Raw genomic sequence first — 72,089 nt, 5'->3', positions numbered from 1 at the left:
AGGGGGAGGAGAGCATGGTCAGTCATCCTCTTGGTGAGGACACGGAAGTCTTGCCTGTTAGTTGTCTGGCACACATGGCTGAGTTTATGTTATGCTGCCTTTCCCATGACCCTCGCGTTCTCAAAATTTTGGGTGACAGTCATTAATGGTTGGCTGGTCTAGACCCACGCTACAAGGAGAACATTATATCTCTTATTCCTGAGGCGGGCAGGTGTACAAAAATGGGGCAGTACCAGAAGGCCCTTGTTGCGGAACTATTAAAAAAATTCCCATCTGAAAACGCTGGCGGCAGAGGGCACACTTCGTTGGACAACCAAGGAGTACAGGCGAGAGAGACACAACTTCAATCCAGCAGAGGCAGGGGAACACTGTCAAAGTTCTGGGAGAGTTTTCTCAGACCTTCCCATCAAATAGGCCCTGAGGCGCGGGGTACTCTCACAAGGAGTGCAAAGTTTGGGAAGATGCTGAGGGAGTACCTTGCCGACCGTACCAACGTCCTCTGTGAGTCTTCTGTGCCTTATAATTATTGGGTATCCAAGCTGGATACGTGGAATGAACTGTCTCTCTATGCTTAGGCGGTCCTGGCCTGCCCTGCCACCAGTGTTTTATCAGAGCTGGTTTTTAGTGCCGCTGGTGGAATTATAACTGATAATCGCATCCGCCCGTCAACTGAAAATGCTGACAGGCTGACTCTTATAAAATGAATAAGGGCTGGATTGGGCCAGACTTCTCAACACCACCGAATGATAGCAGCATAACATAAACCCAAATCCAGTGTCTTTTCTTGGGAGGTGTATTCCCATGCACCTTTTCACACCCACACATGGGTATACGCTTCCTGATTTTGTCTATTTGCTCTTGTCCTCCTCTTTCTCCTCATCCTCCACCACCATATCACCAGGGTGACAATAGTCCATGATTCTACACCCACATAATTTTTTTAAATGGTGTTTATGATGCCCGTAAAAAAAAAATTTTTATACAGTATATTCATGTATACCCCCCCAGAGATAAATGTTTGTCAGCCCATATACTTAGTGCATGGGCATTACAAGTATAGGAGGCCAGTTCCTTTTTAATGGGAACATTTTTTTATGATGCCCTCCTCCACGTCTCTTCCAAGGGGCATTGAAGTGCCTCCAAATTTTTGGCAGCCCTTGCATTCACTGCACAGGCCAACACTATGGGAGACTCTCTCCTTTCTAATGGGAATTTGTTGTTACTGTGGCCCAGCTCTATGTGTCTTTAAATTCTTAGTGGGGTTTTTCCTAAAATTGGTCAGCCGTTGGACTCACTGCATACCCTATATCTGTAAAGCAGACCCTCTCCTTTCTAATGGGAACATGTCGTACCTTGCTACTGTTGCCCTGCTCCGTGTGTCTTTAAATTCTTAGTGGGGTTTTTCCTAAAATTGGTCAGCCGTTGGACTCACTGCATACCCTATAACTGTATAGCAGACCCTCTCCTTTCTAATGGGAACATGTCGTACCTTGTTACTGTCGCCCTGCTCCATGTGTCTTTAAATTCTTAGTGGGGTTTTTACTAAAATTGGTCAGCCTTTGGACTCACTGCATACCCTATAACTGTGTAGCAGACCCTCTCCTTTCTAATGGTAACATGTCGTACCTTGTTACTGTGGCCCTGCTCCATGTGTCTTTAAATTCTTAGTGGGGTTTTTCCTAAAATTGGTCAGCCGTTGGACTCACTGCATACCCTATAACTGTATAGCAGACCCTCTCCTTTCTAACGGGAACATGTCGTACCTTGTTACTGTGGCACTGCTCTGTGTGTCTTTAAATTCTTAGTGGGGTTTTTCCCAAATTTTGGCAGCCCTTGCAGTCACAGCATGGGCATTACCACTATAGGAGACCAGCTCCTTTATAATGGGTACATTTTTTTTACTGAGACCCTCCTCTATGTCTCTTCAAAGGGGTATTGGGTTGCGTCCAAATTTTTAGCAGCCCTTGCAGTCACTGGATACACATTAACAGTATAGGACACCCACTTGTTAATAATGGGAACAACAAAGCATAGCCGGCTGATGATTCTCTAACAATAGCTAGGGCCGGCTGCTGGCCTTTTAAGAATAGTAAGGGCCGTCTGATGTCCCTATAAAAATAGGCTTTATGACTTTCAGAGTCCCTCCATCATAAATAAAAAAAGATGTGTCTGATGATGTGTCACACACCACATTGCCAGATAAGGTTGTAATATGTTAAAATGGCATTTCCCGGTGAATGCATTTGTCTTAAAAATAACGTAAGAAAAACAAAACAATAGGATCTTTCTTTAGTATAAAAAACAGCGTCACCAATTTAACCTCAATGTAATCACATTGGTCAGCTCATGCACCTTTTCCTCCATCTCCGAAATTACTACATCAGTCACAAGCTGACAGCACTGCAGCACTGCAGAGTTGTTGAAAGCTGTAACACAGCAGCCTGATCTGTGTCTCTCACTGCTGAACATACAGCCAGGCATGGTCGGGTGTGACAATGGGCGGAACCTGGTTACGGAGAAATGACAGCCGGGGTAGATACGGTTTCCCTCTATGCCAGTCCTTTTACTGAGCTAAAGAATATGGCTGTGGTGAAATACAACTCCCACTAAGAAGCTGTATCATATTGAAAAACATTGTGCACCCCAGAGGATTTGATTCTGAGGGCTAACCCTTCTTACCCACTCAAGAGCCCCATAGCAGCTGCAAAGTTAGTGCTATCATGAACTCTCCTGAGGTAGAAGCCAAGGCACACCAGAGGATTCTCTTGTGGGACCGTCCAACCCTGACGAGAAGCAGTCCTGGCTAAGAAAAGTGTGTGGGAAGATTCCCGGACACTCTATGGCTGCTTTTTTACTGAGGTGAAAACCCACGCAAACACGGGGAGAACATACAAAGGCCTTGCAGATGTTGGCCTTGCTGGGATTTGAACCCAGGATCGCAGCACTGTAAGGCTTCAGTGCTAACCACTGATCCAATGTGCTGCCATTCATCCTCTAATATCTAACAGGCTGGAGAAATTTGCACCTACTGCCACTCTATCTTCAGCTCCTTTGTGAGAAAATGTATTTGGGCAGCCACTCAGTCTACCAAATAAAATTCCTGAGAAGGAAATTGGGGATGGTTTCGCTACTGGTACTGGGGGCAGTGCTAATACCATGGCGTTGTGCCATAGTTTTCTGGAAATATTCCAAGCTGGTAGGAGGCAAGCAAATTCCCACAGAAAAGTACCAGCAGTAATGTTCAGGCCACATTTCAAGTGCAAGCAGCTTTAGAGGACTTCCTGGGAGAAATGACACGCAGGGTAGATAAGGTTTCCCTCTATGCCAGTCCTTCCACCAAGCTAAATACAACTCTTAGCAAAAAAAAGTTGTGGACAGGCTCCGTACCGTCCCTGGCCACATTCATCTGTCCACGTGTTTGTGGTTAGGCGGTCCTTCCCAGTAAGTGCACTGGGGAGAGCATGGGTAATGTTGTGGGACCCGTGCTTGTGGAAGGCGGAGGCGATACCGGGAAATATAGTGGCATGAGTTTATGAAAATCTTCCACCTCCACGAGCCTAAAAGGCCACATTTCAAGTGTAATCAACTGTTTAAAATGTAGCAGTTTAGTATTGCAGCCTGTGGGTGAGTGGGTGGTTGTAAAATGTTAAAATGACATTTCCTGGTGAATGCATTTTTCTTGGTTGAAAGCAATGCAAAAGTGCAAAAACGCATCAAAAACTCTACATGTGAACATAGCCCAAGTTGTGGATGATTATTTTTGTTTTTGGTTATTTATTTTGCCTTATATACAAGTCATTACCCTGGAAAGGATGTTCCTTAACATATTTACCAGGAAAATCCATTTTGGTTTCGATTTTGTATGTTTCATTGTGAGTCCGTAAAAGTGGCGTAATACTCTGACCACGTTGCTGACAGCAGTGATCTGGCAGTCAGAGATGCTTTCACGGGTCTTCCTCATGCTGTTCCCATGTTATTTGAGCACTGTTCCCATCGATTTGGACAATTTTTAGGCCCTCTGCAGACCGCCTGAGGGAGCCGCCTGAAAAATGCTCGATTTTCTCATAGACTTACATTGGGCTCGTTGCTCGGGTTGAGCACCCGAGGATTCCAATTTGCTCGACTCGAGCAACGAGTACCCGAGCATTTTAGTGCTCGCTCATCACTAGACACTATATTAAGAACAAACAACGCGTTTCTGACTGCTTCATCAGGTAGACAAGTGCATATTATACCTCATGAAGGCCGTTGCTGTCAGAAACGCATTGTTTGTTCTTAATAGTGTCCGAATAAATCTGATTTTGAGAAAAATAATTCATTTGTAACGATCTTTATCCTCTGAAAGCGCCGAACAAAGGGAAATCTTCTCTCCACTACTCTTGAAATCGTGGCCCTGGACCATGTGAAGCTGTCTCCGAGTCGGTGGGGATACACTTACGCCTTAACGATTGTGGACCACTACTCCCGTTTCCTAGTGGTTGTACCAGTCAAGGACCAAACGGCAATGACAGCTGCTAAAGCCTTTCAAGAGCATTTCTGTTGACCTCATGGCTATCCTGAGCAAGTCCTAACAGACCAAGGCCCAGCTTTTGAAGCGGAGATATTTCAATAATTTTGCAATCTGTACGGCTATAAGAAAATTTGGACAACACCTTATCACCCACAAACCAAAGTCTGTGCAAAAAGATGAACCAGGTGGTGATTGACTTGTTGAAAACTGTACCTCTGGAAGAGCGCAACCGGTGGCCCGAGAAGTTACCAGACTTGGTGGACCTGTACAATCACATTCCGGTGAATTCGACCAACTGTACCCGAGCCTACCTGATGCAGACAAGACCAGGTAAACTTCCCATTGACCTGGATATGGGTGTCCTAACACCAGCAGCAGTACAGCCAGACACAAACTGGGACACTGAAAGACATCTACAGTACCGTAAAGTCCAACAGTGCGTGGAAGAGAGTCTATTGCGAGCCAGACAGAAACAAGAGAAAGATTACAATCAGCAAGCCCCTGCCGCTCCCTTGTCACCAGGAGAACAGGTGCTGATAAGAAAGTGGAGAACTCATAAGCTGGATGACCAGTGGGAGGCTGAGCAGTATACCATCTTGCCCTCTCACTTTGATAACAGTAAGGTTTGCCTCATTACTAAAGATGTAGGGAGAACTTCTACGACTGTATCCAGAGACCACCTAAAGGTGTGCCCGGATCAACTGTGTGACAGAAGTAAAGGTCAAGACACTCCTCAACAGATAGAAGAGGTTGAAGGGAAGGTCTGCACCATATTAGGAGAATTTCCTCAGTCTTGGACTCAGGTGAACCAGGCAATGGTGGTACCAGTCTTGACATTTCCACTGATGACTACACGAGAAACAGCAGAGACCTTGGGTCCTCGTGAAGACCAGTTGGCCCCAGTAACAGATGCTTCATCATCAGCGGATCAGGAGAATCTACCCCCTGTTAGCGGTGAATCTGTCGTGCCCATGGTGAGTCAAAGAGGTCGTAGAAGACTACCAAGCCTACCTGTGCTACATTAGACGAACCGTAGTGTAGTCCACAGTGAGCCCACCACACCAGCAGTAGACACCGCAGAGCAAGAAAGGTCAACAGAACCACCAGTGTTATGTAGATCGCAGCGTAGTACGCTAGGTTAGACCCCAGTTCGTTACAAGCATGGTTTATAGAGTATTATAAGAGTTAGCAGATGTACATATTAAGTTAAAATGTTGGAAAAGCTTGTGCCCACCCAGACTAAGTAATATGAAACCCAGTAATCACTATGTGTAAACTACCTACAGAGACTGCTATATAAACTTCTAAGCTAAATTGAATAAGTGTCCATACTAACCTGCTAATGGACAATTGGGCCATAGGACTAGGTGTGGCCAGGACAATGAAAAAACAAAAGGGTGGTTCGCATCCAACTCTGACCTCAAAAAAAACGTCGGCGTGGCCGAAGAACCAGGTCAAACCATGGTCTTTATGCCCTGTAGCCACGCCCAGGGATGAAGTTTGAGGTGGTTTGGGGCGGTTTCCACTGAGCTGCACTACCAACCTGTGAGGTGACGCCACAGATAGGCGTTATCATGGGCACCTTGTTGAATAGTTTATATTTTGCATTTTTCTGATGTTTTTGTACTTTTTGCATTTTTGATAATAATGTATCATTTAAGAAATGCGCCTCCCCAAAAGGGAAGAAATTGTTCATTGTTTACTTGTACCCTAATGTCTTTATAGTCTGGGACGTACTGTGCTTCACTAGGGGGGAATGTGGCGCCCCATGGGCCAGTTGCCACAGTAGTGTTGCCTCCTTCACCAGAGGTGATATTATGCTTGGAAGCAGGAGGAGCTCCCCACGTCAGGTAAACCCCATATGCACACACAGGTTCTGATCCTTGACCTGAAGGGGGAGCTCTACACCCTATTTTGGGGATCTGCCTTTTCTGATTGGGGGGAGGAGTTAGTCAGTGAGTGTGAGAGGGAAGGGAGAAGGGGAGAAAGCAGAAGAGAGAGAAGGAGAAAGTTCTGGAGAGCAGAGCACGTGAATAGCTCACCCCAGGTAGCGGAGTAGAGGATGCCAGAGTCCTGGGTTGTACAGGGATTGCACGTCCTAGAAACCGAATCTGGGGGACAGGAGACTGCAAGTTTTCTGGCCACAAGCAGAAGCCCAGCAGCACAGCGGCATAATTAGAGCCTGGAGCTGCACCCAAGACGGCAGTACCCATTATAGGTTCGCACCGCCTGCTAGTAAAGAGCTTAGGGCAGGAGTGAAGAAAAGGGACTGCAGGATAGCTCAGGGGCAGCAGGGCCCGCAACGGAGAAGCGCAGCAGGCAGGCCTCCAAACTAGTGTTGAACCGAGTTCGGTTCGGTTCGTCGAACACCCGTGTGTTCGCCGAACTGTTCGTCGAACTGTTCGTCGAACACCTTCGAACACCGTTAAAACCAATTGCAGGCAAACAAAAACACATAGAAACACATAGAAAACACCTTCAAAGGTGTCCAAAAGCTGACAAACTGCTCAGAAGACATAACTAACACATGGAAAAGTGACAAGTACATATAGTCATGCGAAAATAAAAGAGGTGGAGGAGTAAAAGGAGGGGGAGACACAGATATAGGCATGTCATGCCCTTCTAAAATCCAAAAAGTGAGAAGCCGACACGGCCAGTCCGCTCCTGCCCGTGCCACCTCCGTGTCGCCGGGTTTGTGCCAGAGCCGCGGTGAACCCTGATGGCCAGCCCCCCTCTCCCAATACTGATGCCTGTCCGCTGGTGGGTCGAGCGAGCCCCCCTGTGGTGGAGGCAGCTCTAAGCTTTTTAATTTAAATTGTCTCTCTAATTTGAATGAATACACTTTAAATCCATTTACAAGGATCTATTGGAGGGCAAGTCTCATGCCAGCAGCCGCGTAATTCCAGCTCCAGTAGCGTCCACTAAAGCTGCTGCAGTTAAAAAGCTTTTATAAGGATCGAGCTCGGCTGTCCACCGCAAGGCATCCTACTGCCAGTCCCAGCCCCTATGCCTTGGGGTGCCTCCTGATGCTCTTCACTGAGTATCCCGTGGTCCCGAAGCATTTCCTTTGAAAAAATGAAGTGTCCAAACTACAGGTGGTGTAGCTTGCTTAACAGCCGGGATAGTCCGCTGACTAGCAGACCCTGCTACTAGGCACAAAGTATTTCCTGGGCTAGATGCAGTTAAAAATTTGTAATTAGATACTCTCGTTGGATGCTGAGAAAGCATTCCATTGAGTCTCCTGGCACGCCATATATGATTCTCTTAAAAAGCTTGGGGTAGGGGTCTAGGGGACCCTTTTATAGCCAAAATCACGGCCCTGTATCGCAATACGTCACCTAGGCTGAAGATAAATGGAACTGTAGCACCCTGAGGGCTCGGTTGCTACAGAGGTATTGCACCTCACCCAGAGGTGTGATATCTCACTCTCAGGTAAGGATGTAGTGTGGATCAGGACCCGACACCTGCATGCATTACACCACATTGCCGTGGGGCAGGGCGACCAATATGCCCCTGAGATGGGCACGACAGTCCCTGTCCCTGGCTGGAGTGGGGGGAGGGAACACTGAGGAAGGGGAACCCTGTAGTGCAGGAGCAGGGAGGAAGCAGTTCCTGGGTGCATTGAGAAGGGAGTATAAAAGGTGGGCACCATCTTAGTTCAGTGCAGAGAAGTCTGAGCAGAAGTGGCAGGGAGCAGGGGCTCTGCATGAGCTCTGCTCCGGAGGCGGGCCTAGTAACAGAGGCCCAGGCCTGGAAGAGGGAGAAGGAAGGAAGAGGAGCGGAGAAGGCTCCAGGAACGAGGAACGAAGGGATCTCAGGGGTGCGGACGGGCGAGTCGCCACCGCACGCCAGAATCCACCTGTGTGGAGGGGTCAGGCCAAAGGGGGAGACCGGTCCCCGAAACTAGTGGAGGCAGGAAACGACCCTCAGCTAGAAACAGGAGGCTGTGACATTTTATGTGGCGCAGCCCCTCGCTACACCCGCTAGGAAGGCACCACATAGGGTCAGGGAAAGTTTACCAAGAGGAGGCCCGAGGCAGCCGGACAGAAGGGTTGGTAAGAAAGGCCAGACAAAGGACACACAAACGGGGTCCTGTGAAGCGCTCCAAAGTTATCTGGGAGTTGTCTGAGCCCCTCACCTGGTGAGCACAGTACGACGTGGGAAGCCGTTACCTGCAGACGTGGTCTGGATAATAAGAACTGTGAGTAAAGGCCCTGGACTGCATCACTGACTCCGTGTCATTACTGCTGCTGCCCTGCACCATCACCCCCATCCTCCGCATACACTGCCCTGAGGCTATACTCCTCCCGTGGGGAGTTATGCTACGCTCTGCTGCACCCACAACACCAGCCTCAGCGGTCTGCCCTGGAGCGGCGGTTCACTCTGACCGCAATCCACGGGTGGCGTAGTCGGACATTTAAACATCAAAACCACATAAACAGTTCCGCCACTGGTTTGACCGCCCTGAGCCACGGAACTGGGTTGCCGCCACGGAGACTTCAACCACCAGCATCCACCAAAAAGGGTCCGGCTCCAGGTGTCCCAAGGCCCAGGGGGCGCGTCAGAACATTTTCATCACCTTTCACAATCACCAATGGGACAAGGCAGGGATGTTCTCTGTCCCCTCTCTTATACATCCTAGTGACGGAGCACCTGCTCTCATCAATTCGCCATAACCCCAATATTAGGTGGATTGAGGTGGGAGGCACCGAGTACAAGTGCTCTCTATTTGCTGATGATGTCCTAGTATATATCACTCAATCACATATATCCATCCATTCTGTTATGGCTGAAATAGATCACTTTGTTACATGGTCAAATTTTAAAATCAATGCAGCGAAGTCTGAGGCCCTCGATGTCTCCCTCCCCAAATCCATATAGGATTCCATCCAGTCCAACTTTCCCTTTGCCTGGCCCTCACAGGGTATCAAATACTTAGGAATTCCTATTCATAGAGACCTCTCCCATCTATGTTATCTTAATTTTGGGCCCTTTATTGAACAACTCCATACAGACCACGGTTGGCAAGTTAGAACTGTAAGATTCACTACGTGAACCACTGGTGTTTTGTGGAAAAGCACATGTACACTGTGTTCCAAATTATTATGCAAAAAGTGTTTAGGAGTGATAAGGGAAGAATTTGTTTGTTTGTCAGTTAAACTCATTGATGGTGATGTGTGTCAGGGCTCTTTATATCACTGTAAGCAATTGCAGACACCAGTGCTAATTAGTTTGTCAGGTGTGTCCAATGAAAGGCAAGACTACTTAAGAAGGCTCTCTCACATTATTCAGCAGCCTACATTTTCTGCCAAAATGGGAAAGAAAAAGGATGTGTCGGCTGCTGAGAAGCAACAAATTGTGGAGTGTTTAGGTCAAGGCATGACTACAATCAACATTGTGCGATGATCAGGATGAAGTGTCTTGGCAATCAAGAAGTATGTAGCTGATTCACAGTACACACGTGTGCGTGCTCATAAGGGCAAATTGAGTCCCCCGAACAACAAGATGCAGGGTCCTTCAGAGGTTTGCAGCTGTGCATACGCCATCCTGTCGACCTCCTCTATCCACTTCACACAAGCAGAAACGGCTCCAGTGGGCCAAACATTACATGAAGACTGATTTCAAAACTGTTTTGTTCACGGATGAGTGCCGTGCAGCGCTCGATGGTCCAGATGGATGGAGTGGAGGATGGCTGGTTGATGGACACCCCACGCAAACACGGCTACAGCGCCAACAAGGAGGAGGTGGAGTAATGTTTTGGGCTGGAATCATGGGGAGAGAGATTGTCGGCCCCTTTAGGATCCCTGAAGGCGCTAAAGATGAACTCCATAATGTATGTGGATTTTCTCAAACAGCACTTCCTGCCATGGTTCAAGAAGAAGAACCGTGTATTTCACAGCAAGATCATTTTTCTGCATGATAATGCACCATCTCATGCTGCACATAAAACATCTGCATCTCTGGCTGATATGGGCATAAAAGGGGACAAACTTATGGTGTGACCCCCATGCTCCCCTGACCTCTACCCCATTCAGAACCTTTGGAGCATCATTAAAAGGAGTGTCTATGATGGCGGGAGGCAGTTCACATCTAAGCAACAGCTCTGGGAGGGTATTCTGTCCTCATGCAAAACAATTGAAGCAGAAACCATCCAAAACCTGACAAATTCAATGGACGAGAGAGTTCAGAAGCTCCTTTCGAACAAGGGGTCCTATGTGAAAATGTAACATCACCTAGAAAAAAGTTTTGAGTTGGAAGCTGTTTGATTTCAGTTTCTAACAACCTGCTAATGCTTATAATTTCAAAAATGACCATTTTTTTGGTCTTTATTAAAATGAAAAGGTTGATCGAAAAGTTTGGGGGATCTAAGAGTGTGGCAACCCAGTAGTCATGATTACTTCGAATTCTGACAATATGAGGGTCATGCTGCAGGTAGTGCAGCAAGAAGGCACTTATGTGTCTTGCGCATCTCGGAGCCCCAAAATTATTTTCCGGGCTAGATGCAGCTAAAAATTATTTTTAATTTTAAATCTGGTGAAGCTTATTATAGATGGCCTAATAGGATCAGTGCTGCACACTGCTACAAAGCCCAAATTATTTTCCAGTCAAGATACAGATAAACATGATTAGTAATTTGAAAGCTTAAAACGGTTGGTAGGGTGATTTTAACCAATCATCAAGCTTTTACTCTCCCCAGGATGACACAGGGGTAGAAAAGTCGTTTCGGATCCATGATTTGTTCATCTTTATGAACGTGAGTCTGTCTACATTATCAGTGGAGAGCCGCGTGCGCTTATCTGTCAGCACACCACCAGCAGCGCTGAACACACGTTCAGACAGAACGCTGGCTGCGGGGCATGACAAGATCTCCAAGGCGTAAGTGGCTAGCTCCGGCCATTTATCCAGATTGGAAGCCCAAAAAGAGCAAGGGTCCAGTGACACAGTCGTGGCTTCAATGTTTACTTGGAGATACTCCTGTACCATCGTCTCTAGGCGTTGACTATGTGTCAGACTTCTTGTCTCCTGTGGCCTTGCAAAGGATGGGCTAAAAAAGTGGTGAAATGATTCCGCAAAATTGATGTTACCAGCAGATACTGTGGTTCTGTTACGGTTTGAGTGCTGAACACTTGACGGTCCCACGGTTGGCAAGTTGGAACTGTGAGATTCACTACGTGCACCACTGGTATTTTGTGGAAAAGCACATATAAGATTCTGCAACAGTCTCTGCTGATACTCCTGCATGCGTGCATCCCTTTCTATGGCAGGAATAATTTCTGCAAATTTACTTTTGTACCGGGGATCTAACAGTGTGGCAACCCAGTAGTCAGGATTATTTCTAATTCTCACAATTCGAGGGTCATGTTGCAGGTAGTGCAGCAAGAAGGCACTCATGTGTGTTGCGCATCCAGGAGCACCAAGTCCCTGTTGTGTTGGTGGCGAGGTAACAATCATGCTTCCTTCCTCTGTCCTCTCCCCCCAACCTCGCACAACAGAAATGTGATCAAGGTCTCCCTCATCTGATGAGTCTTCCATCAGTTCGTCCTCCACTTCTTCCTGGGCTCCTGCACCTTCCTCACTAGTTTGGCTGCTACCATGCGCCCTGGTAAAACCATCTCCCCCACCCTCACATGCCTGCCGCCTTGGTGCTGCCGACCGTCTGGACCTTGCAGATGTTAGCCCTTCCGCATACAACTCCTCCTCCTCTACTTCCTCCACCTCCTCTTGTGCCACCACCTGACTCCGAATTCTGTTTAACATGTGCTCCAGCATGTAAATCACCGGAATAGTCATGCTGATAATGGCATCGTCAGCACTAAATATCTTCGTCGCCATTTCAAAACTGTGCAGAAGGGTGCATAGGTCCCTGATCTGAGACCACTCCTCCAGCGTGATTTGCCCCACCTCTGAATCTCGTTGGCCCAGGCTATACGTCAGAACGTATTGCACCAGGGCTTGTCGGTGCTGCCACAGTCGCTGCAACATGTGCAGAGTTGAATTCCACCGGGTAGGCACATCGCATTTTAGCCGGTGAAGTGGCAGGCCCAACGACTTCTGTAGAGATGTAAGTCGCTGAGCTGCGGGATGCGAACGGCGGAAGTGAGCACACAGCGACCGTGCCCTCTGCAGAAGGCCATCTAGTCTGGGATAGTGGGCTAAAAATTGCTGGACAACCAGGTTCAACACGTGAGCCATACAAGGCACGTGTGTGACATTGCCCCGGCGAAGGGCCGCACCCAGGTTTGCAGCATTGTCGCACACGGCCTTCCCTGGTTTCAGGTCCAGTGGAGACAACCATTCATGAAATTGGTTCTCCAGAGCTGACCACAACTCCTCAGCTGTGTGACTCACATTTCCCAGACATTTCAATGTAAAAACCGCCTGATGACGTTGAGCCCTACTGCCAGCATAGTAAGGAGGTGTGCAGGATCCCTTCTGCGCAGTTAGAAAGCTTGTGGCATGACCAGACAGGCTTTGGGTGCAGGTGGAAGACCGAGAGGAGGTTGAGGAGGCAGAAGCAGTGGAGGAACTTTGACATAAAGAGGATTGACGCACAACTCGTGGGGACGGCAAGACTTGGACAGCAGCCCCTTGTCCTGCTGTCACCATAGTTACCCAGTGCCCAGTCAGCGACATGTAACGCCCCTGTCCATGCCTACTCGTCCAAGTGTCTGTGGTGAAATGCACCCTGTCACACACAGAGTTTCTCAAAGAAGCGGTGATGTTGTGTGCGACATGCTGGTGGAGCGCAGGCACACCTTTCTTTGAGAAGTGGTGCCGACTGGGCATCTGGTACTGGGGCACTGCGACGGACATAAGGTCTCGAAAATCCTCTGTGTCCACCAGGCGGAAAGGCAGCATTTCTGTAGCCAAGAGCTTGCAGATGGTGAAATTCAACCTCTTAGCTTTCTCATGGCTAGGAGGAAATGGTCTTTTACTTGTCCACATCTGAGGGACCGAGGGCTGGCTATTGTGCTTAGACGGGGTTGATAAGGGTGTCCCCGGCAAACTGCCGGTCTGTGAGGAAGATGCAGGCGAACATGTTAGGTTGCCTTGATCCAAAGGTGGTGCTATCGATGTCGGACAGCGCTCAACACCAGCTGGTGTTACCACCTCCAAAGAAAATGATGACCTGCCAATCACGCTGGCTGTTGCGGGTAAAGAGGTGGCAGGTCTGCGCCCCAAAACAGGTGTGACTGCTGTCCCCCCAGTCACAGAGGATGAAGAGGCCGCGGATGCACAAGATATGGCAGACGGTGGTTGGCCCGGCCGGCTAGGCCGCATTGTAGCACACTGAGCTTCCCACTGCAACTTATGCTTCATGTCCATGTGCCGGTTCATGCATGAAGTACTCAAACTATGTATTTTTTGGCCTCTACTTAGCTTTTGCTGACAAATGTTACAGATAACACGAGTTGGGTCATCTTTATCGATCTGAAAAAATGCCCAGGCTATGCAAGGCTTAGCACCCATGCGACCTGAAGAGCCACCACGACTTGTGGTGAGAGGCAGAGTTGTGTTTGAGGATGCAGTTGTTGACGTGCTTCCAGTACTACGTCTCTGTCCAGGAAGGCGCAACCTGACCTCGTCGTCACTAGCATCTTCCTCCACCTCCTCTGCTGACCTCATCTCTTGGCTGACTGTGGGTTGACAGTAAGTGGGATCTCCAACCTCATCATCATCACCCTGTGTGTTATCACACCCGTCGTCCTCAGAGCCAACCTGTTCCTGCCCTGACAAAAAACTAAAGTTGTCGCTCCAATCAGGTATTTGAGTCTTATCATCGTCTTCCTCATTGTCTCCACCAACAGGAGTTACAGTTTGGGAATGAGGGTCTACATTATGGTCAGAACCTTCTGCGTCTGGTCCTGGATCCGACTCATAAAGATTCTGGGCATCAGTGCAGATCATTTCCTCGTCTGGATTCACAGAAGCGCTGGAGTCGACCTCTGATTCCCAGGCTATAGTATGAGTAAACAGCTCTGCAGACTCAACCATCTGTTCTACCTCATACTCAGACGGGCAGCTGGAGATTTGGGAGCTGTGAGGAAGCAAGTGCGATTTGGGTGACACCTTTGAGGACTGGAGTATTTGTGATGTTGAAGTTGATGTGGAGGAGAGCCCACTTAAAGGAGCACTTGATATCCGTTGAAGCACCTGCTGTTTTTGTGCCTCATCTGGAATTTGTAGCGATTGGCGTGGCCGTAAGAAAGGTGATCTTATCACATTGTCCGCTAAAAGAAGTAGACATTTTAGTTTGGCTGGAAGATGGTCTTTCTTCTGCAGATGTTACTGTTGCTTTAACACCTACCCCACGGACACAACCTTTTTTCCCCTTCACAACACGCCTATTCCCCTTTCCACCAGCAGCAGGCCTTTTTCCACTCATTTTGGTGGTTAACTAATTCACAACTCTGGAGTTGTTTGCACAAAAAAACAATGGATGGTAACCGAGCAGAGCTGAGTGGCCAAACTGTGGTATTAGGCCAAAACTATTGGCTGGGTTAGATGCAGAAAAAAATATATTCAGTTTGCAATCTGATGGAGGTCAGTATAGATGGACTAATAGAGAAAGTCCGACACACTGCTACAAGGCCAAATATTTTTTCAGAGGTAGATGCAGAAAAAAATTATATTCAGTTTGCAACCTGATCGAGGTCAGTATAGATGGACAAATACAACAAGTCCCACACACAGCTAGAAGCCCAAATATTTTTTCAGAGGTACTGTAGATGCAGATACAAATTATTTTTAATTTGCAACCTGATGGAGGTCAGTATAGATGGACTAATACAACAAGTCCCACACACAGCTAGAAGCCCAAATATTTTTTCAGAGGTACTGTAGATGCAGATAAAAATTATTTTTAATTTGCAACCTGATGGAGGTCAGTATAGATGGACTAATACAACAAGTCCCACACACAGCTAGAAGCCCAAATATTTTTTCAGAGGTACTGTAGATGCAGATACAAATTATTTTTAATTTGCAACCTGATGGAGGTCAGTATAGATGGACTAATACAACAAGTCCCACACACAGCTAGAAGCCCAAATATTTTTTCAGAGGTACTGTAGATGTAGATAAAAATTATTTTTAATTTGCAACCTGATGGAGGTCAGTATAGATGGACTAATACAACAAGTCCCACACACAGCTAGAAGACCAAATATTTTTTCAGAGGTACTGTAGATGCAGATACAAATTATTTTTAATTTGCAAACTGATGGAGGTCAGTATAGATGGACTAATACAACAAGTCCCACACACAGCTAGAAGCCCAAATATTTTTTCAGAGGTAGATGCAGAAAAAAATATATTCAGTTTGCAACCTGATGGAGGTCAGTATAGATGGACTAATACAACAAGTCCCACACACAGCTAGAAGCCCAAATATTTTTTCAGAGGTACTGTAGATGCAGATACAAATTATTTTTAATTTGCAACCTGATGGAGGTCAGTATAGATGGACTAATACAACAAGTCCCACACACAGCTAGAAGCCCAAATATTTTTTCAGAGGTACTGTAGATGCAGATACAAATTATTTTTAATTTGCAACCTGATGGAGGTCAGTATAGATGGACTAATACAACAAGTCCCACACACAGCTAGAAGCCCAAATATTTTTTCAGAGGTAGATGCAGAAAAAAATATATTCAGTTTGCAACCTGATGGAGGTCAGTATAGATGGACTAATACAACAAGTCCCACACACAGCTAGAAGCCCAAATATTTTTTCAGAGGTACTGTAGATGCAGATACAAATTATTTTTAATTTGCAACCTGATGGAGGTCAGTATAGATGGACTAATACAACAAGTCCCACACACAGCTAGAAGCCCAAATATTTTTTCAGAGGTAGATGCAGAAAAAAATATATTCAGTTTGCAACCTGATGGAGGTCAGTATAGATGGACTAATACAACAAGTCCCACACACAGCTAGAAGCCCAAATATTTTTTCAGAGGTACTGAAGATGCAGATACAAATTATTTTTAATTTGCAACCTGATGGAGGTCAGTATAGATGGACTAATACAACAAGTCCCACACACAGCTAGAAGCCCAAATATTTTTTCAGAGGTAGATGCAGAAAAAAATATATTCAGTTTGCAACCTGATGGAGGTCAGTATAGATGGACTAATACAACAAGTCCCACACACAGCTAGAAGCCCAAATATTTTTTCAGAGGTACTGTAGATGCAGATACAAATTATTTTTAATTTGCAACCTGATGGAGGTCAGTATAGATGGACTAATACAACAAGTCCCACACACAGCTAGAAGCCCAAATATTTTTTCAGAGGTACTGTAGATGCAGATACAAATTATTTTTAATTTGCAACCTGATGGAGGTCAGTATAGATGGACTAATACAACAAGTCCCACACACAGCTAGAAGCCCAAATATTTTTTCAGAGGTAGATGCAGAAAAAAATATATTCAGTTTGCAACCTGATGGAGGTCAGTATAGATGGACTAATACAACAAGTCCCACACACAGCTAGAAGCCCAAATATTTTTTCAGAGGTACTGTAGATGCAGATACAAATTATTTTTCATTTGCAACCTGATGGAGGTCAGTATAGATGGACTAATACAACAAGTCCCACACACAGCTAGAAGCCCAAATATTTTTTCAGAGGTAGATGCAGAAAAAAATATATTCAGTTTGCAACCTGATGGAGGTCAGTATAGATGGACTAATACAACAAGTCCCACACACAGCTAGAAGCCCAAATATTTTTTCAGAGGTACTGTAGATGCAGATACAAATTATTTTTAATTTGCAACCTGATGGAGGTCAGTATAGATGGACTAATACAACAAGTCCCACACACAGCTAGAAGCCCAAATATTTTTTCAGAGGTAGATGCAGAAAAAAATATATTCAGTTTGCAACCTGATGGAGGTCAGTATAGATGGACTAATAAAACAAGTCCCACACACAACTAGAAGCCCAAATATTTTTTCAGAGGTACTGTAGATGCAGATACAAATTATTTTTAATTTGCAACCTGATGGAGGTCAGTATAGATGGACTAATACAACAAGTCCCACACACAGCTAGAAGCCCAAATATTTTTTCAGAGGTAGATGCAGAAAAAAATATATTCAGTTTGCAACCTGATGGAGGTCAGTATAGATGGACTACTACAACAAGTCCCACACACAGCTAGAAGCCCAAATAATTTTTCAGAGGTACTGTAGATGCCGATACAAATTATTTTTAATTTGCAACCTGATGGAGGTCAGTATAGATGGACTAATACAACAAGTCCCACACACAGCTAGAAGCCCAAATATTTTTTCAGAGGTACTGTAGATGCAGATAAAAATTATTTTTAATTTGCAACCTGATGGAGGTCAGTATAGATGGACTAATAGAGAAAGTCCGACACACTGCTAGAAGGCCAAATATTTTTTCAGAGCTAGATGCAGAAAAAAATTATATTCAGTTTGCAACCTGATGGAGGTCAGTATAGATGGATTAATAGAACAAGACCCACACACAGCTAGAAGCCCAATATTTTTTCAGAGGTAGATGCAGAAAAAAATATATTCAGTTTGCAACCTGATGGAGGTCAGTATAGATGGACTAATACAACAAGTCCCACACACAGCTAGAAGCCCAAATATTTTTTCTGAGGTACTGTAGATGCAGATACAAATTATTTTTAATTTGCAACCTGATGGAGGTCAGTATAGATGGACTAATACAACAAGTCCCACACACAGCTAGAAGCCCAAATATTTTTTCAGAGGTACTGTAGATGCAGATACAAATTATTTTTAATTTGCAACCTGATGGAGGTCAGTATAGATGGACTAATACAACAAGTCCCACACACAGCTAGAAGCCCAAATATTTCTTCAGAGGTAGATGCAGAAAAAAATATATTCAGTTTGCAACCTGATGGAGGTCAGTATAGATGGACTAATACAACAAGTCCCACACACAGCTAGAAGCCCAAATATTTTTTCAGAGGTACTGTATATGCAGATACAAATTATTTTTAATTTGCAACCTGATGGAGGTCAGTATAGATGGACTAATACAACAAGTCCCACACACAGCTAGAAGCCCAAATATTTTTTCAGAGGTACTGTAGATGCAGATAAAAATTATTTTTAATTTGCAACCTGATGGAGGTTGTTATGCACACGCCCGGACTGACTGGCGTGTGCGGGTGTTGTGGTTCCACTGGACCATGGACCGGAGAGTGCCTGGAGGGGCGTGACTAAGTATCTGGCCGATCCGACCAAGGTGGCACGACGGCATACGACGCCAGTGCACCAGGGAGAAACCGGGCAGAGGGACCAGGTGCTACTCCAGTTCAAACTCCGGACACGGGGGTTGACCCACACTGGGATTACTGGAACAGCAGGTTAGGCTGGCACAGACTGGTGGATGTAAGCAAACACGGCAGGTATGCAGATGGGTGGATACAGGTGAGTATGCAGGCAGGGAGGTACTGGCCGAAAGGACGGGCTGGAGCACAGAAAGGTTAAGACCCAGTACAGACTGGGTCACAGAACCGCAGATGCGGTAGACAACCACAGCAGAGAGGGAACGCCCGAAGCGGTGGGCAAGAACAGAGCAGGACGGGGCTGCAGGAGCAGCGAGCACAAGCAGGGCAGGACAGGACTGCCGGAGCAGCGGGCAGAAGCAGGGCAGGACAGGACTGCCGGAGCAGCGGGCAGAAGCAGGGCAGGACAGGACTGCCGGAGCAGCGGGCAGAAGCAGGGCAGGACAGGACTGCCGGAGCAGCGGGCAGAAGCAGGGCAGGACAGGACTGCCGGAGCAGTGAGCAAAAGGGTCAGAGCGGAGCAAGGCTGCCGGAGCAGTGAGCAAAAGGGTCAGAGCGGAGCAAGGCTGCCGGAGCAGTGAGCAAAAGGGTCAGAGCGGAGCAAGGCTGCCGGAGCAGTGAGCAAGGAGTCAGAGCAGGACGGACAGGGCTCTGTTCACACGGAACAGACAGGAAGGGAAAGGCAGAGCCAGATACCCACAGGGTATTTGCAGTGAAGTAGCAAGTGGACCACAAACTCACAAACGGGAGTACAGAGACAACAAGCAGGAGTTAGGTACGAGTTCAGACTCTGCAGAAAAAGGAAAGGAACGGACATAGAGGCAAAACAGGTAAAGGATAGGAGAGAGTTCAGACTGGAACTGAGTGTACGGAAGAGACCGACACTGCAGCGGGATACAGGAGCGGGTCTGGGAATACGGCCCCCAGAGAGGCGGGACGAACAGGCAAGGAGCGTGTTCAGACAGGACAGACAAGATACAGGAACGGATCTAGGTAATCGGCCCCTAGAAGGCGGGAGGAACAGGCTAGGAGCGTGTTCAGACAGGCCTGGAAATACAGCCTCCAGGAAAGGCAGCAGGCAAGAGTACACAGACAGGACTCAGTTCAGACACGGGAACTGATACCGCAAGGCAGGAGACATAGACAGGACTCAGTTCAGACACGGGAACTGATACTGCAAGACAGGAGAAATAGACAGGACTCAGTTCAGACAGGAACAGATACCGCAAGGCAGGGACACAAACAGGACTCTGTTCAGACGGAACAGATACCGCAAGGCACAGACAGGCAGATCTAGGAATACGGCACCTAGAAGGCGAAAGAACAGGCAAGAAGCGTGTTCACAAGAACAGACCACAGTTCAGACACAGAACTGGAAAACAGGATAGGACCTGGCATGTCAGAGACAAAAAGCCGACTGACAGGACACAATGCTCAGGCGCCATCTTGAGGAAGAAGGTGGTATAAATACCCAAAGATGGACAGCAATAGGCTGAAGGTGCAACAGGGGCGTGTCCGCAGCAGGTACAAGAAACAGGAAGTTCAGCGGGCGTCGCCCTATGCAGCCAAAACAGACAAACAGACAGCAAGGAGGGAAGCCAGAGAGACATTCTGGACTGGAGATCAAGTGCGCGCTCTTGCACAGTGGGAGATGGACCACCATGCAAGGACGCCGCCAGGTATGTTACAGAGGTCAGTATAGATGGACTAATAGAGAAAGTCCGACACACTGCTAGAAGGCCAAATATTTTTTCAGAGCTAGATGCAGAAAAAAATTATATTCAGTTTGCAACCTGATGGAGGTCAGTATAGATGGATTAATAGAACAAGACCCACACACAGCTAGAAGCCCAATATTTTTTCAGAGGTAGATGCAGAAAAAAATATATTCAGTTTGCAACCTGATGGAGGTCAGTATAGATGGACTAATACAACAAGTCCCACACACAGCTAGAAGCCCAAATATTTTTTCAGAGGTACTGTAGATGCAGATAAAAATTATTTTTAATTTGCAACCTGATGGAGGTCAGTATAGATGGACTAATACAACAAGTCCCACACACAGCTAGAAGCCCAAATATTTTTTCAGAGGTACTGTAGATGCAGATACAAATTATTTTTAATTTGCAACCTGATGGAGGTCAGTATAGATGGACTAATAGAGAAAGTCCGACACACTGCTAGAAGGCCAAATATTTTTTCAGAGCTAGATGCAGAAAAAAATTATATTCAGTTTTCAACCTGATGGAGGTCAGTATAGATGGATTAATAGAACAAGACCCACACACAGCTAGAAGCCCAAATATTTTTTCAGAGGTAGATGCAGAAAAAAATATATTCAGTTTGCAACCTGATGGAGGTCAGTATAGATGGACTAATACAACAAGTCCCACACACAGCTAGAAGCCCAAATATTTTTTCAGAGGTACTGTAGATGCAGATAAAAATTATTTTTAATTTGCAACCTGATGGAGGTCAGTATAGATGGACTAATACAACAAGTCCCACACACAGCTAGAAGCCCAAATATTTTTTCAGAGGTACTGTAGATGCAGATACAAATTATTTTTAATTTGCAACCTGATGGAGGTCAGTATAGATGGACTAATAGAGAAAGTCCGACACACTGCTAGAAGGCCAAATATTTTTTCAGAGCTAGATGCAGAAAAAAATTATATTCAGTTTGCAACCTGATGGAGGTCAGTATAGATGGATTAATAGAACAAGACCCACACACAGCTAGAAGCCCAAATATTTTTTCAGAGGTAGATGCAGAAAAAAATATATTCAGTTTGCAACCTGATGGAGGTCAGTATAGATGGACTAATACAACAAGTCCCACACACAGCTAGAAGCCCAAATATTTTTTCAGAGGTACTGTAGATGCAGATAAAAATTATTTTTAATTTGCAACCTGATGGAGGTCAGTATAGATGGACTAATACAACAAGTCCCACACACAGCTAGAAGCCCAAATATTTTTTCAGAGGTACTGTAGATGCAGATAAAAATTATTTTTAATTTGCAACCTGATGGAGGTCAGTATAGATGGACTAATACAACAAGTCCCACACACAGCTAGAAGCCCAAATATTTTTTCAGAGGTACTGTAGATGCAGATACAAATTATTTTTAATTTGCAACCTGATGGAGGTCAGTATAGATGGACTAATAGAGAAAGTCCGACACACTGCTAGAAGGCCAAATATTTTTTCAGAGCTAGATGCAGAAAAAAATTATATTCAGTTTGCAACCTGATGGAGGTCAGTATAGATGGATTAATAGAACAAGACCCACACACAGCTAGAAGCCCAAATATTTTTTCAGAGGTAGATGCAGAAAAAAATATATTCAGTTTGCAACCTGATGGAGGTCAGTATAGATGGACTAATACAACAAGTCCCACACACAGCTAGAAGCCCAAATATTTTTTCAGAGGTACTGTAGATGCAGATAAAAATTATTTTTAATTTGCAACCTGATGGAGGTCAGTATAGATGGACTAATACAACAAGTCCCACACACAGCTAGAAGCCCAAATATTTTTTCAGAGGTACTGTAGATGCAGATACAAATTATTTTTAATTTGCAACCTGATGGAGGTCAGTATAGATGGACTAATAGAGAAAGTCCGACACACTGCTAGAAGGCCAAATATTTTTTCAGAGCTAGATGCAGAAAAAAATTATATTCAGTTTGCAACCTGATGGAGGTCAGTATAGATGGATTAATAGAACAAGACCCACACACAGCTAGAAGCCCAAATATTTTTTCAGAGGTAGATGCAGAAAAAAATATATTCAGTTTGCAACCTGATGGAGGTCAGTATAGATGGACTAATACAACAAGTCCCACACACAGCTAGAAGCCCAAATATTTTTTCAGAGGTACTGTAGATGCAGATAAAAATTATTTTTAATTTGCAACCTGATGGAGGTCAGTATAGATGGACTAATACAACAAGTCCCACACACAGCTAGAAGCCCAAATATTTTTTCAGAGGTACTGTAGATGCAGATACAAATTATTTTTAATTTGCAACCTGATGGAGGTCAGTATAGATGGACTAATAGAGAAAGTCCGACACACTGCTAGAAGGCCAAATATTTTTTCAGAGCTAGATGCAGAAAAAAATTATATTCAGTTTGCAACCTGATGGAGGTCAGTATAGATGGATTAATAGAACAAGACCCACACACAGCTAGAAGCCCAAATATTTTTTCAGAGGTAGATGCAGAAAAAAATATATTCAGTTTGCAACCTGATGGAGGTCAGTATAGATGGACTAATACAACAAGTCCCACACACAGCTAGAAGCCCAAATATTTTTTCAGAGGTACTGTAGATGCAGATAAAAATTATTTTTAATTTGCAACCTGATGGAGGTCAGTATAGATGGACTAATACAACAAGTCCCACACACAGCTAGAAGCCCAAATATTTTTTCAGAGGTACTGTAGATGCAGATACAAATTATTTTTAATTTGCAACCTGATGGAGGTCAGTATAGATGGACTAATAGAGAAAGTCCGACACACTGCTAGAAGGCCAAATATTTTTTCAGAGCTAGATGCAGAAAAAAATTATATTCAGTTTGCAACCTGATGGAGGTCAGTATAGATGGATTAATAGAACAAGACCCACACACAGCTAGAAGCCCAAATATTTTTTCAGAGGTAGATGCAGAAAAAAATATATTCAGTTTGCAACCTGATGGAGGTCAGTATAGATGGACTAATACAACAAGTCCCACACACAGCTAGAAGCCCAAATATTTTTTCAGAGGTACTGTAGATGCAGATAAAAATTATTTTTAATTTGCAACCTGATGGAGGTCAGTATAGATGGACTAATAGAATGATGCTATGCCCAAAAGATTTTACTTCACTAGGTGCAGTAAAAAAATTGGTATTCTATACACAGGTGGTATATCTTGCAGCACAGATAGGCTACTCCACTGACTAACACACTCTGCAATAGGCCAAAAAGGATTAGCTTTGCTAGATTCAGCCAAATGCTGTGAAAAAAACTTGCACAGCACTGGCACAGACCTGCCTGGCAAAAACTGATAGGAACTGATGTAACCTAGTCCTGAAAAGGACTCCAATTACAATTAGTCTTTACTCCCACAACCTATCTATTTAAGAGCACAGACCTCCCTGATAAAAGTCATAGGAAATGCTGTAACCTAGTCCTTAAAAGGACTGCAATCACAACTATTCCCTACTCCCAAGCTATCTGTAGATTTGTGCGAAAATTGGCTTGAAATTAACAAGGTATAGCGCACACAGCAACAGCGGTGCCGTCTAACACGCAGCTGCAGCAGTGAGAAAATGGTGGCGACGGGGAAAATGGCTTGGTCTTATAGGGCAAGGACATGTGACATATACTGCCAATGACACATGCCCTTGCTTGTATGAAAAAAAGCACTTCGCTCCGTGTGTGCGCTGCTGATAGTCTGACAGATTGCACCTCCCCACTGCAAATGCGGGAAAGAGAAAAAAAAATGGAGATCTTCATTGTTCCTGCAGAGATCCATCCCCTGCCCCTCCCCCCACCCCGCTGTACACTCAAACTGCGTATTAACATTAATTTTCATCATTACTGAGAAAAAATCCAGTTATGATTTTGGTGCACGAACAGTTATCGAACATAACCTCGAACAGCCGAATTTTTATCAAATTGTTCGTGTTCGCCGAACGGCTCGAACACCGCCCAAAACAGCTCGAATTTGAGATTGGCGAACAGTTCGAGTAGAACAACGCTCATCTCTACTCCAAACCCACCTGAGGGGGTGGACTCCGATTGCTTCCAGGCTGACCGGACCCTCCTGAACCTAGTGACCAGTGCCCCGGCCTAAACAGCTTTTTCTGCAGTAAAGGTAACCGGACTGCATTCTTCATGTCTGTCTTCTTCTGCGCCTCCCCGCAGCTGTGCTACCACCGCGACTATCATCATTGCTGCTGCCCTGCTCTCTGAACCCTGTTTTCCCCCGCCGCCATCCTTCATACAAGCTTTCTCAATCCCTGGGGGCCTGCTTCACCCATGGGAAGTGTTTCATCCCAGCTGCTATACCATCAATCCCCCCAGGGTCCACACAGCAGCGCTGGTCATCCCATACCAGGCACCACAGGTGGCGTCACATAAAGACTATGAATCCCCTATAAATACCCCCTTCAACTCCTCGGTCAGGGCCACGGAGCTGGGCCCCTGCCACCGTGACCTTCCTGAAAGACTGCCGGTCCAGCTACCGAGTACCCTAGGCCCTTATGGCTGCTGCACACCAAAAACTCTGCAGCAAAATGAATGAGAAATATGAAGTGTCATGTACACGTTGAGTATTTTATGACTTGTAGATTTGGTGCAGAAAATAATCATCTGCATGTAAATTCACTGTGCATTTTTGCTGCATTTTTTGCCTGCGTTTTTTCAGTGCATTCAATGGGTGAAAAAAAGCAGGCAAAACACACCAAAAGCGAATATTGAAATTAATCTCAGCATGTCAATTCTCTGTGCATTGAATGCACTGAAAAAACGCAGGAAAATCGCGACAAAAATGCAACAAAATTGTGGATAAACGCAGTCAATTACACACATCAAAATCAGTATAAAATCATGGCAAATACGCAGACAATAAAACGCATCAATATTGCGGTGAAATCGCGGTAAAATTGCGGATAGAACACAATAATATCATGGTAAAATCACTGCAAAAACACAAGCAATAAAGATATGTTCAAACATTGTGCTTTTTCAGTGTTTTTTTTATGGAAATTTTCTGCTGCGTTTTAAAAAAAATTTCTGCTGCCAAATAAAAAAAAAAGGTCTGGACTGTGGAAGAAATTTATGCGACCAGAATGAACACTCATCTCCAGCTGATGATACCACCTAGCATCACCTATCCTTATTGTAAATGCATCAAACAGCGGTATCAATATGGAATAGAATAGATTTGTTTTTTTTTTCAGCAGCACGCAGTATAAGGCAATAATACCTGGGTGTAATACACTATCCATACTGTGATAGCTCACCTGTAAATTCATGATGATAGAGGCCACCATTTCCTTAGCTTTCTGGTACTTTTCTGTGGGAATGAGCTTGTCTCCAACCAACCAGGACTATCTAGTGAATGGGACGCCACGGTTTGGTATTAGCACCCAGTACCAGAAGCAAAGCCATCCACAATTTCCATATCTCAGGAATTTTATTTGGTAGACTTGCTGCCCAAACATTAGTTTCTCACAAAGGAGCTGAAGACATTGAGTGGCAGTAGGTGCAAGTTTCTCCAGCAAGACCTGTTTGTTAGATATCAGAGGGAGAACAGAATTGGGCTTTGCCAAGGTGCCAGATTGCATCTTATGTCTTATAGATTGCTGGAGTCAGTCCACAGTAAAAACGCAGCCATAGAGTGTCTGGGAACCTTTACACAGACTTTTCTTAGCCAGGGCTGCTTCTCAGTGAGAGTTGTATTTCACCATATTCTTTAGCTCGGTGAAAGGACTGGCATAGAGAGAAACCGTATCTACTCTGGCTGTCATTTCTCCTAGGAAGTCCTCTAATGCAGCTTGTTCCATAAGCAATGGCAGCCCATCCAACATCAGCTCACACTTCTCGGTGCTTCGACACACAAAGATCTTTACGACTTGAATTTCATGACTTCAGAGTTGGGTAATGGCCTGATCTGCAATGCGTTTTGAGAAATGACATGCATAAGCAAAGCCACGGTTTAAGCCACTGAAGGTCATCATTAAGCGAAACTCATACAGCTTTCCCATAGACTGAAAGAGGGGTATCAATGCATCTACATATATCTCCTGAGGAATATTGCCTGAGGAATATTGCCAATAAAAGTTTCACAACCATGTGGAGGAGCTTCTCCGACCCAACCTGGAAGTGGGCCACCATATTTCCTTTGTTCATTCTCTTGCACCAGTGTTACATTAGAGCTCCTCATCCACTCAATGAGTCCAGTTTTATTTCTCCTGTTCACAGAGTTGAGCCATATCTGAGGCTCGCAGGTTTCTGCTCCATGGCTCCTTTCCTGCAGTGTTTGTGTCTCTTTGGATAAAGCCATGCTACCAAGCTGATGGTCTACAGAGAGTCTGATCTTTTATTCTCCTTGTAAAGTCTCTTTCAATTCTCTGTCTCTAATCTCCTGCTGCAGAGGCATATGTTCCATAAATAGTTAAATTGTCCTTTGAAGTACGCATCCACAGGTCAAGGAGTAGGGAGGGTAACTCAGGAGGATGAGGAGAACATGGACAGTCGTCCTCTTGGTGGGACACGTGCTTGCGCAAGGTGGGGACGGCACACTGGAAGAAATAGTGGCAGCTGGGGATCGGGTACCGAGGGACAGCCACCATGTGGTTGCGGAAAGCTTCCGCCTCCACGAGCCTAAAAGGCAAAATTTCTAGTGCAAACAGTTGAGAAATGTAGCAATTTAATATGGTGGCCTGTGAGTGGCTGTGTATTTGTGCTTGCGTTACAAGAACTGGGGTAGGGACAACTAAACACTCTGCTGGGACAAGGACATAGACAAGGTTGCTGATTGCTATGGTTGCAAGTGTGCAGGGTGGGAGGCATCTTTGCCTGCATCATGGGCGGATGGTTTTAGGTAGTGACCTGGGATGCACAGATGCTTTCAGGGGCCTTCCCCATGCTGTTCCCATGTAATTTCAGCACTGTGTGGATGTGTCTGATCATGTCTCACACACCACATGACCAGATAAGGTAGTAGAATGTTAAAATTATATTTACCAGTGAATGTATTTTTCACCTTTGAAAGCAATGCAAAAGTGTAACAACGCATCAAAAACATTACGTGTGAACATAGGCCAAGGTGTGGAGGAGCATTTTTGTTTTTCTTTATTTATTTTGCCTCATATACAAGACATTACCCGGGAAAGAATGTTCCTTAATATTTTTTCCATGCAAATCCATTTTGGCTTCGTTTTTGAATGTTTTATTGTGAGTCTATAAAAGTAGCATAATACTCTGACAACATTGTTCACAGCAGTGACCTGGGAGTGAGAGATGCTTCCAGGGGTCTTCCCCATGCTGTTCCCATATCATTTTAGCACTGTTCCCATCGATTTGGCCAATTTTTAGGCCTCCGGGGGGGCCGCCAGAAAAATGCTCGAGTTTCCATTGACTTACATTGGGCTCGTTACTCAGGTCGAGTACCCGAGCATTACGATTTGCTTGACACGAGCAACGAGCGCCCGACCATTTTAGTGCTCGCTCGTCACTAGTATAGATCTATATTTAAAGCGTACATAGAGTTATAAAAGAAAAAACACTATAGTGTAAGAGCTCACAATAAGATAAATATATATATATTTTTAATCTAAAGTTGGGGTTCAGCAAAGCAACACCCATAAGTGGTCATTTGTGGTTAGGCTTAAATGTGTTGAATTTTGTAGTGGAAATATTGGAAAGTACGCTTCTAAGCTATTGCTTTTCCAGATATTGCCCAGGAAACAGATATATAATACTCTGACGTCACCTAGATATGTATTAAACCCCTCTTCAGCTCTTTAGCACAAATACTGCCTTATTAATATCCAAGTAACTTAACATATCTGGGTATGGGAAAACGAATAGTAACCAGTGGTACCATAAGCAGTGTTTGGGTGGCATGTATGGGTCTAATATTGGACTATAATAACAGCAAATTGTGCGAAATCAATTCCTTTTTTTTATAGCATGCACACTTCGTGAGGTACAAAGTTGTGTTTTACATTTTTAGAATATGAAAATTTTTCTTTTGTCTGATGGCTTATGTCACAAGACAGGAAGCACATTTTCTCTGTCAGATAAGCCTTGATTTCAGGATTAGTCTTTGGTAGCAAAATTAGGACTGAGGGGTATTAAACTGCCCTCCTTGTTTACAATATGTGATGAATAAAAATAGTCATAGAATCATATAATGTTACATTCGGAAGGGACCTCCGGGGTCCTCATGTCCAACCCCCTGCTCAATGTAAGATTCACTAAACCATCTCAGACAGATGTCAGTCCTGCCTCTGTTTGAAGATTTCCATTGAAGGAGAACTCACCACCTCCTGCTATTAAAGGGGTTTTCCAGTAATCGGAAAGAAACCTAAAAGAATGTTTATTATAAATAATTTCCTAAATACATTTAATTAGCAAATCACAATAATTTTGTTTAGGGAGGTAATTGCTTTAGAATTAAAATGTCCGTCACCTTGTTACACTACGATAAACCTGTCCTACAATGTTGGTAGAGGAGCATGTGAGCATAAGCAGTAGAAGCTGGTCTGCTGTGACTTGGAGGTAATCTATATAATGTATGTAGTCATTCAGAAAGACAGGGCACTCAGAAGTGTGAGCGGCCTCTTTTTACCTCAGCACTTCTGGTACTTCAGTACTATTAATGAAGCACATCTTCCTACATATGATGGGAGGAGGTGGAACTCCTACTGCACATGTTCACAGGCATCTGTCCTAGCATTTTAGGACAGGTATCTGTCAAAGTAACAAGGTGACGGACATTTTATTCTATAGTGTTTACCTCACTATATAAAACTATTGTAATTTGCTAATGAAATGTATTTAGGAATTTATTTATAATGACATATCCTTTAGTTATTTTGTTTTTCATTTTCTCAGAGAACCCCTTTAAGGTGCTATTAGGGCAGCATATACAGCAGGTGAAATAAGTATTGAACACATGTTTAAATGTACATGAACTCTTACTGTTGCTTTTTAACCTTTTGTATGATTTGTAATCTCAGCTAACGAATGTTTTGTTCAAATTTGGGTGATACATTTTATGTTACAGACAATGTGGAAAATGACAGTTTGTGAAATAAGTATTGAACACATCTAAGTAAATATAGTTCTAAAGGTGCTATTGCATGAAATTCTCACCAGATTTCGGTAACAACCCATCCAATCCATAAATTAAGTTATGTGTAATAAAGAGAAAAGACACATGGAAAAATAAGTGAACACATGAAGAAAGAGTGGTGCAAAAAGCCATGGAAAGTCATGACACCAGCTGAAATCTATCAGTATTTAGAAAGCAATCCTGACACTTAGTGTAAAAAAATATCAGCTGGTTTTACTGATGACCTATAAAAAAGTGTCTCATTACCAAAGTGCCACACAACAAACATCTCATGATGGGTAAAACCAGTGAGCTGTCTCAAAACCTTTGCAACCTTATTGTTGCAAAACATACTGATGGCATCGGTTACAGAAGATTTTCTAAACTACTGAAGGTTCTAGTGACGCGCCCCCTGGGCCAGTGTTGTTTGGGGAATACCCGGAGCCGGATCAGATGGGGGTTGTAGTCTCCGAGTGGCGGTGACCCGGTCCGTGCCCAGGGTGTCAAGCTCAGTGTGTGGCAGTCCTACAGATGTTACTGGATGTTCTTTAGTGTCGACTACGCCACCCGTTGATTTGCGGTCACTACGGCCGCCGCTGCAGCAGGGTCCGCTGAGGCTGGTGGTGTGTGTGCAGCTCAGGTAGTATAACCCCCAACGGGAGGGGTATAGCCTCAGGGGGTCAACTGTAGAGGGTGGTGGTTGTGGTGGTGCAGTGAGAGTAGTAATAAGACTCCGAGTCGGGCTGTGCAGTTCAGGGTTTTACTTACTGCTTTTGTGTTGGTCACTCCGGCCTTGAGTGACCACCCGAGCCGTGCTGCGTCCACCAGGTCCTGGACTCGGCCAACCCCCAGGTGATTCTGGAGCGTGGTCCTGAGCTCCCTTTCTGACTTGTCCTTCTCTCTGGCCTTCCCCACCAGGGATCCACCTAAGTCCGGCTCCCTCGGGCCTCTTGTTGGTAAACCCTTGTCTCTGGGTTCCCTGACCCTATTCTTGGTGTGCCTTCCGGGTGGATTTGGTGGGTGGTCGTGGCAGATCCTGCCCACGACCTCCGGTCTCTGGCTAAGGATTAGGGCCCTCCACCAGCTTGGGATCCGGTACCCTTGTGCCAACTCTTCACCCTCTGGTCTAATTTTGGGTTCTTGGAGTTCCCTCTTCTCCCCCTCTGGGTCCTTCTTTCTCCTCTCTCTCTCTCTTGGCCTTGGAGCTGGCTGAGCTGCTCTGCTTCTCTGACTCAACTCTGACAGACTGACCAAACCTCTACAAAAGACCCTGTTCTAAGATGGTTCCCACCTTATATACTCCCTCTATGTGTGAGCTCAGGTGACCAGCACCCAATGAGCTCCTAGCATTACCCAGACTGCTCCCCCTATCTGCCCCTACACTACTGGGATGTTCCACCCCCCTCCCACTCCAGCCAGGGACAGACACTGTCGTACCTGCACATTTCTCTAGTGGGAGTACCATTGGTCTGTCCCCCGGAAATGGGATGTATGTAGTGCATGCAGCCTACTGAGCTCAGTTCCACACTCCATCCTTACCCGGGAGTGGAATATCACACCTCTGGCTTGAGGTGTAATACCCCTGTAGCAGCCGAATCCTCAGGGTGCTACATTCCCCCCTGGTAAATCACAGCACGTCCTCAGGCTGTAAGATACAAAAACATCCAAAACATACAATTTTTTTTTTTTTTTTTTAAACATAAACATATAAAACATCACATAAAACTTTTCATAAAAACTCTTCATAAATAACGTCCTTGTAAACACTCTGGCTCCTCCGGCCACGGTGCAACTTGTGACCGGGAAAAGCGCGACAGTCTCTTTAAGAAAAACAACAGTTTACTATAAAACCGGTAGGGGGCGCCTTAGGAAGCGCAACTATATACAAGGGGAATATGGCCGCTCTCAGTCCTCGGCCAGGTAATGGGAATAGGGACACATGGGTTAAACAGTTCACTCTTGTCCCAACGGGGACTTTTTTTTTAAAGCAACAGTTCACTGTACCCCGATGGGTAACTATTTACAGTCTCTTTACCGTACTTTAACGACGGCGTCCTCCTGCTCCTTCTTTGGATTTAGACCCGTCCGGGTCCTCCTGCTCCTCCTCACATCGCAGCTCCTCCTCCGTCAGGCGATGTACATGGAGGGCGTAGGGTCCTTTGGCACACTTGTGCCGGGTGAAGGTGACCTCGTCCCCTACGTACAGGTCACGACCTCTGTGTCCCTCCGGCAGATGGCTTTCTACGTCTCTGCGTGTGACAAAGACGTCGCCGGGGGTATGATGGTCTTTTATGAAGCCCCACCCATGCTGCAGGTTGAATTTAATCACAGTCCCGGTGGTACGGGGACCATGAGCTGCACGGGGATCTCTCCTGGTCCGGCTCTTCTGCTCCGCGCTCCTTATCTGTGCTTGCTGATCCCGGACCCGCCTCTCTCTCCGCTCCTTCTCGAAGACCTCGAGCTGCTGGCGGCAGCACTCTGCACGCTCCGCTGCGGCCGCCCGAGTCTCCTGAGTGAACCCCATGAGGTCTCCTCCGGTGGGGTCCCACTCAAACTGTGCCTCCTCTAGCGGGGGCTGGGTCCTCCTGACGGGCTTCGGAACCGGAATCAGGGGTTCATCTAGGGGTCTTTCTTTCCGGAGTCGGGGATGGTGAAACTCCGGTGGCCATATGAAGGGCTGCCCATCCGGGCACGTATGCTGGGCGAACAGGTCCTCACCCAGGTGCGGTACTTTAGGTGTTATGGGCGCTGTGGTGGTAGTGGCGCCCGGGTTGACCAGGCCTTGCGACCAGGCTTGGGGCACGCTAAAGGAAAAGGGCACCGTAAGAACGGCGGCGCCCGTGGTTACTCGGCCCTGCGACCAGGCTGGTAGCTCCGCGGAGGTAGGGGGCGCTGTTGGAATGGCGGCGCCCGGGGGTACTAGGCCTTGCGACCAGGCTGATGGTATTTCCTGCTTTGCCGCGCTCAGGGTCGAAGCGCGTGACGTCACAGGGGTCGCGGCCGCGGTTTCCGGTTGAGGCCTAGTCTGCGGCGGTGACGATGCAGCGACGGGCATGGCAGGGGGAATTTCGGGCTCTGCGACGGGGAGCTGGGGCAGGTACACGGTTTCCCGGCTCGGGGTAGAGACGTCCCCTTTACCTGCCTCCGTCCGTTCAGCTCCCTTCTCGGCGCCGTCTCCGGCCTTGAGTCCTCCTGCACCATCCTCAGAGGCGGTCTGTCTCCTCGTCTCGGGTGGCGTGCTCCGCTGACGGGTTTCGGTCTGCTGGGCCATCTCTCGGCTCCACTCCGCCAACGTCTCTCGCTGCACCCGGGCCATCCTCCGTGCGAGGCCCTCCAGCGCAGTCTGTGCACACTCCCGGTCTCGGGGGAGCTGTGCCAGGACCTCCACTAGGCCTAGTGGGGTTGTGGCTTGTAGCAGGCTCCTGACCACTGGGTCGGTGCTGCCTGACTCTCCCTCCATCTCCGGGTAGGCTCTCTCTGGACTCCTCTCCAGACTTCTTGTCTCCGGGTGCGCTCTCTCCAGACTGCTCCAGGCGACACCCATCTTTGCTCTCTTGTTCTGTCTCCGCCCCCATTGAGGGTGGTCCCGGGGCAACTTAGTGATTGTCAGTTCCAGGGGCAGTTCTCTCACGCTGATGGACACTTCCAGCATCACAGTCTCTGTTGGTGGGCGCGGTTTCCGCTTTTGGCGCCATTCTTCGACCTGGCCCATGATGGGAGGTGGCCTCTTGCCACCCTCTGGCACGCCCATAATGGCGTCCGCTCTTCCAAGGCGGGAAATCTTTGGAAATGGCGGGAATCGTCTCCCAGTGGCGGGAAACTCCATGGATGGCGGGAAAAAGCTGCAAATGACGGACAACCGGCGGGAAACAACCTGTGATGGAGTCCGTTGGCGGGGACCCTCCGGAACCGGCGGGAGACTTCTTTTTAAGGTAACGATGAACTTTTCTTCAGGCACGCAGTACCCGGTTGTTGCGGGCACGTAATCCTGCCGACTACGCCAAAGTTGACGCGCCCCCTGGGCCAGTGTTGTTTGGGGGATACCCGGAGCCGGATCAGATGGGGGTTGTAGTCTCCGAGTGGCGGTGACCCGGTCCGTGCCCAGGGTGTCAAGCTCAGTGTGTGGCAGTCCTACAGATGTTACTGGATGTTCTTTAGTGTCGACTACGCCACCCGTTGATTTGCGGTCACTACGGCCGCCGCTGCAGCAGGGTCCGCTGAGGCTGGTGGTGTGTGTGCAGCTCAGGTAGTTTAACCCCCAACGGGAGGGGTATAGCCTCAGGGGGTCAATTGTAGAGGGTGGTGGTTGTGGTGGTGCAGTGAGAGTAGTAATAAGACTCCGAGTCAGGCTGTGCAGTTCAGGGTTTTACTTACTGCTTTTGTGTTGGTCACTCCGGCCTTGAGTGACCACCCGAGCCGTGCTGCGTCCACCAGGTCCTGGACTCGGCCAACCCCCAGGTGATTCTGGAGCGTGGTCCTGAGCTCCCTTTCTGACTTGTCCTTCTCTCTGGCCTTCCCCACCAGGGATCCACCTAAGTCCGGCTCCCTCGGGCCTCTTGTTGGTAAACCCTTGTCTCTGGGTTCCCTGACCCTATTCTTGGTGTGCCTTCCGGGTGGATTTGGTGGGTGGTCTTGGCAGATCCTGCCCACGACCTCCGGTCTCTGGCTAAGGATTAGGGCCCTCCACCAGCTTGGGATCCGGTACCCTTGTGCCAACTCTTCACCCTCTGGTCTAATTTTGGGTTCTTGGAGTTCCCTCTTCTCCCCCTCTGGGTCCTTCTTTCTCCTCTCTCTCTCTCTTGGCCTTGGAGCTGGCTGAGCTGCTCTGCTTCTCTGACTCAACTCTGACAGACTGACCAAACCTCTACAAAAGACCCTGTTCTAAGATGGTTCCCACCTTATATACTCCCTCTATGTGTGAGCTCAGGTGACCAGCACCCAATGAGCTCCTAGCATTACCCAGACTGCTCCCCCTATCTGCCCCTACACTACTGGGATGTTCCACCCCCCTCCCACTCCAGCCAGGGACAGACACTGTCGTACCTGCACATTTCTCTAGTGGGAGTACCATTGGTCTGTCCCCCGGAAATGGGATGTATGTAGTGCATGCAGCCTACTGAGCTCAGTTCCACACTCCATCCTTACCCGGGAGTGGAATATCACACCTCTGGCTTGAGGTGCAATACCCCTGTAGCAGCCGAATCCTCAGGGTGCTACACTAGTGAGCACTGTTGGGGCCATAATCTGGAAGTGGAAAGAATATAATTTCACCATAAACCGTCCACGGCTAGTTTCTCCCCTCACGATTTCAGAGAGAGGAGGGAAAAGAATTATCAGAAGAGTTATCAAAGAACCAAAGACCACCTGTGGAGTGCTACAGATGACCTGGAACCAGCAGGTACAATTGTTTCAAAGAAAACTATAAGTAATTGTCACGGGTGTGTCAGAGATGACAGTCGCCCTGCAGTTGGTTGCAGGAGATCTCTACGTTTGGTATTACAGACATCTTCCTAGAGGCTGGCTGTCTCTAGGACCCAGCGGCTACCTCCCTCTGGCTAATTAGCTCACTGGCCTGGATGTATAAATACCTGGTGTGTCTGAGAGGGAGATGCCGGCGATATTCATTACTACTTGTGAGGCTTCAGTGAGAGCAGTACTTCGTCCTCTCTGGAGCTTGAGGCCATGTGTGCATTTGTTTGGAGTCATCTAAAGCTAAGCAATTCCGCCCTGTTTGTCTACCCTTGTTGTCTATAGAGTTTAGTGGAGATCGACTAGTGCTCATCTCCTTCCTTCCCTAGCCTTAGCCATACGCCAGGGAAAGTCAGGGTGAGGTACATGTGCGGCAATTGGTGAAGAGCCAATATAGGGGCGGCAGTTAAGACAGGGTGACACTAGACCAGACTAGGAGGTCTCCACTCCCCCCTTTCCCTAGTGTCTGGTCTCCCTTTCCCTCTTCCCTCTGTGTTGCACTCAGTCTTTCCCACACCTTGCGTGACAGTAATGCTCTCAACCTCCATGGTCTGTATGCATGCGCACCTTGCAAGACTCCATTGCTGAACAAAAAGAATGTTCAAGAGCGTTTAACGTTTGCTCAACAACATTTAGACAAGCCTGTGAAATATTTGGAGAATATAATCTGGTCAGGTGAGTCCAACATTGAACTCTTTGGATGTCATAATACACACCAGGTTTGGAGGCCAAAAGGCACTGAATATCATCCCAAAAAACATCATTCCAGCAGTGAAGTTTGGAGGTTAAAGCATCATGATGTGGGCTGTTTTTCAGCATACGGCACTGGAAAACGTCATATGATTTAAGGGTGGATGAACATTATTGATAAAAATCTGATGCCATCTACAAGGATGATGAAGATGAAATGAGGATGGACATTTCAGCAAGACAATGATTTCAAACATACAGCCAAGGAAACTCTCAATTGGTTTCAGAGAAAGAAAGTAAAGCTGCCAGAATGGCCCAGCCAATCACCTGACTACAGATTTTAAACAGATCCAAATAAGGAAGGAAAAAGTAAGCAACATGTGCATGAGATGTCAGAAATCTCATTCACTTTGCTGGTACAGTAAAAGGTTTCATTTTTCAAGCCAAAAACGAGCCGGAAAAAAATACTTGAAAACTAGAAAAAAGCAACGTGTGAACATACCCTTGCTATACCAACTTCTGTGCAAAATGCTGGATCCTCTTGTACTGGTATCCGTACTGACCACATATAGCTATGTATAGCTTCTGTCCAAAAGTAGTTATGTTTTAGAGGCCTATCGTTGATTTCAATATGGAGTACAATACATTTTTGTTATTTTCTTAAACTGCCCAAACTATCATCTCAGTATGTTTAGAAATAAAAATAACCCATTTAGAAAATTCAGAAGTATTTAGAATTGTAAACACATATATTTAATACAATTTCATACAAACTACACGGTTACTGACGTTTCAAAGGAGAGAATTGAAATTTTGGAGAATTGCTTAAAGCAACGCCTGTCTGCAGTCACAATTGATAAAGTCAACTGGTTACAGAATATAAAAAGGTTTCTGTTCAAAATGAAATTAAAATATACAGCCGGGGCTGTCTAGCTCTATTTCACTCTCTAATATCCCTACTGTGTTGAGACATTATTGTATGGAAAAAGAAAAAAAAAACATAGATAAAAATAACCAAAAGAAAAGCTAGAATTTTTGATGTTTCTGCATGACAGTACTGCAAAGACGGGTCCTGATCACTGAAGAGGAGCATTGCAATTCCCAGATAATGAAGTCTTGAAGCTGAAATCATGTTAGCTTCGACTGACAGACACATTTTATGTCTGGGAAGAATGTTTCCATATTCTGTTATAAAGAATAAATGCATTTTCTTAGGAACAATTTCACTTTGAAATGTTTTCAAACAGAAGCACATAAAGTACAGAACTTTCTGATATTTCATTGTTTTTTCTCTCGCTTTTATTGAGCTTATTACTTTTGTAGGTGCACTCATTATAGTGGTATTAAGTCAAGAAAACAGCACATGATAACAATATTTTACACAGTCTGACCATAGACATAATGGGTAGTGGATGGAAGTCAATTGTAATTCCAAAACAATAACAAACTTTCTTAGCAAAGAGCCCAAAATGCACCATCATTGCCAGATATATTGGCAGGTTGTGCATCTGTCACCCAGGCACAAATGGGCATAGTTCTCAATCATGCCATAAACCAAACGTTTCCTCCCTGTGGCTCCTCAGCAGCTGCAAAATAAAAACTACTACCATGTCATTGTAGCTGCAGGTGAGTGGATGATTACTTTTATTATAAGGTCATACATGTTCTGATATTTTTCATTATTCTTGTACATTTTTAAACAAGTGAGGCTTTGATTTGTCCAAATAATCTGCATTAAAGAAGTCCTGTCACCAGGTCAAATGTGGCCAGTCATTGTTCTTAATTTATTCCCCCTGCTCACTTGAGTATTTTGCCTTTATTTATATATATATATATATATATATATATATATATATATATATACACAGTACAGACCAAAAGTTTGGACACACCTTCTCATTTAAAGATTTTTCTGTATTTTCATAACTATCAAAATTGTACATTCACACTGAAGGCATCAAAACTATGAATTGACACATGTGGAATTATATACTTAACAAAAAAGTGTGAAACAACTAAAAATATGTCTTATATTCTAGGTTCTTCAAAGTAGCCAAGTTTTGCTTTGATGACTGCTTTGCACACTCTTGGCATTCTCTTGATGAGCTTCAAGAGGTAGTCATCGGAAATGGTCTTCCAACAATCTTGAAGGAGTTCCCTGAGATGCTTAGCACTTGTTGGCCCTTTTGCCTTCACTCTGTGGTCCAGCTCACCCCAAACCATCTTGATTGGGTTCAGGTCTGGTGACTGTTGAGGCCAGATCATCTGGCGTAGCACCCCATCACTCTCCCTCTTGGTCAAATAGCCCTTACACAGCCTGGAGATGTGTTTGAGGTCATTGTCCTGTTGAAAAATAAATGATGGTCCAACTAAACGCAAACCGGATGGAATAGCATGCTGCTGCAAGATGCTTTGGTAGCCATGCTGGTTCAGTATGCCTTCAATTTTGAATAAATCCCCAACAGTGTCACCAGCAAAGCACCCCCACACCATCACACCTCCTCCTCCATGCTTCACGGTAGGAACCAGGCATGTAGAGTCCATCCGTTCACCTTTTCTGCGTTGCACAAAGACACGGTGGTTGGAACCAAAGATCTCAAATTTGGACTCATCAGACCAAAGCACAGATTTCCACTGGTCTAATGTCTATTCCTTGTGTTCTTTAGCCCAAACAAGTCTCTTCTGCTTGTTGCCTGTCCTTAGCAGTGGTTTCCTAGCAGCTATTTTACCATGAAGGCCTGCTGCACAAAGCCTCCTCTTAACAGTTGTTGAAGATATGTGTCTGCTGCTAGAACTCTGTGTGGCATTGACCTGGACTCTAATTTGAGCTGTTATTAACCTGCGATTTCTGAGGCTGGTGACTCGGATAAACTTATCCTCAGAAGCAGAGGTGACCTCTTGGTCTTCCTTTCCTGGGGCGGTCCTCATGTGAGCCAGTTTCTTTGTAGCGCTTGATGGTTTTAGCAACTGCACTTGGGGACACTTTCAAAGTTTTCCAAATTTTTCGCATTGACTGACCTTCATTTCTTAAAGTAATGATGGCCACTCGTTTTTCTTTACTTAGCTGCTTTTTTCTTGCCATAATACAAATTCTAACAGTCTATTCAGTAGGACTATCAGCTGTGTATCCACCAGACTTCTGCACAACACAACTGATGGTCCCAACCCCATTTTTAAGGCAAGAAATCCCACTTAAACCTGACAGGGCACACCTGTGAAGTGAAAACCATTTCCGGTGACTACCTCTTGAAGCTCATCAAGAGAATGCCAAGAGTGTGCAAAGCAGTCATCAAAGCAAAAGGTGGCTACTTTGAAGAACCTAGAAAATAAGACATATTTTCAGTTGTTTCACACTTTTTTGTTAAGTATATAATTCCACATGTGTTAATTCATAGTTTTGATGCCTTCAGTGTGAATGTACAATTTTCATAGTTATGAAAATACAGAAAAATCTTTAAATGAGCAGGTGTGTCCAAACTTTTGGTCTGTACTGTATATATATATATATATATATATATATATGTATATATATATTAGCTTCTAGAGAAATGGGCCTTTTTATTTAGTGCTAATTTTTATAGCCTTTCCAAGGGGGAATTTGTCAGGTTAACGATGCAGTAGACCCCCATGATAAAAGTGGGGGCAGCACAGGTGCAAGATACCTATGGAGGAACAACTCACAAACCTAACAATTAATCGAGGGGGTGGTTGCCTGGTATTGAAAATGCATGCAGATGAGGCTTGCGTAGGTCAATACATGAGCTATTGGTCGATATTTTGGCCAAAATTGTGAGTGGTTGCTCCATCAGTATTTTTCACCTGTGCTGCCCTCCCCTATGTCATCGGGGTCTACTACAGCCTGCTAGTGCATTTGTAATCTGACCTGGTTTTGGTAAGGCTGTTTCTCTTTTTGTGATGTTTTTTTGAATTTATGTCCTTCTGTGAGTCATTTCCTAATTATGCACAGCAACTAAAAACATGCCCCCAGAGAATCAGAGAGACACACCCTCTTGAATAAGACAATAAAAATTACACTAAATAAAAAGGTCCATATTTCTGAAACAGTAAAACAAATTCATGTCATGGCTCAGTATGGGGTTTAAATCTAGTGACCTCTTGCTCTGTGGTTTCCTGTTTGCTGAGCTATTGCACTTTTCTTCCTTGTCCTTATGCTGATGGTTCCTATTACCTTTATTTTTCCTTTCTGGGTGTGCTCATTGTAATGGGGATACCGTGACAGACAGGGGCCAAGAGATTGCGGCGTCTGGTTACACGAACTCCTGCACTCATTAGAACTGCTTCATCATCCTGCTAAACAGTGCAGGTTTTCCCTTGCTCTGTCATGGCAAGGATTAATCAGTTCAGTTGATCTTCTGAAGCTCTCCATCCTGAAATGTATCAGCTGCTCGATGTTAGTCACTCCCCTGTGGTATATATGCCCATCACTGGCACTTGGGAGTTGCCAGTGATAGTTCTACTTCCTGGTTTGGTGAGAGAAAAGAAGAGAACAATCTGACCATAAAGTCCCAATACGTCAGGTAAGGTGAAAACATGATTATTTTATTTAAAACAGGTGACAAAAAATGGAAAACAAACCAATGGCAAGAAGGGTAAAAACATCTAAAAACAAGGGGCGCACACTCAGAGAGTAAATGAAGTTCATGAAGGAAGAAATAAATCAGACAATTACATTGTGACCACATGTGTCTTAGCTGGAATAGAATATACACACGTATAAAGAAACCATATAGAATGGACCAATAGATAGAACTAAAATAAATATTCCAATTGTATGGACAAAGATTTAGTACTACTACGAAATATGTAGAATACTAGTGCATAAATATATAAGGCCAACTACATGGTGAGTACTATCGAGAAAGTCCAGTGTTTGGAGTTGGTGGTTGGAGAGATTTTCTGGAGATTGCTGCTTGGAGTTGGTTTGCGTGTTTATCCTTATCCTCTCACATTTGGTTACCCCATTCCTTTACCTCCTCTGTTTTCCACTCTGTTATTTTGTGAGTATATTTGTATGACTGTTGTTTTCTTTTATCCCTGTCTGTTTACCTCTGTCTGTCTGGTTAGTGTTTTCCTATACCCTTAAGCCCCTGGGTGGGGGAGGAATCAGATAAGGGTTAAGTTAGGAGCATAGATAGGTACAAGACCCCTGATGTCTCCACCTTCCGGAGTAATCCGGGGGACAGGGACAGACTATGGCACCCATAGTTTCAGGGATCGGGTAGGTGCACACAGTCCCTTTTCACTGCGTGACACTTCAGGTGTTTCCCATTGTCCTGTTTTGATTGCCCTATCACATTCTGGGATGGACTATATGTGTTCTACCTTCACTACACTTCTTTGCTGGCTATACTTCTAAATGGAGTAGTGCTAAGGAGTTCCATCCCTTCAGCAAAGGGATTTTCCCTGCTAGGCAAACACCATGTGTATTTCTGCTGTGTGTTTGTTTGTCTGCCTTCCTGCACCTTTCCTTTCTCCTCAGCTAGGTTTGTGGGAGATTATTCTTGTTTCATTAATTGCCCCTTAGTTCTCCTTATTTCCGCTTCATGCATGTGCTTTAAGTTTCCTCACCCTGGGTCCTCGTATTCCTCTCCTCTGGTTCCTCAGGAGGTACGAGAAACCCCTCAACGGCCTTTTAGAGAGCCAGGAACGAGGTGGTGTTTTCAATTGTGCAGCTAGGGCTTGTCTAGTCTGTATAGGGACCAGTAAAGTGTGGGTGTGGCATCTCTGTGCTGTAGGCTTTATTATTCCCATTACAAGTGTATGAGTGAGTTACGACAATTTGTATTTTCGATGAATAATTTTATTATTGAACAACTACAGTGCTTTCAGTCAACCCCACAGGTTAATAAACATGAAACCTGAATATTTAAGAAAGTAAAAGTGAGGTTTTGTCTTTCTTGGGAAAATATTTATATGTGCAGAATTATTGGGCAAATATTAGTGTGGGGAAAATTATGTAACTAAATGAAAAATAAGCATTTTTCCATTTAAATTGTTTATTTTCTTCTGTTAAAGTGAGAATGACCAAACATCTCAAAATTAACAAAACTACTTTTCTGACATTTAAAAAAATTTATGAGTGACCAATATAGCCTCCATTCTTTTCAACAACAGTCATAAGCCTACCATCCATGGAGTCTGTCAAGTTCATAATCTGTTGACAATCAACTTTTTGGACAGCCTCCCAAACACCATTCAGAGAGGTAAATGTTTTCCTTCTGCATAAATCTCCTGATTAAGAAGGGTCCACAAGTTTTCAATAGGGTTTAGGTCAGGTGGGAAAGGGGGCCGCATCATTATTTTTTCAGCTTTAAGGCCTTTACTGGCTAGCCAAGTAGTGGAGATTTTGATGCATGTGATCGAGCATTGTCCTACATAAAAGTCATGGTTTTCTTAAAAGATGCAGACTTTTTCCTATGTGAAGTAATTGTCTTATAAAAACTGACAGTAGGTTTGGGAGTTGATTTTGAGTCCATCTTCAACCGGAAAAGGTCTAACTAGCTTATCTTTCATAATACCAGCCCATAGCAGTATCCCACTTCCACCTTTCTGATGTCTGAGTCAAAGTGGAGGTCTGTGCCTGTTACTGATCCAGTGAAGGGCCTATCCATCTGGTCTGTCAACTGTCACTCTCATCAGTCCATAAAACCTTTTGAAAAAAACTGTCTTCAGATACTTTTTGGCCCAGTCTTGACATTTCAACTTCTGTGTCTTGTTCACTTGTGTTCGGGTTTCAGCCTTTCTTACCTTGGCCATGTCTCAGAGCACTGAACACCTTGTACTTCTGGGCACTCCAGGAATGTTTCAGCTCTGTAATATGATAGCACTGGGATATAATGGCTTCCTGATCACTTCACATTTGATTCTTCTCAAATCTTTGGCAATTAATATGCTTCTTTTTTATTCAACATACTTTTTGCGACCCTGTTGACCATTTGCAACAAAACTTTTAATGGTTCTGTGCTCAAGCTCCAATATCATAGCAATTTCAAGAGTGCGGCATCCTTCTGTAATACTTGTAATAATTGACTTTTCAGAGTCAGTAAATCTCTTTTTTGGCCCACTTTTCATAAGGAAAACAATCTGCCTAATAATTCTGCACACCTTGATAACGGGTGTTGTATCCTTAGGCCACGCCCTCCCTCATTACACAAATACACATCACTTCATCTGCTTCTTCCTATAAGGATTTAAGTTTATGCAACTTGGAGTTGGAAAATATGCATAAGGCCACTTTCACACATTCAGAATTTGGTCAGTATTTCACACCAGTATTTGTAAACCAAATCCTGGAGTGGGTAAAAAATACAGAAGTGGTGACCTGTTTCTATTATACTTTTTCTCTGATTGTTCCACTACTGATTTTGGCTTACAAATACTGATGTAAAATACTAACCAAATACTGAGCGTGTGAATGTGGCCTAAAAATGATGATATGGTCAAACTATTCAGTTGCCTAAAAATTATGCACACAATGTATAGTAGACTTTTTTAAAGAGGACTTGTCACCAGTTTGACAATGTAAAACTGGCCACATCCTGCAAAGGAGGCTGTAGAGCTGAATAACACATCATTTTTATTTTTTACTTTCACCTTTCTGTTGTGTAGATATTAACTAGTAAAGTTTAGGTTAGATTATAATGATGTTACGTTGAATGGGATATTAACAAAGCTTTTTTACTCGGACTTGTAATTCTTCTCCTGCATGATGTTGACCAATCATAAGCAGGCAGCAACATACTGGCTGAAAAAAAGCACGCGTCACGCCTTCACAATAACTTAGAACAGGTTTCTCAGTAGGAGACATATAATGACAGACTGTCTGTTCTCATAGATCTCACTGCAAAGCAATTACAAGTTCTGGAAACATAGAGGAGCAGAGGGTGATTTACATACACATTTCAGCTTTCATCTCTTGGCAGTCAGTGTAGGAAGAGGAACAGTATAGCAGAGCTGATCTTTGTCTCATTATAAACATTTCTTCAGCTGCAGCTCTCCATTCACAGTGCTATCAGTTCTGCTATATCCCCCTCCATGCACACTGACAGCCATGAAATCAAAGATGCATGTAATCACACTCAGCTCTGCTTTGCTCCAGGCACTTGGTAATCACACACAGATCTGCAATGAGATCAGCAAGGAGAACATCTGTCATTACATGTGTCACACTGAGAAATCTGCTCAATGCTATTTTCTTTATTCCCCTGTATGTTGCTGCCTGCTTATGATTGGTCAACCGCATACAAGGAAAGAAGTACACGCCCCCAGTGAAAAATTTCTGATAAATTGGGACTTAATGTAAATTATAATCGGAACTTTACAAGCTATTATCTCCGCATGCTAATATATTGGAGAAGAAATTAACAATTAACACTATGTTTTACACAGCCATGCAGCCACTGTTACATGATGTGGCCATTTTAACATGCTCAAATTGGTAAAAGATCCTCTTCAAGATTCTTCCAGTGCAGTAGTGCACAACACATGTCACATTACTTGCTGCTCCTGTCTTGCTGAACAGAAACATTGATCATCTGCCTGTCTGATCATCTGTGTCTCTGCATGAAGATCTCTGTGATTGGCCTCTGCAAGGCTGCAATGAAAGAAAGCACTTATCGACTCCAGCACCTCTCTGCAAATGATGAGCACTTCCTTCACTGCAGAGGAAAGTTTTCACTGGTTAGTACTGATAACTGTCAGTTACAAGCTTTGTTTGTGTGACTGGTGTCTGTTTAGTGAGTGCATTCCTTATAGGAAGAAATCACTCATTGGTAACTAAATGATGCCTATCAGACATACATAGCTCCTACCTGTGTAATTAAAGCCTCAATTTACTCTACAGTGAAAGAAAATGCTCATTATTATATAAGAGATAGGATGACCAGTAGGGTCTGACCCACTTATCAAATATGGTGTAAGTAAAGAGCTCTCTGTTGAGTGAATAGAGTGACTCCAACAATGTTACTAGACACATTTTATAATACTAATGCCCCCCTTTTAATATTGGTATGCCCATTTTATGGCAACTTATTATCTCTCATTAACTCCTTGGCATCACCCCCTGAAAGCCTGCTGTTCAGGGCTCGACAAGCCTCCATTGAGGACTAACTACTGGGACCCACACAGATTCTGAGAACTGGAGTTCTGAAGAACCCCATGTGAAAAGAGTGGAGGTCAATCATGCACATTGCTGCTTCATTCATCCTTATGGAAGTACCAAAGACCAGCCAATTGAAGCACTCAGCAATCTCCGACTGTCCCATTAGGAATGAATGGAGCAGCAGTGCACCTGATTGACCGCCACCCCAATCACATGGGGTTCTTAAAAGTCCCAGCGCTCAGGTTCAGTGTGAGTCCCAGCAGTAAGACCTCCAGTGATTGGTAAGTTATTCCCTATCTCATGGATACAAATAATTTCCAAACTTGAGAATATCAGGTTAGGTAGCTGAATTTTAAGTAATTACTGCCCCCGGGATTACAAACAATGTGACAATGCATTCCTTAGACTAAATGATGTTGAACCCCCCATGTTAAAGCGATAACAGTATGTCTTCAATGGTGATTTGGGGCACTGTATTAAAGGGATCTCTGCGAACATTATATTAGGATTATATTTAAACACGAAGGTAGTTAAGGATGAACTTTTGCTTCAAGAAAAGCATGCCTTGGCTGTTGTAAATTTGTGCCAAAATTTCATACAAAAATGTTTTTAGTCAATAATAAAGTTAGTGTAACCTTTACAGCTTATTTAGCCATGTCCTTTTTAATCAAATCCATAAAACATAAATGACTGCTTCCTATCATTCAGTTAGCCCAAGGGTGCGCTACACAGGACTGATCCTTAGGCTATACTACATCCTACTGTGAGGGAAAGGAGTCACTCATATGAGAAAGATATGCAGGCAGAAATATAAATACATGTACATTAAAAAATCGTAATGTTTCCCTCATTTAAACTTAAATTCATAAATTAAAAAGCCAGCAGAGAATAAGAGAAAGTACGGAGAGCTAACGATGCAAGGCATAAAATGTAAGTGTTCATATAAAACTCTGCATGGGCCAAATAATTATATCTTAAAGGGGTTTTCCCATGAACGAAAGTTCACTTTAAAAATTGTCTGTGACTGACCGTGTATGTGTAAGGTGCCCCAGCAAGGTAGTCATGGGTGAGCTGTGGCACCTGCTCGCTCTGGCACCCTAAAGACAAAGTGTGTCCTCCCTCTGATGAGCTGGAGTGTATGTGGTGCTTTCCACTTACTTCAGACAAGCTGGTTACTTCTGCCTCCAGGCATTTCTCTTCTGGAACCAGGGCAGCAATGAATTCAGAGGACACGAGGTTCATAACAATAACTGGAACTTTACTTGGGGAATAGGAATATGTACAATATTTACAGGCAGATATAATGGATAACGCCCAATGGGTTGTCATCTTTCCCACTGGTACTTGATACAACTTCAGCCCTGTTTTCCAATTTAGGTGAAGCATCTCTGTTGCTCCGTTCTCTAGCCCTAGAGAATCTTCCTCACCAATGACAGTATATCTGGATCCTAGTTCTCCTCACATCCTAGGTTTGAGTCCTGACTTCTTCTGCAGCCTGCAGACAGAATGTGCCCCCGGGTCCTGAATGACTCTCCTGAGTTTCTCAGGCCAGCTAAGCGGACTCTAGTGGAGGGATTCTTCTCTCTGGTGATCGGCTGTCTGAGATACGAGGCCCACATTTACCCTAGCAGCCAGTTATACGAAACCTGTCTGTCCTGTCCCAGGTACTACACACTACTGGCCTGCAGTTCCTGCTTCTGGGAACTAACCAGAGATTTACTAAAGTGCCCACCCTCTATGGGCTGTCCTCACACACAGTTAACTCTCTTACTGTCCTAAATGCCTGTAATGCTACTGGCAAACTTCCCCTGCCATCTGCATTCTAGACAGTGGCATCTTGTGGCTAGTTACCAACATTACAGCCCACAAGGAAACATATTAGAAACAAAGCCTTATTCACATTCTATGCTCAGCCACAGCACTGGGTTCCCCTTTCCTCTACTGGGCTGGATTATCACAGCTAACCCCTTAAGTGGACCTAACAGCAGTCCAGAGAGATCTAACTGTCGGGAACATTCTCTTTAACCCTTTAAGTGCCAGAGGGAAGCTACTTCCTTCCCCACTACTACATAAGGAACATACCACAGCTTCTGGGCAGGGAAGGAAGCAAAAGAGTGTACAGGTATTACAGCATGGGATCGCAGAGAATTCATTTTGTGAGGTAAAATATTGTTTAAAAACAGGCAGTGAAATGTTTTACCTCACAAAATATAACCTCTGTGATCCCCTGCTGTATTGTCTGTATTGTCTTTTGCTTCCTCCCCTACCCAGGAGCTGTGGTATGTTCCGTACATGGTCAGAAACAGCCAATTTTAAAAATGACCATTCGTTCTTGGTAAAACCCCTTTAAGCTCTGTTCAAATGTCCATTTGGACATTAAATTTGTGTGTCTCGTTTTAGCAACAGACAAACAGAATAAATGATCCATTTGGACCTCATTCTGGACCACTTCCTGGCATAATGAATGTTCCCCATCCTGACCCCCTTCCTGGTAAAATGTCTTCCATCTTGGATCCCTTCCAGTAATAAATTCCCCCAGTAATAATGTCACCCCTCCAGGACCCCTTCTGAGCATAATGTTCCCCATCCTGGACCCCTTCCTGGTATAATGTCCTCCATTCTGGGCCCCTTCCAGTAATAATATCCTTCATTCAGCCGCTCTTCTCCAACATGTGTAAAAAAAAAGATTGTTACTTTTCTCCGCTCCCTCGACATGCGACATACTCTGCCGTAACTGGCAGCTGACTTCAGCATACGCGTCATGGGCAGTGCATGATGTCACTGCCATGCACCACCCATGATGAGTAAGTCGACATCGGATGTTGGCCTCTGATTGGCTGACGGCATGTATTGCAGAGCAGGGAGTCAGCAGGTCTGTGTGCTGCAATACATTTCAGCTGAATGTGCATGCTCAGACACACATCCAGCTGAAATAGGCACTGGGGTTGGCGTACCTCCTCTCGCTCGAGCCCGGTCGTGGTCGCACCCTCTGTGACTGCAATCGTTACGCCTCTGGGTTTATGGACATATGAAGAGAGCCTTAGACTATGTTACCACAATGAGCATTTGGTGATTTTTTTATATTGCAGTCTAATGCGATTCTATGGTGAAAATTTGCACATGAAACTCGCATGAGATTTGACATGTTGAGGATTTCAAACAACACCACAAGTCAGTTTATGCAGCATAAAAAAAAATCACAGTGGGAATGAGATCTCTATAAATCCCATTCACTTTGCTGGAACTGCGTTTTTTGTGCAGAAAAACTACACAGCATCAAAAACTCATGGTGGGAACTAGTGTTGAGCGAGTATGTTCTATTAACCCTTTCGCCGAGTATGCTCGGGCCGAGCTCCGAGTATTTATAGCTGCTCGGTGATATGGTTGAATCGCTCCCGTGTGCATGATTTGCAACTGTTTGACAGCTTTATTACATGTGAGGAATGTCTATTTCTTACACATTCCTCAAATGTAATAAAGCTGTCAAACAGTTGCAAATCATGCACATGGGAGCGATTTAACCATATCACCGAGCAGCTATAAATACTCGGAGCTCGGCCCGAGCATACTCGGACAGAACATACTCGCTCAACCCTAGTGGGAGCTTAACCTGAGTTAGCTGAATTCAAAGTAAACCTTTGGCTGCAAATTCTCAAGGAAAAACCTCTACCTAAGTATTTTCACTTAAAAATGTCTTTTGAGTAAATTATTATTGTGCAGGTCATCATGTTGAAACAGACAGTAAATACAGAACTCCAAACATCGAAAGATGTTGGCTACGTCATCGTCATATGAGATCTGCAACAGGACAATTTCAGAATGATTTTTATTCTTCAACATTAACATCCTAGATGTAAAAAAAGCAATACCTGAAAACAGCTTCATGTACAATGTAGCTTGTGTGAGTTTATTGTGCTATAAAATAAGAGAAAGCATAAAAAACTTAGCATGTTTGAATATCTTTGGTTTCAGCTTTTCAATAGGGTCACACAGTGCTGGTTCAAAATTCTGTAGTCACATACAGTGACTGCAGACTTCCATCTCAAATCTGCACAACCCCATTAACTGATAACATTCTGATTGCCTGCAGCCACCACTAGGTGGCACTTACTGAAGATAGTCAGTCTATTGAACGAAATATTATATCTGTATAAAGTTCCCTTAACCCCTTAAGCATGCAGACTTTTTTTTTATTTTTTATCATTTGTCCCTACGAAGAGCAACAATTGTATTTTTGGAATTTGTATTAACAATTAGAAGTTTATTGTTTCGCAGGACAAGTTGCATTTTTTATTGTCACCCCTGAATTTATCAAAGACTGTATTGTAAAAGAACAAAATTCTTTATTGGGTGGAATAAAGGCAATTCTGCCATCGCTTTTTGGATCTTTTTTTTTAAACTATATTCACTGTACAATAAAAATGACATGTCAGTAAGGTTATGGCAATACGAAATGTATAGAATATTTTTTTTTCTATCTAAAACTTTTTACTCATTTTAAAAAAGGTGCATATAAAAATGGCATTAATCATAAGGCATAAAAGAATGTAAGAATAGACTGATATATTATCTGACATAGAACATTCAGTTGATGAAACAGAATATGAATTAGACAAAGAGAATATTATATTATGCAATATGACAACAATGAAAACAGGATAAAGTCAGGTTTCTGGAAGGTGCACAGGAATAGAATTGGACATACAGAACTATGCAAAAGTTTAAGGCAGGTGTGAAAAAATGCTGAAATAAGAATGTTTTCAAATATACAGTAGAAGCGTTACTAGTTTCTTTTTAGCAGTTAACAAAATACTAAGTGAATGAACAAAAGAGAAAACTCAGCAGGACTGTTGTACCAAACATCTTGAAAAACTAACCACAGATCTTCTGTAGATGTCGCTTGCACAAATCCTTCCGTCTCTTCCTGTAATCCCAGAAACACTTGATGATGTTGAGATCGGGGCTCTGTGGGGGCCAATCATCACTTCCAGAACTCCCTGTTCTTCTTTATGCTGCAGATAGTTCTTAGTGACTACATTGACTGTATGTTTTGAATTGTTGTCCTGCTGCAGAATAAATTTGGAGCCAATCAGACACCTCACTGATAGTATTACCTAATAGATATGATTTGCTTGTATTTCTCAGCATTGCGGTCACCAAGAAACGAGCAACAATTAAGGCCGTAGATGCAGTAGTTGGCCAATGAAACAGTGCAGCAGATGACTGTCACATAATGCTTACTTCCTTTCAAAACCAGAAGATGTCCAGCAGTGCCATCAGTTCAGAACTAAGAAAAATAGCTGCACTCTAAAATGTTAAAAACAATGAATTTAGAAAATTGGAACTGCATTACTGTCATAGAGAATACGTGAATATTATAATATGAAAATATGAAATATTGAAAAATAGACCTGCAGTATTGCTACAGAAAAAAATTAAGGTACTTAGCGGATAAATTTGACAATTCATGAGGGCTCAACAACCAGTGACAAGGCATACCTTATTGTTGGGAACTTAACCTAATATGATACCTCACTTGAGCTGAAAGCCTACAATTTATAGGGCAGACAGGATCTAGCTAATTAAAACCGCCTTAGGCTGATGGGTGTAGAAGTGCTCAGGTCAGAAAGAATTTACTACAAATAGAAAACATTTTTATAGCAAATTTCTTCTGATCCAAGCAACTGGAAAATAATGGTAACTAAATACGCTATGTTATTTTCATGCACTATTGCAATTTATTCAGTTACTCCAGGGTATTTGCTCATTTTGTTTTTATCATTGATTTTGTCTGTTTAGTGGCCAGTATGAACTTGTGCCTACACACTGCATGCACACTAACTTATATTCAAGTTCATCTCTTTAGGTTTTTGTTTCATCTTTTTTGCACTTTGTACAAATAAGGACAAGGCCTCCCTTTTGTTTGAGCTGGACATTACTTTTATATAGCTAGCCATAGCTGGGTTTCCAATAGTCTGGGTCTCTATCCTGCTCAGCCCTTATTCACATTTACGTCATTTGACATATAGTAAGGTTTTAACACTAAAAGTTAGGACTGTCCCAAATAGGGTCACTATGTCGTGGTGGGATGGCTTTTACGTTTTTTTGATCATTATGTTAACGGAGTATCCTATATTATTTTCATGCACTATTGCCATTTATTTATTTACTGCAGGATATTTGCTCATTTTGTTGTTATCTTAAATTGTTTTTTTTTATATAATCTGATATCAGCATAATGTAGGCACAGAGACACTGATTTCAGCAATGTGTCACTTACTGATCTGCGTGCTGTAATTTTGATACCATCAATGTTTTCTCTGCTGCAGATCTAGTAGATATCTCAATGCCAAGTCTTTCATAACTCCACCCACACCACGGATTGGTAGCATTCTATGTAAACTGTACATTAAAAGAAAGTTGTCAATCAGTGGTGGGGGTGGGGTTACACAGAACAGTTGACTAGTAGGCATGAGGCAACAAGTCCTGTAGTGATATGCTCTTGCTGATAAAACACTGAATTTTATTGAAACACAAAGCTTAGCAAGTAACACAACACTGGAATAAGGGTCTCAGCCCCTACATTGTGCTGGTCTCAGATTATATGGCAAAAGCCTGACAGATTCCCTTTAAAGCTTCAATTTTTAATGCATTGTTACTTTATAGCATTTTTTTCCACACCTGTTCAAAATATTTGCACAGTACTATATATGACAAAATATGATAGAAATCTATGTTTAAAGAATACAAAAATCAGGGGTAGGGGGATGCAGGGTGATCCCAGCAAGTATAGCATGAAAAGGACATAGGTTTAAAGAAAATTATGAATGGATGTCACATTATGTTGCAGCAACTTGATATATAGGTGAGTGTGGATAAGAATATTCTATTCAGAGTGTCCAGATCTTGACAAATTTGTCATTTTTATCTAATAAAATATCTGGAGAATGTTTCATTTATCATAAATTCATCCATCCTGCACTTGAATTCTTGCAGAGGAACAGACCTTTTTCTTCCATGAATGCGTAATAGTTTGGCAGCCAGATATAAGAAAATACAGTAAGTAGTTAAAATTGTTTTTGAGTGAGGTCTGGCACTGCAAAGTATTTTTTTTATGTTTTGCTAAATAATAATAATATTAATAATAATTAATAATAATAATTTTGAAAAAACTAGTTTGTGTTGCAATATCCTGTGTTAAAAATGTTTTTTTTTTTTAAGCTGCTTGTTGTAATTCAATGGAAGCCTTCAGTGTTTACTTCCAGTGGATAAAACTGATCACTGATGCATGTCTCATTATAGTACATTTCCAGAGCTCTAATGAGAAGTTCAGCTTAGTATCCAGTACATGACCTGGACAGATTTTTATGAAAACTAAATAAATTAAAAAAAAATAAAATGAAATATTAGAAAACTGTAGAACTTTATTCTAGATAAAATATTGCATATTTGCTCACTAAATAATACCAGAATATACTTTTAATTTTATTTACAGATAATAAAAGTGTGTGAATTAGTGATGAGCGAGTATGTTTTGTTAACCCTTTCACAGAGTATGCTCGGACGAGCACCGAGTAGTTACAGCTGCTCAGGTGATATGTTTAAATCGCTCCCGTGTGCATGATTTGCGACTGTTTGACAGCTTTAATACATGTGAGGAATGTCTGCTTCTTACACATTCCTCACATGCAATAAAGCTGTCAAACAGTCGCAAATCATGCACACGGGAGTGATTCAAACATAACACCGAGCAGCTGTAACTACTCGATGCTCGCCTGAGCATACTCGGTGAAAGGGTTAACAAAACATACTCGCTCATCACTAGTGTGAATATATAATATAGTACATTAAACATAAAGCAGGGAACCCTTGGTGCCACCTGTGCAGCCACAGAGGGGACAACTTCCACCTCCACAGCAGCAGGTAGCTTCTGCACATATGAATTATTGGACTGCAAAGGGCGCACATACTGTTCTTGTACAGGGACGTTCTTCTAATTATCCCGTAAAACAAAGGAACAGATAAAGAAAAGAATGTGGAAATAAATATTACTCTTGTGATGTGCCCTCAAAGACAGGTTATACATATGAGAGAGAAAATTTGGTTCTTGTAGCTTACAGTCAAATAAAGTTTGCGGGAAGAAAATAGACACAAAAAGTCAAAATGAATTATCTAAACCTGGACTGCAAGAGTCAGAGTGCAAAGCAAATGTCATGTACTTGTCTGGTTCCATTAGCATGTGGTAGGAGCGGAGAGAGATGAAGGTATGAAGGGGATTGTATGCTAATGAGTGGAGGGCAAGGATTACCGACATACGGAGAAGTCTATTATGAAAAATTAAAAGACATCTCTTCTAAAATTCAGTGTAATACTCACTTCATAGATGCTGAAAATGTTATTTGTTTTGCTGCCTCCTCATTCTTTTATCTGGTATATCTATAATATATGAGCAGAGAAAAGTTTGGAAATTTCTGTTTTTTTTTTTAAAGAGCTTATACTTTTTTTTAACAATATATCATTGCATCAAATAGCAATTATATTCAGTACATTATTCCTCCAATTGCAGCGATTACAGCTTTAGGCCATGTTCACACTATCAGTAATATCATCAGCAATGTAAGTCTATGGGTCCGATTTTCATGAACTGATAGAATGGAGAAGGTGGAGAACCATTTTTATCTCTCCAAGTCCAAGAAAAACTGATGCCACTCTGGTCAAACACCAATTTTCTTGGATGTGGAGAGACTAGTTGTGTGACCCTAACCTATGTAGGACCAATAAATGGAGAAAGATCAATCAGCTGGTAGCACTGGATTCCTTATATACCAATGTTTTACCTTGTACAGTACAAGAAAAAGTAATGCCACCTATGGAAGTGACCAAACAGGCAAAAGCTGTACAGCCTGGAGTAAAGATATTCAGCCACTCTTAAAGTTTTATTTGTGGTCTCCATGTAATAAATAAAAATCATTACAGATAATTTCAATTCAAACAATTCCACTTAATTTTTCTATTCTTCACATATCAGTGCAACAAAAAACTTAAAACTAAACTAAAAACACTATATAACAACAGATAGAGTGGTAATCGGCAGGCTTACTGGATGAGTGGCTACAGGGAGAAAGGGAAGAAAATTCTTTCCAAATCAGACAATGTGATTTTCAGGATTTGTTTTCTCATTTTGCCTCTCATAGTTGAGGTCTACCTATGATGTCAATTACAGGCTGACCTCATCTTTTTAAGTGGGAGAACTTGCACAATTGGTGGCTGAATAAATACTTTTTTCCCCACTGTACAGGCATGAGCTTTCAGACTATATTCACTATATCTGGCCCTGTCTGCACCTGTCAGGTCATCAATCTGGGCACCTTAGTACATGAACCTTTAAAGACACAGCACAATTTATATCTATATGTCTAGCTTTAATATGCTTGTGCTTTGCGCGCTCAGTTAAAGTTGTTCCTAAAAGTAACTGAGCAGAATATTGGTTTCCTGATAAGCTTTTCTGATACTTGTAATGTGGTATGAGCCAAAAAGTCAGTAATCTCTTTCTGTAACTTACCTTCCCTTTTTGTGCGTACGTCGGCGTCCCTGCCTCCTGCTAGGCAGGGACGCTGTTCCCCTCACCTCTCCGCTCCGTGCCCGGCGTCTTCCTCCCGCTCTGCTGGCAGCGCGCACTGCTTCCCGGCCACTGTGCTTAGGGCGCGCGCGCGCTCCTCCTCTCTTAAAGGGGCCGCGCGCGCCGTCCTAAGGAGTCCCCGGCCAATGGCCGGAGGACCTCACCATATAATAGGCACCTCTTCCAAAATGGAGGTGCCCGAGCAATGTTGTTGCATAGCCTATCACTCTGCTTCAGCCCTCAGGTCCCGTTACCAGATACCTGCCAGTTACCTGCCAGTTACCTGCCAGAATCCTGCTTGATACCTGCCTGTTACTTGTCTATCTACTTGCATTCCTGCGGTCCGACAGTCTGCCTACCAGCCCTGCCAGTCTGTCTATGGATCTGATTGCCCGCTCACCTGGGAGCACTCATCTGCTACCTGCCTGCTAGCCTACCTGGAGGCTCTGCCGTCACGTGCTGTGACCACCTGCCTGTCCAGAGATTCTTACCCGCTCACCTGGGAGCGCTCATCTGCTACCTGCCTGCTAGCCTACCTGGAGGCTCTGCCGTCACGTGCTGTGACCACCTGCCTGTCCAAAGACTCTTACCCGCTCACCTGGGAGCGTCCGCCTGCTACCTGCCTGCTAGCCTACCTGGAGGCTCTGCCGTCACGTGCTGTGACCACCTGCCTGTCCAGAGACTCTTACCCGCTCACCTGGGAGCGTCCGCCTGCTATCTGCCTGCTAGCCTACCTGGAGGCTCTGCCGTCACCTGCTGTGACCACCTGCCTGTCCAGAGACTCTTGCCCGCTCACCTGGGAGCGTCCACCTGCTACCCACCTGCTAGCCTATCTGGAGGCTTAGCCGTCCCTTGCCGTGACCACTCGCCTGTCAAGAGACTGTTCCCGTCACTTGCCGTGACCTCCTGCCCTTCTACCCAGAGACTGTCCCCGTCACTTGCCGTGACCTCCTGCCCTTCTACCCAGAGACTGTCCCCGTCACTTGCCGTGACCTCCTGCCCTTCTACCCAGAGACTGTCCCCGTCACTTGCCGTGACTACCTGCCCGCCTACCCTGGAAGCCACCCGCTTCCTTACAAGGACTGCCCCTTTGTATCGTTGCTCAGAGGTTCCACCTCCCAGACCCGTTACATTGTGGTAATGTACTATAACTTCCTATTTTCTGAAAAGACAATAAAACTCCCATGAGGGAAGACAAGTTTTGCACACAGACTCCTGTGTATGCTTTGTCTCTGATCGATCGCCCCCTTCCCTCCCATTTGGACAATAATGACAAACACGTGAGACTCCTCTCCCCTACAAGCTCTCCCTAAAATGGGAATTCCATGAAATCTTCCACTATTGGGCTGATGTGCTCTCAATTCCTCTGATTGTCCGAGGTTCATCCTCCAGATGAACCTCAGACCAGGGGAAATAGTAAGAGCACAGCAGCCCAATAGCTGATACCGATTGGCCGCAGGGCTCACATGGCGTAACAATGTCATGCAATCCTGGAGTAGCACCAATGCAGGAGGTGAATATATGGTGTTTTTATTATAAAGGGGGGGGGACTATTTCATTTGAAAAGTTATTGTCCAGGTACTAGATAGCCCATTTATGTTTCCCCATGAATGCCAAGTATGACACTCGAGTCCTCCAGTGGAAACTGTGCCGTCGACAGATGGTTACAGGCATAACATAAAGGAGCCATGTAATTTTGGCACCCTGTATTTCATATATGAATTCCAGGAGATATGCAATGCTAATTATAACATTATATTTATTATGAATGGTATTCTCTGCAAATAATCAAGGTTTTACCTTAGTATTACATTCTGTCTAGAACATTTATCTTTTAGCCCTTATAAAAGTCTGTGGCAATAAAGTCTCATCCATCTGGACCAAGAACAATACCTGAAGTGGATGTATGCTGGCATGAATTCATTAAAGATTAGTGGTCATTACTTCCCTTTCTATATATCCAGATTGGGAAACACTATTACAGGAATTATGCTACAAGATAATGAAATATCTTTTTTCATAATAACATTTAAAATTAAATTACTTCAATTGTTGAGGAAGAGAAATAAAAAAATATCCTAGCTAATGAAGCCTGAAATAGAATGGAATAGTTGTATTTCATTGCAACACTCGCATAAGCAAGACAATGATATTAGCAAAGCAACGAGTAAATTATATACACAATCTAATGTCTGAAATGTTTGGAAGTTAAAAGTAGAAATAGATATTAATGTCGCTGATACAATATCTAACCAGCCGTTTTATTGCCTCCATGTTATTGATTATGTATATGCTATGTTTGATTATTAGAAACAAAACTACAAATTAGTAGATATATATTCACAACATATCAGTTTAGGATAAAAAATAATAATAAAAAATTCAGGTAATACATACAGTTTTGCATGCACATTAATGCTATAAAGTTGGGGCTAGATTTAAGAGAACCTGTCAACTCCCCAGATATTTTTTAGTAAATACTTATATTTCTAAGGAAATACCAATTATGGAGCATCTTTTCTGTGCCGTCCCTCTGTTATTCCTCTGGAACTAGAAAAATAATTTCGACAACTGGGTGTTACTATTCCCCCTGTCAAAGGGGCGTGTCTCTACACTGCCTGAGGCTGTCTCTGACATTACCAGACTGTGTAGAAGCAGTGCATCACATTTTCCAGCAGATATAAGGCCTGGATGCTTCTGTTAAACAGCTAGTGGTTATTACTGGACTTATAGCCCTTTCACAAAAATCCTTGCAGAAAAGCATGGTCCTTCCTCATTACTAACTATAAGTTAAAATTGGTTTTGGTGCATAAACCACTCTAATTTGCAGGTGAACTGTCCCTAGCAGCCCCCATTGTCCCCTGCCTCTCCTACGGTATCCCTGTATTAATCATTTTTAATGGCCACCATTTTTCCCTTTCAACAAGGCCCAGGTACCATAGCTCTGGATTTATATTACATGAGGAATCTGCCCACATCTGAGAGCAAATTGACCATCCTTTCCTTGGCAATGCCACATTTAATGAAAAAAAATCAGCATCTACCGCTTAAAGAGAACTTGTCAGCAGGATTTAGCACTATAAAGTAAAGGCATGGCCATAATGGCGCCATTATGCAATTAAATTGATGCATGCGGTGAAGGAATCTGATCCGTGGTTATTTTATTAGCCGCTAAAGCTTTCTTCTAATGGCGTCTTCTGTGCATCTGGGCAGGCTTAGGTGGTAGGGTCTTTTCTGCTCCGGCCTCTCTGCCAGCTTCCTGTGATTCTTTTACAGATCACTGACCTGCCTCCTTTTTGAAATTCCTCACAGCCGCCGCTGTGATTGGGGTGGGCGGCGCGTGAGCAGTGTGATTCCATGACTGGTCTTCAATAAAATGGCACCGGAAACGGCGCATGTGCCCATGGAGATTTCGGCTTTATGAAGACACTTTTGAGCTGAGATGTTGATCTGCACATACGTCGCCTCCGGCGCCATTTTATTGAAGACCTGAAGACTATCCGTGGAATCACACTGCGCACGTGCCGCCCACCCTACCACCCTAATGATAACAGATGCATGGAATTTCAAAAAGGAGGCATGTCACTGAATAATCAGTAACCTGTCATAGAAACACAAGAGGCATACGGAGCAGCGGAGGAGCAGAAAAGACCCTATCACCTAGACCCGCACCCATGCACAGAAGACGTCTTAGAAGAAAACATTAGAGGCTGATTAAACAACAACCACAGATTAGATTCCTTCACCACAGGTATCAATTTAATTAGCATAATGGCACCACAATGGCCATGCCTTTACTTTATAGTGCTAAATCCTGCTGACATGTTCTCTTTAAGATCTGTGATGCTGAAAGAAAGAGGTCCTATTTGGTGGCTGAGATTAATGACAGTGGTGAGTCTAAGGGCTCATGCAGACGTCGGTGTAAAAAGGTCTGATCTCAGACCACAGACCACAATGCACAGACTGGCCATGGATTGCCTTACCCGAGTGTGACAGCCTCATAGAAATACATGAAGCTGTCATGCTCTAGTCAGGATAGCCATGGCCAGTATATGCATTGCATTCCATGCTCAGACCAATTTGCACAGACATCTGCATGAGCCCTAAGGCTCTGTTAACTTGTCCAGTTGTCCTATTTGTAATGGATCTATTATTAAAAAAAACAGGATCCATTACAAATTGAACAAAAATTGAACAAAAATGGATGCACAGTTTGGTTTCAATTTTGCATCCATTTTGCTCCGTTTCTAGCTTATCCAATTTTACTAGAGGTGTCTCTGAGCACCTCTAGTGTTCTTGGCTTGCATAGTGATTAAAAAACAAATCCATTTACAGATGACATAACAGATAACCACCTATAATTATAGATATATCATAGACTTCGCTGTTTAAAAAGAATGGATTCAGTGTTCAAGAAGTTGTGCAGACTACGTTTTTTGATCCGCTAAAAAAGTGCAGCCTGATTGCAGTCAAAGACAAAACATTTTAAGACACTCCTGTCCCCATTCAAATCAATGTCTTCATCACATTTCCATTCTGGTTATCACAATATGGATAAAAAAGGGGAAAAAAGTATAAGGTGCTATTGACATGAAATTCTCACCAGATGTTGGTAACAACCCATCCAATCCACACAGGCAAAGAAATCAAATCAATGATGTCCATAAATTAAGTTACGTGTAATAATGAGAAATGACACAAGAAAAAGGTATTGAACACATGAAAAAAGAGAGGTGCAAAAAGCCACAGAAAGTCATGACATCAGCTGAAATCTATCAGCAATTAGAAAGCAATCGTGCCACAGTGAAAAATAATATCAGCTGGTTCAACTGATACCTGTAAAAAGGTGTCTCATTACCAAGCTTCCAAATAAGAAACATCTCATGATAGGTAAAACCAGTGAGCCATTGCAAAACCTTATTGTTGCAAAACATACTGATGGCATTGGTTACAGAAGGATTTCTAAACCACTGAAGGTTTCAGTGAGCACAGTTGAAATAACATAATTTCACCATAAACCGGCCATGGCCAGGAGCACCCCTCAAGATTTCAGACAGAGGAGGGAAAACAATTATCAAAAAAGTTGTTCATGAGCAAAGGACCACCTTTGGAGAGCTACAGAACCTTCAGGATGTGAAGAGTGTTTGTGTGGAAGAAGGGGCCAAAATCACACCTGAGCAATGCATGCAACTAGTTTCTCCATACAGGAGACATCTTTAGGCTGAGATCACACGATGCGTATTTAATGCGTTTCCGCGGCGTTTTTGCAGTTGCGGAAACGCATTAAAAACGCATGGTAGAAGGGCAGCAATGTTCCCCAATTGAAATCCGCATGTGCTGTGCCCATGATGCGGATTTTTCAGCAGCGTAAACGCTGCGCTCAAAAATCCGCAGCATGTCAATTAATTTTGGGTAAACGCGGCCATTGACTTGCATTAGAACGCGCCAATTCCGCAAGACTGCATTTGTACTTGCGTTATTGGTGCGTTCTAATGTGCGGATGGTACCCGGGTGTGGAGGAGAGGAGAGTCAAAACAAGAATAAAATAAAAAATATATATATACTTACCATCTGTCGGCCCGCGCAGCGCTCCTGCTTGGTTCCCGGCACTTGCAGTGAGTTGACGGACCTGCACTGACGTCAGAGTCATGTGACGGGTCACGTGACGCTGACGTCGGCAGGTCTTTCAATTCAAAGTTGCCGGCAGCCGGGAGAACGGAGTGAGCAGGACAGCGCGGGCCATCGGAGGTAAGTATATACACTCTCTCGGGTCACACTATATAAATCCATGCTGTTTGCATGGATTTATATAGTGTGACCTAGTTGTCAAGCACTTTCCAGGTGATGCTAAAATCGCCTGGAAAGCGCTTGTCAATCCACATGCGGAAACGCATGTGGAAACGCATGTGAATCCGCATGTATTCCGCAGGAAAAACGCATGCACAATCTGCATGCGTTTTTTCTGCCAGGGAGATGAAGAAATGATGCAGAAATTTTCTGCTTCATTTCTGCATCGTGTGCACATACCCTTAAGCTGTCATCACCAACAAAGACTTTTAGGCTATGTGCCCACGTTGCAGAAATGAAGCAGAAAATTTCTGCAGCATTTCTGCATCTCCCTGGCAGAAAAAAATGCATGCAGATTATGCATGCGTTTTTCCAGCAGAATACATGCGGATCCACATGCGGATTCACATGCGTTTCCGCATGCAGATTGACAAGCACTTTCCAGGCGATAGCATCACTTGGAAAGTGCTTGACAACTAGGTCACACTGTATAAATCCATGCAAACAGCATGGATTTATACAGTGTGAACCGTAAAAATTAAAACAAATAAAGCTATACTCACCCCCGAGGCCCCGGTGTGTGCAGCAGCGCTCGTTCCTGTCTGGTTCCCGGCTGCCGGCATATCGCGAGACAGAGCGGTGAAGGGCCTGCGGTCACATGACTGTGACGTCACCGAAGGGCCTTCAGCGCTGCTGGCATTCAGAGAGAAGACGCCGGACAGGTGAGTATAAACTTTATTTGTTATTTTATTCTTTTTTTACAGGTACAATGGTACCCAGGTCTGGATGAGAGTCTCCTCTCCTCCAGAACAGGGTACCATCCGCAAATAGAGACGCATAGAAGCCGCTTGTAGAAATGTACAGTCGCGGTTTCTGTGCGTCTCAATGCAAGTCAATGGCGGGAGTTCCGCTGCACTTCCGCAAAATTAAATGACATGCTGCGGATTTTTGTACGCAGCATAAACGCTGCGGAAAAATCCGCAGCATGTGCATAGAACATGCGGAATCCCCTTGGGGACCATGGGGTGCGGATTACCTAGCGTTTCACAAGCGTTTCCGCTGCAGAAATTCCGCAGCATAAACGCTTGAAAAACGCTACGTGGGCACACAGCCTTATACGAAGTATTAAATACATTTCAGTAAGTATGTTCACTACTTTTTCCCTGTGTCATTTCTCATTTTTACACATAATTTATATTATGGACATCTTTGGTTTGATTTCTTTGCATATATGAATTGGATGGGTTGTTACCGACATCTGATGAGAATTTCATGTCAATAGTTCCTTTAGAAATATATTTACTTATAAAATTGGTGACTTGTTCAATACTTATTTCACCCGCTGTACATTTGCATAAGTCAGAGATTTTCTGAGATTTTTGCGGTTTTCAAACCAAACATAGTTATGATACACGATATGAAAAGAGGATAAATTAATTTTACTCTATACAATATGTTCAAGAAATAGCGTAAAAAATAAGTACGGTACATATCATACAAATCACATTGTAGTTATAAATAATATCACAATATGATTTCAGCAAAAAAATAGACAAACAAGATCAGTCCTAAGTGTCACCAAAAAAAACTTATCTTACATTGTAAAACAAAAGCATGTAAAAGGTACTGGAACAGGGAGGAATTGCTAAATTGTTTTTGTTAATAAGGGTTTAAGTGGTTACAAAATACAAAGGTCTGGGGTTTATCTAACATTTAGCAATATACATGAAACAGTGAAGCACTGAAGGTAATTTATCTGTGTTGTTAATTCTTTAGGTCATTGATTGTTTGTTTTCCTCTTATCAATGAACAAAAAGTAGACAATGGGTCATTTACAAAGCTGGATCTTGAATTCCATTGACACAAAGCTGCTATGTATTTCTTCTTGGGCTGTTTTAGTATTTTCCACTATTAAGTAGTCCCCAAAGTGTATTTACCAGTGATAACAGCTCCGGCTGGCCATATGTTACTCCAGCAGCAGACATAAGTTTTGCATGTTAATAATTCATATAAATGGCCAGACTTGTAATACATGTACAGGCTAGGTCCGCCAGAGTGGGAGCCGCTCCTATTTAGTGGCTCTCAACTTCTACTTTAGCTCATAGATTGTAACCTTAAGTTTAGGATTAGCTACAAACATGTCTAAATACCCAGCTAGAATATATGGACAGGAGTTTCTTCATTAGTGCTCATTCAGACGTCAGTTTTTCACATACGAGTTCTATTCCTATTTTTCACGGATAGCATTAGTACCTATGATAGTCTTTGTGCCTGATTTTACCCTCGGACACTTGTCCAATATTGATCCGAATGTTGGATCCAATGCAAGTCTAAGGGCCAGTGATAAAATCAGATGCCACTCACGTGCTGTCCAATCCTCAAAGACTGATAGAAAAAGCTGGAGGAACTTTTATTTTTCTTCATCTGCGAAAAACTGATGAAACTCAGACCAAATGACCCCTTGATCAAAAACTCTGATGAAACTCAGACTGTTTTACTCGTGAGGCCACATTCAATATTTGGTCAGTATTTTATATCAGTATTTGTAAGCCAAAACCAGAAGTGGGTGATAAATACAGAAGTGGTGACGTGTTTCTATTATACTTTTCCGCTGATTGGTCCACTCCTGGTTTTGGCTTACAAATAGTGAGGTAAAATACTGACCAAATACTGAAAATGTGAATGTGGCCTTAGAAGAAATAAATTACATCTGAATGAGCCTTTAGACAATCACTTTATATTTAATGGTTTATATCATGCTTAGTCAATGTGATTTTATTTTTTTTTTTTTAAATATGGAGGCACATTTCTGAAATGAAATGCACCAGAATTATAGGATAATATGTGCCAAAAAACTGTATCTCATGACTTTCACTATATTTTTGATGTGTTTTAGACACTTTCTGTGCCTTGCTTGACAAAGGGTATAACCTGGCTGAAAAGGGGCATGACTTACTAGGAAATGGGCTTGGTCTAACTTGCAACATTGTTACAAAATGTTATCTCACGCTTGTGCATAAAGCCAGCTAATAGGTGGCATAGATTTAAACTAGAGTCTTAAAATTAGACGGATTTATCAAATAGAATGAAACATTTTACAAAATCTGTTGCATTTTAAAATTTTCTAGCGTAAGTTTGATCTGTCTAAGAATTAGACAGTATTGATGTGTATGCCCTAATATTTGTACACCGTGGTTCCCCAATAAACCTCAGAAATCCAGAACTTTAAAAAATATTTTATAATTTTTATAAAGTGAAATAAAATAAACACAATGAAAAGAAATAATTATTGAGTATAATGGTATTAAATGCAGGTACTGTTAGCTGTTAACATCAAAAAGAATGAATCCTGAAGCTGTTACTAAAACTCTGGCTAAGTACTGGAGATAGCATTGTACATGGTGGATTTAGCTGAAGATAAGGCAATTTTGGCAAGATGTATTTTTCTTAATGGGGAATCTGTATGGTAAAATGAATACCCCACTATTACAAGTAACTGTGTCAAGTCTGAGAGACATAATAATAGATGAGTGGCTTAGATAACAGAGCAGCAAATATACAGTTCTTAGATATATAGTCATTGAATAAAACACACACATATTCATATTACTGCTTAAAAAAACAGACTAATACAGGTATGTGACCAGTCATCATTCAATACTATAAGAGAAGGTGGCCATACGACCAGGAAAAATGACACAAAAGGCCTGTCACAACACAGCTGTTGAGTGACCAGGGACCAGGGGCTTCTACCCTGTCCCTAACACTAGCGGGCGCCCTAGCTTGCCCTATTCCCCAGGATACCTCTGAAGGTGAGGATGCCGTGGCCTTCACCCTGGCCCTAACTCCTGAGTAAGCCCTAAGTCTGTTAACACCCCCCACCCAGAGAAGGGGGCGCTACTGTGCACCATAGTTCACCAACCCAGCTAACAGGGTTACACAGACAGAGGTAAACAGAAAACTCCAGGCACACAAAATATTTACTCATATATAACAGAGGAAATCACCAGGGTGTGAAGGTAGGGGAATAAACCGAAAATGGAGAAGGATAAGGTATTACCACACGAACAAACCAGACAACAGTCACAAATAATTCCTTCAACTCTCCTTCTCATAAGAACTCCTCTCCCTCTATTAGCCAAGCAGCAAAAGATAGCTCTGACAAGGATTAGTATCAGAGCCCAGATTATAAATGGAAAAGGAGTGGCTAACCAAGCTCTGCTGTTAGAACAGGGAATTCCAACATGGCCGCTTAACCCCTGTTCTGCCGGAAGAAATAAACACACATATAAAATGAAGGAGAAGTGCTTCTTCTCGGAGCTGGAGTAGGAGTCATCTGATGCTGAGGTCTTCTGGCTCGGCAACCCCGTGACAAAACCATATTGTAAAAATAGAAAATATTTTATTAATCATATATCAACAAGGTAAGTGATAAAAATGCATAGGGCCAATACACATATTAAAAACCAAAGACAGCTATGCATTGCAGTGGAAAACCATATAATGAAATCACACCTATCATAGGAGTATAGCATGCTCATATAATAGTCAGAGCATAGGCAGAGAAAAAGCCACAGGAAAAAAGAAACCGAGCACACCCAAAGATATTGAAAAAATATATAATATATTTTATTGAACAGTAATTGACAAGAACAACATAACCACACAAAAGATGATTAAAAATATTTAAAACATACACTTTTATGCAAGGGTGGAGTCATCCCAAGCATATACCAGCAGGGTAGAAAACACCACAAAATAGACAGTAGTATTAGTTACCATATAGATTAAAGAGTGGTGCTGACTCCAAGAATAGCAATAAACAATGGAATGTGCAGATGACTTGCAATATAGTGCATATGGAAATCGTACTTAAGGCTGGAAGCACAAATAGTAAACGAGGCACAAACAATGATATGCAATCATAATAAGAGGGTCAGAGTAATCTACCTGCTGTGGTCAACCGAATTACTGCGGAATCTAACTGAACATACCTTCTATCTCAGTTACTGTTCACTCAGAAGAAGCCACACCTAGGACTGGGTTACTGGCAGTTCACCATCCGCTAAAGATGAGTGAATTGATTCATTGTGAATCTTATTTTTAGGAAGTGTGCTGAACTGAGAATTCATACAATTAGTAATCTGATTTGTGTGAATCACCAAAAATGACTGCCACTATTTTATTCAATGTCGGAGATAATAATAATTATAATTTTATTTACATAGCACTAACATTTTCATCATCACTTTGCAAATCAGAGGATACATGTGCAACCTTTATAAGACATTGCACAGCAATACATTAATCAACAATTCAAACAAGAGTAGTGAGGACCTTGCTTACCAGCTGACAATCTATTGAAATCAGTTAAAAAAGGCTCAAATGTTCTTGAGCGTCATCATGTGGGCTTCAAAATAAAGTCTTGCAGCTATCACATCACATAGTGCAGTCATCATATAGTATAGCACATCAAATACTATAGCACAACCTTTCATAGCCTGTATAAAAGCTGAGGCAGGGAATACAGTGCAGCAACCATTTGGGGTTGAATCTGTTTAGTCAAAGGACATCACAGCTCACAACTTAGCAATAGAAATAGGCAGAAAAAGCCACAAAACTCTAAATACAGTGGGCACGGAAAGTATTCAGACCCCTTTAAAAGTCTCACTCTGTTTCATTGCAGCCATTTGGTAAATTCTAAAAAGTTCATTTTTTTCTCATTAAAGTACACTCTGCACCCCATCTTGACTGAAAAAAACTGAAATGAAGTAATTTTTGCAAATTTATTAAAAAAGAAAAACTGAAATATCACATGGTCATAAGTATTCAGACCCTTTGCTCAGTATTGAGTAGAAGCACCTTTTTGAGTTAGTACAGCCGTGAGTCTTCTTGGGAATGATGCAACAAGTTTTTCACACCTCAATTTGGGGATCCCCTGCCATTCTTCCTTGCAGATCCCCTCCAGTTCCGTCAGGTTGGATGGTGAACGTTAGTGGACAGCCATTTTCAGGTCTCTCCAGAGATGCTCAATTGGGTTTAGGTCAGGGCTCTGGCTGGGCCAGTCAAGAATGGTCACAGAGTTGTTCTGAAGCCACTCCTTTGTTATTTTAGTTGTGTGCTTAGGGTCATTGTCTTGTTGGAAGGTGAACCTTTGGCCAACTCCGAGGTCCAGAGCACTCTGGAAGAGGTTTTCATCCAAGATATCTCTGTACTTGGCTGCATTCATGTTTCCTTCAATTGCAACCAGTCGTCCTGTCCCTGCAGCTGAAAAACACCCCCATAGCATGATGCTGCCACCATGTTTCACTGTTGGGATTGTATTGGGCAGGTGATGAGTAGTGCCTGGTTTTCTTCACACATACCACTTAGAATTATCACCAAAAAGTTCTATCTTCATCTCATCAGACCAGAGAATCTTATTTCTTATAGTCTGGAAGTTATTTGTGTGTTTTTGAGCAAATTCTATGCAGGCTTTCATATGTTTTGAATTCAGGAGAGGCTTCCGTCGGGCCACTCTGCCATAAAGGCCTGACTGGTGTAGTCTCTGCAGTGATAGTTGACTTTGTGGAACTTTCTCCCATCTCCCTACTGCATCTCTGGAGCTCAGCCACAGTGATCTTGGGGTTCTTCTTTACCTCTCTCACCAAGGCTCTTCTCCCACGATTGCTCAGTTTGGCTGGATGGCCAGGTCAAAGAAGACTTCTGGTGGTCCCAAACGTCTTCCATTTAAGGAGTATGGAGGCCACTGTGCTCTTAGGAACCTTGAGTAATGCAGAAATTCTTTTATAACTTTGGCCAGATCTGTGCCTTGCCACAATTCTGTCTTTGATCTCCTTGGGCAGTTACTTTGAGCTCATAATTCTCATTTGGTCTAACATGCACTGTGAGCTGTGAGGTCTTATATAGACAGGTGTGTGCCTTTCCAAATCAAGTCCTATCAGTTTAATTAAACACAGCTGGACTCCAATGAAGGAACAGAATCATCTCAAGGAGGATCACAAGGAAATGGCCATCATGTGACTTAAATATGAGTGTCTGAGCAAAGGGTCTGAATACTTATGACCATGTGATATTTCAGTTTTTCTTTTTAAATACATTTGCAAAAATGTCTTTTTTTTCAGTCAAGATGGGGTGCAGAGTGTACTTTAATGAGAAAAAAAATGCAACTTTTAGAATTTACCAAATGAATGCAATGAAACAAAGAGTGAAACATTTAAAGGGGTCTGAATATTTTCCGTAACCACTGTATACTATACAGAGAGCATGTGAAAAAGCAGCAGTTAAGGACAGTTACCATCCTTTTACCCATAGCCATATATATGGAGGTCACTTTGACATTACTGAGGCTGTGTTTGTGTTAAGGAGCTCAAAAGGGTTGTATACCATCCTAGCAGGCCTAAGGCCACGTTCACACGTTGAGTATTTGGTTAGTATTTCCCATCAGTATTTGTAAGCCAAAACCAGGAGTGCGTAAAAAATACAGAAGTGGTGACCTGCTTCTATTTTACTTTCCTCTGATTGTTCCACTCCAGGTTTTGGTTTACAAATTCTGATGTAAAAAACTGACCAAATACTGTGTGCAAACATGTCCTTAGAGTATTATACTTGTATTTTCAGTGCGATTGGAGAACCTGTGAGGAAATTTTTTTGAAACATTCACCAAAAGTGGTAAATTAAAATTTCAAAAGATTCAATCATCTCTACTACCCAACTAATACAAGATGTATACCTTTCTGTGACAAGGCTCTATACTCCAAAGCCCTACTAATTATATTTCATGCCTCACTTCCGAGAGTCCTTCTTTTTTAACACTCTGATGTCGAGGATCTATGTCCTCTTTTATTCACGCCCCACTTGCCAGAGCCTATATCACTTCAGTGGCAGCCTGTGTGAAGCATTACAAACCACCCTCATCCAAAACCAGCCTCCTTGACCCATATCTCACAAGTGGTCACATGTTAGCTGACTACCTGTTTCAGTGACAACCAAGACTTAAGGCCCCGTCACACTTAGCGACGCTGCAACGATCCCGACAACGATACGACCTGTCAGGGATCGTTGCTGCGTCGCTATGTGGTCGCTGGTGAGCTGTCAAACAGGCAGGCTCACCAACGATCAGGGGAGCAGCGACATCGTGGAAAGAATCTTTCCACGATGTCCTGCTCCGGTTACCAGCCTGCTGAAGCAGGAGCAGGCTGGTAACCATGATAAACATCGGGTTACTAGGGTCACACGCGCACCTAGTAACCCGCTGTTTATCATGGTTACCACTTTGCTACGGTGAGGAGGAGGTTACCGCTCACTTTAGCAGGCTCGTAACCATGATAAACATCGGGTTACTAGGTGCGCGTGTGCCCCTAGTAACCCAATGTTTATCCTGGTTACCAGCCTGATCGCTGCTCCCACTGGTCACACACAGCGATGTGTGCTGACCAGCGGGAGGGCAATGACCAAAAAATGGTCCAGGACACTTTGCAGCGATCAGCGACCTCACAGCAGGGGCCTGATCGCTGCAAAGTGTCGCACATAGCGACATCGCTGGTGAGGTCGTTGTTGCGTCACCAAAACCGTGAAACAGCAGCGATCTCGCTAGCGATCTCGCTATGTGAGACGGGGGCTTTACTCAATGAAAACTCCTGGTCTCCAGTCCACAACAGCTCCCAGTGTCCTAGTATGTGTCAGCTTTAAACAAACCAAAATCCTCCCAGAAGGAACAGGCCTTGGGCATACTCAATCTATTGACACATCCACACACACATAATGCAAAAATAGTGTCTCAGATAACTATTAGGTCAACCACAGTAAAAAAATATATTTAGCCAATGTGCTGAAGGCCAAGAGCATATTTTATAAAACCGGAATACCTCTTTTATCTAATCACTTTCATCACGGTTACGTGTTGGAAAAGTGTTCCACAAAGCACTACTCGTCTGGGGTAACGTTCGAAGGAAGCTAAAATTTCAGCTCATGCAGAAAAGTCCTGGAAGACCTTTTTACGTGCTGGATTATCCCTAAATAGAGTATACTGTTTCTTTAATCAATAGCCTGTGCCTTCATTTACCTTGCGCTCTGCTCGCTGAGAATGTATATTAGTAATTGGAATAGCAAGTTACATTATTACCATTTTTAAACTCTTGTAAGGCACATCATTTATTAATAGCTTGCTCGGATTTCCTATTCATTTACTCTCATTAGTGTTCTGTCTATTAGATTATGGTAGGACTGCAGGTTCAGCAGTTTTCTCTAGGATTATATACACGTAATGCCCTTGGACACCTCTACATATTTTCAGCTGCAGTGCATTAGCAAAGAAAAAGACATGTTGTGTCATAAAATTGTATTGGAAAAATGCTCAGCAATTGATCCAAGAGCTTCTTGTTTTTAAAATTAGGCCCTTTGTGATTTTTGTTTCTTTACATCGGCACATTTTTGGGCACATAATAAATCTATAGTTAATGGTACGCTTTAATGTCTCCATGTTACCAGGTATTTTTCATGCATATACAGTGAATAAGAGTCACAGATCTATTCTTAGCTGATACAGATTTCTATACCGACATACTCACATTCCCTAAGTAGTAAGAAGCTGTTGTTGTAAATTAGGACAGGCTAACGATATTCATTATACATCGCTAAACGAGGAAGCTCCAGGGTTATCCATCCATAAATTGTGCAGCCTAATCTCTCTTTTAACTCAGAAGAGAAATACATTTATTATATGTTACATTATCTGTTAAATATCTGGGAATTTACAATACCACTAAGACCTGAGACATTTTACACTGCTGATTTTATAATGTCTTCACTTTCCACCGAAGTTAAAGTAGTATTATTTAGTGATATACTTTATGCTTCAAGCTTGAGACAGTGCTATGTCGGCCTATTTGGATTTCCACTTGTCCCCCAGACACCTTTGTTTGCTAAGGATTCCCTGATCTGTGCTCAAGAGAATCTGTTACCCTCAAAACTCAATTTAGGAAGTCATATAGGGGACCAAACCCCTATATAAAATTGTGTCTGACTTCCTTGTGCAGAAGATGATCCTTTTGTATTATACAAATGAGAGGGCTCAGTGCACTCTTGGCATAGCCAAGCACCTAGTGCACCATTCTAGCTCTTTATTACCATGCCTCAGAGGGGTGGACATATCATTGGTGCAACCTTATTGGCTGCACAGGGGACCAAGAGGTAACGGGGCCCATTTCTACCTCCAAAGCAGGTGCAATTTTGCATTTTTAGGAGCTCTTGGGTGCAAAGGGCCCATATATTGCACAGGGACCCTTTTCTGTCTGTGTCCACCAGTGCCTCACCTCCTCCCCTAAGTAGATTGATGGTGCTCGCTTGCCCAGAACAAGTGCTACCTGAACTGAAAATCAGCAATGTGATAACACAGACATTGACTCTGCAGGAGCCAAGCACTCCAGAAGCTGAGTGGACGCAGCAGATATTCCTCTCTCCTATATATTTCGCCCACTTAGCTCCTGCACCCACACTGTGTGTGCTTCACTCCTACAGTGTCTGTGTTGAGTTTTCAGTCCAGGCAGCACTCACTCTGGTCAAGCAAAGGCTGGTAATCTAAGCAGGAGGATGCGGTGATGGATGACAATTGAGAAGCAGAATTGTGTATGAGGCACTTGTCCAGGCAAAGGCTGAACCAATCACTCTTATTTGTCTAGTAAATGAAGAACATTTTCTGCACAATTAAGCCAGAGGAAACTACACTTTAGTCATGTTTGTTACAGTCATCTAATTAACTTAAATAGAAATTTGGGGGGGTACAGACTTCTTTTCAACTTCCTTGTCAGTTTAAAACCCAATGAGACCCAGACATCCTTTCTCTTCTTACCAGTGGCGAAACTAGAGACTGACGGGCCCCAGTGCAAAATTTGAACCTTGGCAGCCACCTACATGTTAATCTGGTGTTTTAGCCCTTGTAGCGTTCCATATACTATAAAGACATACGTGTTCCCCCCATAATGTAATGATGTCCTCAAACCTGTACTAATTTCATCCATCCTGGGCCCATTTCTTGTATAATGTCCTCCATCCTGCGCCCCTTCCAGTAATAATGTCTCCCATGCTGTGCCCCTTCCAGTAATAATGTCCAAATCCTGAGCCCTTTCTGGTATAATGTCCCCGAACTTGGCCCCCTTCCTGCTATAATGTCCCTATTCTGGCCCGTTCCTGGCGTAAAGTTCTCCATCCTGGACTTTTTTCAGTGATAATGTCCTCCATCCTGGGCCCCTTCCTGGTATAATATCCTCCATCCTGGTCTCCTTCCAGTAATAATGTCCCCCATCCTGGTGTAATATCTCCAACCTGGCCCCTTCCAGTAATATATATCCCCCATCCTGGGCCCTTTCCAGTAATATATGTCTCCCATCCTAGGCCCCTTCCAGTAGCAAATGTCCCCCATCCTGAGTCCCTTCCAGTCATAATGTCCCCCATCCCGGTGTAATGTCCCCCATCCTGCGCCCCTTCAGGTAATAATGTCCCCTATTGTTGTGTAATGTCCTGGTCCCTTCCAGTAATATACATCCCACATCCTTGGTCCCTTCCTGGTATAATGTCCCAGTTGCTGAGCCCATCTTGTAATGCTCCCCATTCTGCTGCTGTTCTCTTACATGTTTTTTTTTTTAAAAAAAAACAATTCTTATCACCTTCCCCCACTCCCACGATGTGTGGCGTCCTCTTCTGTAGATAGCACAGAGACCCACAGCTGACGA

Source organism: Phyllobates terribilis, unplaced genomic scaffold (assembly GCF_046119375.1).
Source record: "Phyllobates terribilis strain yellow unplaced genomic scaffold, ASM4611937v1 Scaffold_4__5_contigs__length_816908805, whole genome shotgun sequence".
Classification (NCBI taxonomy): Eukaryota; Metazoa; Chordata; class Amphibia; order Anura; family Dendrobatidae; genus Phyllobates; species Phyllobates terribilis.
The sequence above is the reverse complement of the archived record's forward strand: the minus strand, read 5'-3'. Positions refer to the sequence as shown.